General features: G+C 36.4%; 4 protein-coding genes across 5 annotated transcripts; 2 read left to right on the forward strand and 2 right to left on the reverse strand.

Moving 5' to 3' along the window:
* Positions 1-23,517: 23,517 nt before the first annotated feature.
* LOC104222094 (protein AE7-like) lies at positions 23,518-34,665 on the forward strand. 2 transcript variants are annotated; one of them, XM_009773273.2, is made up of 6 exons: positions 23,518-23,697; positions 30,542-30,706; positions 32,729-32,834; positions 32,924-33,023; positions 33,793-33,838; positions 34,252-34,665. In XM_009773273.2, the coding sequence occupies exons 2-6, from the start codon at positions 30,586-30,588 to the stop codon at positions 34,350-34,352; spliced, it is 474 nt and encodes a 157-aa protein (XP_009771575.1). In that variant the 5' UTR covers positions 23,518-23,697; positions 30,542-30,585; the 3' UTR covers positions 34,353-34,665. The 2 variants fall into 2 exon arrangements, with proteins under 2 accessions (XP_009771575.1, XP_009771574.1); XM_009773272.2 differs by having other exon boundaries at positions 30,558-30,706.
* LOC138871856 (uncharacterized) lies at positions 26,367-28,262 on the reverse strand. Its single transcript, XM_070149763.1, has 4 exons — positions 27,899-28,262; positions 27,649-27,812; positions 27,328-27,382; positions 26,367-26,719 (listed from the first exon to the last, which is right to left on the reverse strand). The coding sequence occupies exons 1-4, from the start codon at positions 28,260-28,262 to the stop codon at positions 26,367-26,369; spliced, it is 936 nt and encodes a 311-aa protein (XP_070005864.1).
* Positions 29,545-29,988, reverse strand: LOC138871858 (uncharacterized). The gene has a single exon (XM_070149764.1). The coding sequence runs from the start codon at positions 29,986-29,988 to the stop codon at positions 29,545-29,547; it is 444 nt and encodes a 147-aa protein (XP_070005865.1).
* A 27,760-nt stretch (positions 34,666-62,425) lies between the features above and the next one.
* LOC138871859 (serine/threonine-protein phosphatase 7 long form homolog) lies at positions 62,426-64,144 on the forward strand. Its single transcript, XM_070149765.1, has 3 exons — positions 62,426-62,991; positions 63,781-63,839; positions 64,071-64,144. Exons 1-3 carry the CDS (start codon positions 62,426-62,428, stop codon positions 64,142-64,144), a joined length of 699 nt encoding a protein of 232 aa, XP_070005866.1.
* Positions 64,145-72,089: the final 7,945 nt, after the last annotated feature.

The raw sequence follows: 72,089 nt of genomic DNA on the forward strand, positions 1-72,089 counted from the left end.
GATGGAAATGGGTCTTCTGACTCTGAAAAGACTCAAGAATCTCCTTCTGAGGTAAGTTCTTCTGTGTTTGAAAACTTAGAAACTAGGTTTGTTCTGGTTGGACCCATTAGGGATGTTGAGTTTCCTAAGATGAGTAGGAGTGGAGGTAAAAAGAAGTCTAAAAAAGAAAAGGAGAGAGAGGGTACATATGGTGAAGAGAGGGGAAAAGGGAAGGGAGCAGTTCTTGCTATATACGGGATTGCACAAGATAGGTTAGATGAGAGTGGCATGAAGTTAAGGGGAAGTAGTTCTGGGGAAGCAGCTGAGGGGTTGGTTCATCTAAGCAAAAAAGAGATAAACATGTTTCATCTACTAAAGAAACCTTGACTGACCTACTAAACAAGGTTGGGGCAAGTTATAACCCAAAGAAATGCAAAGCTACTACACCAAAAGCCCCAAATGTTCCCAAGCCATCCAAGAAAAGAAAAGCCTCATCCCCAACACATACTGCCTCTTCAGTGCCTAGGGGTAGAGCCACAAGAAGCAGGGTAAAACAGAGTGAAGTTGATCTACAAAAGGCTTTAGAAGAAAGCAAGAAAAGGAGAAAGGATAAGGGAAAGAGAAAGGTTGTAGAATCCTCAGAGGTTGTTGAGGAAGAAGAGATGGAACTGGTCCATCAAGAGAGGGGTACAATAGTGGAGGTTCCTACACCCAAGCCTAAGAAACCCAAGACTTGCTCCAAGAAGTCCTCCTCTGTGCATGTAGTTGTTGAATCCACACTAGCCAAGAGGACAATATCTGCAGTGAAAGCTAAACAAACCAAAGTTTCTGATGATGATAATCGAAGTGGAGAAGAAGAAAAAGAAGAAGATGAATCTGAAAAGGAACAGGATAAGCTTGCCATTTTTGGCATAAGAAAAATCTAAAAGGTAGATTGTTGAAGGACCTGGTGGAACTAGGGATGATGAGATTGGCAGACTCTTTGGCTGCTCAGGGTTGGACGGACATGGCCCTTCAGATGGAAGGTAGGCTAGCTAGAAGTGAGTTGATTGAATTTATGGCAAATGTTGTTGTTAAGGATGGAGTTGTCAGTAGCCCGGTGAAGGGAGTTCAAGTGCAGTTTGATGCGGTGAAACTGGGAGAGATTCTGGACATACCCTTTGAAGGGTTTGATGACTATACTAGGCAAAGGCGGCCATGCCTGGACTCCCTCCCCACTCCCTTGAAATCACCAAAAGGTTTTGTGATTCAAAGAATGTGAATGAAGTCAGAGCTTTGCAAAAAAGTGAGATGAGGCCTCAGTACAAGGTGGTGTTTGAGTTTGTCAACAAGTGTTTATTGCCTAGACAGGAGAGAAGGAACACTGCCAATTACATGGATCTGGTTCTTATGGAATTCCTGGAGAGAGGAAAGCAAATCAACTGGCCTGATCTCATAGTAAAACTGCTAGACAGGGTCATAAATATTTCCAAGGCTCATGCTACCCCACATGGCTTCATACTAACCACAACTCTGGACAGGCTCAATGTGCCTCTGAAGAAATGGGAAATGGCCTCGAGCAAAGAACACTTTGGCATCAAAACTCTTCTTGCTTGTGACTATCCAGTCAATGCCATCCCAGTTGAACCTGGTTCATCCTTGAGGACACCCATCAACAGCAAGGTTAGGACTTTGGTTCAGGAATGTGCCGCTAAGGATGCTGAAATTGTTAGGCTCAAGGCTAGTGTGGTTGAAGTAGAAGCTGAGAGGGATGGTATCAGAAGTGAGCTTGCAAAAGAAAAGGAAAAGAATGATAGAATTCTTCAGAACATGCTGAATCTTCTCCAAACTCAACCCTCCAGTTCCTCCAAGCCTTAGGACTCCTAGTTTCTGTCTCCTGAACTAGTTCTAGTACCCCCTAGTGACCAGATTCGGGATTTTTCTATTTTTTGCTTAAGGTTTGGATGTTTTTCTTTCTTTTTGTGGATTGTTAGTGACAATATATCTCTCTTAGTGACAACTACTATTTTCTCTTATTCAATGATTATTCTGACCTTGATAATTTAAATATGTTTGATTGATTACTGATGATTGCACTATGATTGCACTTACAGTTGCCTCAGTGTCCATAGTACTTATTAAAATCTGGAATTCACACTGTGTATGCAACTTTTCGATGATGCCAAAAGGGGGAAGAGATATTGTGCTTTACACATTATTCTGAAATAAGTGATATTTATAACCTAATTAACCTAGTCCTTAATGAAAAAAAAATTCTAAGTTTAGTGTTGATGGTTAAGCTGAGCTGAGTTCTTTCAGGTCAGGTTTTTTTTATCAGTAAAAAGCAAAGAGTTTATCATCATCAAAAGGGGGGAATTTGTTGTCCCAAGAACATGTGAAGTTTTGAATAATGACAAATGAACTCAGTCATGAACTAGGTCCATCTTGTGAAGCACTGTCATGATCAATTTACACATGTGAGATGCACGTGAAGGAGATAAGTCCTACTGATCAAGCAGCAATATCTCCTGATCTGATCTAAAAGGTTGCATATCGGATAAGGGGAGAAAGTCTCCTTATATGAAGAGAATACAATCCGGATAAAGAGAGTGTTAGAGTTTGATATCTTCAAGGACTCAACTACGATAGAAGATCAGAAACTAAGTCCCAATCAAACTCTGATTTCTAACCTATTAAATACAGTGATTGTTCTCTTTTATAGGTAATTGCATAAGCGCAGAAGTTAAACTAAATTGAAAGCAAAAGAGCAAGGCGATTTTGCAAGCAATTTATGTGAGATTTGAGTGGTCACTCCTGAAGCTACTTGAACGAGATAGAAGAACCAATTCCATTGTGTCTTTCTTTTATTCTAGTTCAATTGTAGTAGGTGATTTAAAGTTGTACCTTTCAGCTTTTATAGAAGCAGTTGTATTAGGTACTTTGAGTGTTCAAGTTATAAGCTAACTTGAAGTTGTCGCAATAGTTGAGGCTGTGTGATACAAGGGATTAGAGTTAATCCTTAGGTTTACAAAGAGTTTTTGTAAATGTTGTTTTGGCTCAATGATTTTAGTGGAAGTTTGGGAAAATCCTACTGAGCAGTAGGTCGTGGTTTTTTCACCTTTTGAGATGGGTTTTTTCCACGTAAAAATCTCTGTGTTCTTTATTTTATGTACTTTTTATTCCGCAAATAGTAGTAGTTAGAACACTTAGAAGAACCAGGTTCTTCTAGAGCAAAAATTGGGTACCACACAAATCACCCCCTCTTGTGTGGTATTGACGTTTAGAACATCAATCATGTTTTACTGTTGCCTGAGGGGCTTGAGAGATTTCTGACTGTGTGAGGCCGAGGGCCTGTATTGTGAGGATATTATGGGATCGGGCTGCGAGCCGCAGCAAGTTGTACTGATTCATGATTATGAGGTCAAGTGTCTGATTTGTTATGCCATGAGGTGGCCTGTTATGAGGCCAAATGCCAGTTTGATTATTCCACGAGATGGCTTGTTATAGTGTTTGGGCTGTAGGAGCCCTTCCGGAGTCTGAACACCCCCAGTGAGTGTGGGTACCCAGTGTGAGATATGATATTGCCCCAGGGCTGTTGTTGTTTCATGTTATTGCCCGAGGGGCTGATACGAGTGATTATGAGGTGGCTCGAGGGGCTGGTTCTGTTGATATTTTGCCTGAGGGGTGGTTGTGGTATATGTTTTGCTTGAGGGGCTGTTTACATTTCTATCCTTTTCTCACTGTTTTCATCACTCGTTTGAAACTATTGAAAGATGTTTTAAAAAAGTTTTACTGAACTGAGATGTTTTTATGAGTTTTACTGCTTTACTGCATTGTTTTGGACTTATACTATTTTGTTGTAGCATTATGTTGTGGTTTACGTGTTTTCTTACTGCTCAACTGCTTTTACTTTTATTACTTACTGAGTTGGCGTACTCACATTACTCCCTGCACCCTGTGTGCAGATCCAGGAGTCTTTGGTCATGATAGCGAGTGTTGATCAGCTTTCCAGCCGGTCTCCGGAGTTGACTAGGTAGCTGCTTGGCGTTCGCAGCCCAGTGCTTCTCCTTCCTATCCTATTTAGCTTTGTTTCAGACTATGTTGTCTTTTCATATTCCTAGACGAGTTGTAATTGCTCATGACTTGTGACACCTCGATATCGGGTTGTGTTGTGTTTCTGCATTGTCTACTTTAATATATATCATGGGATTTTAGCTAATTAATAGCTTTAAATTACTTATTATAATTGTTTGGTTGATTTTGGGGTTTGTGTCGACTGGCCTAGTTTCATGATAGGTGTCATCACAACCGGGTCTGTTTTAGGGTTGTGACAAATAAGCCTAGTGTTAACCAAGGTCAGTCTCATAATCCTCTTGGTCTTCAAGCTGTAATTAAGAAAGAAATCAAGTGTTGGGATTGCAAACAAGTAGGTCATAAGAAATGTGGTTGTCCTCTGAAAAAGAAACCAGGTAATCTTTTGGCGTTTGTCTACTTTGAAACTAGTCTTGTTCATGTTCCTTTAAAGTCTTGGTGGTTGGACAGTGGTGCAACAGTTCATGTAACCAATGACTTGCAGGATCTAGTAAGCAGACGAAAGCCAAAAGGGGATGAAACCATTGTTTTTGTGGGCAATGGACTCAAAGCAAAAGTAGAGTTTATAAGGACATCTATTACCTTTTAGAAATAATTCTAGTATTCGTTTAGAAAATAATATTTTGTACCGTCTATGAGACGAAAATTAGTTTCAGTTTCACTTTTGGACAAAGTTGGTTATTCATTTCAACAAAATAATGGTATTATTAAAATTTCCTATGATTCGCATGTTGTTGTTGATGCCTTTTTAAGTGATGGTCTATATTGCATGAATGTTATGAATGAAACTTTTTCTGCAATGTATGTTGAAAATATTGCTCACAAAAGGTCTATTATGAGTAAAATGTCTTACCTATAATGGCATAGGCGTCTTGGTCATATTTCTAAAGAAAGAATTGAATGATTGGTAAAGGAAAATATTTTACCTATTCTTGATCCAAAAGATTTTGAAACTTGTATGGATTGTGTTAAGGGTAAAATGACCATGGTTAAGAGAAAGGGTTCCACTAGGAGCTCTGAACTATTAGAAATTATTCATACTAATATTAGCGGACCTTATGTACCTACTTTGACCAATCATAAGTATTTTATTACTTTTATTGATGATTTTTCAAGATACTGTTATATATATCTTTTAAAAAAAAATCTGAAGCACTCGATAAGTTTAAAATTTACAAGAATGAAGTTGAAAAACAGCCTGGGAAGTCCATTAAGATAGTGAGGTATGACCGTGGTGGTGAGTACTATAGAAAATATGATGAGTTTGGTCAATGTATCAGGCCTTTTGCTTTATTTTTGCAAAAATGTGGGATAGTAGCACAATATACCATGCCAGGTACTCCTGAGCAGAATGGTGTGGCTGAAAGACGGAACCGTACACTCATGAAAATGGTGAGAAGTATGATGTCAAGAACTAGGCTACCTGAGTATCTTTGGGGTGAAGCCTTAAAAATAGCTAGCTATATCCTGAATAGAGTTCCTATTAAATCTGTCTTGAAAACTCCCTTTGAACTATGGATAACCTGAAAATCTAGCTTGAATCATTTTCACATTTGGGGATGTCCAGCTGAAGTTCATATTTATTCACCCACAAAAAAGAAAACTGATCCTAAAACTACTAGTTGTTTCTTTATATGCTATCATAATCATCCTAATCGTTGAGTCTAAAAATGCAAAATTTCTTGAGCATGATATTTGTGATTGTGATTGTGATTGTGGTAAGGAAATTGTATTGAAAGAGAAGGAAGTTATTGTCCCTGTACCTGTTTGTCACGACGCAATCCCCGAACCCGATCGTGATGGCGCCTCTCGTGAAGACAAGGCCAGTCAGACCAAAATGGAACACCTCTTTTAAACAAATAATCATCAAAAACACTAGTAACGTATAACATAATATTCATAAATTGTGGAATTTAACGATAATAACAGCAGGAACCATCCCGACACAGCCCAAACCGGGGTGTCACAAGTCACGAGCATCTATGAGAATGAAATTTCCACTTTACAGTCTAGAAATACACTGAACAAGAGTAATGAATAACATAGAAAGATAGTGGTGCTGCGAACGCTGGCAGTCACCTCGCTAAACCTCTACAACTCTGCCTCCACACAGCCAATACCCGCTACCCGGTGAATAAATACCTGCAACTGCACACGAGGTGCAAGGAGTAAAGTGAGTACTCCAACTCAGTGAGTAATAAAAGTAAATAATAACTAAGTAGCATGAAATCACGTAAAGCAACCAACATGCTATATAGAAGCAGTGTAAAACTCCTTGAGAAAAATCAGTAAAACTGTGAATTCTTTAGAAAATACCTTGGCTCGGTTCTAAACCTCTTTTGAAAATGATCTTTTCAACAGTTATGAAATAATTTCAAAATAATTGGTGTCGTTATGCACAGAAATCCGCCACTCGGGAACAAATACCACAGTTAAACAAGTAAAAGACCAGTAAGTATGCAAAATGAACACATAAACCTCGCCCCTCGGGCAATCATATAGAATAGTACCAGCCCCTCGGGCACAAATTAGTTCCTGGTCAGCCATTGTTACCTGACCGCACAGTGTTATTCCTGGTCAGTCATTGTTACCTGACCAAATTGCATCATACAGTGTCATTGTTACCACTGTAACCTCACAATCACTCATATTAGCCCCTCGGGCATAGTATCAATCTCTCAGCATAATGGTCAGCCATTGTTACCTGAACAAATTGCATCATACAGTGTCATTGTTACCACTATTTCAAATCACATGGGTACCCGCGCTCACTGTGGGTGTGTAGACTCCGGAGGGGTCCCTTACAGCCCAAGCGCTATATCAAGCCACCTCGTGGCATCATCACTCAGCATATCCTCATATCACTCAAGCCACCTCGTGGCATATAAAGTATCTCAGGCCCTCGACCTCATATCACTCAGAATATCCTCACATATGACCCTCGGCGTCACTCAGTCCGAAAATCATCACAAGCCCCTCGGGCATTAGTAAAACAGTAGTTCTCAGCCAAAACATCATTTAGAAATATCATTTAAGTTTCAAATCTGAGTAAAAGTGGCTGAGTTTGTAAAACAGTAGATATAAACAGGACTGAGTTCAAGTAATAAGTCAAAATAGTGAGGAAACAATGATAAAAATCCCCGAAGGGTTCAAATAGTTGGCACGAAGCCCAAATATGGCAATCAGCCCAAATTATGATGATAACAAATGAATTTCAATCAAAAAATTCAGTAAAATCATCAATCGGGATGGATCAAGTCACAATCCCCAGTAGTGAAAGACCCCACGCTCATCATCCAACGCGTATCTTACCTCAATATAGCACTACGATGTGCAATCCGGGACTCCAAACCCTCAGGACATCATTTACAACCATTACTCACCTCGAACTGGCTAATTCTCTAACTCGCGACGTCTTTGCCCCTCGAATTGGCCTCCACGCATGTCAAATCTATCCAAAATCAGAACGAATACGTCACAATATGCTAAGGGAACAAAGCCCAAGCGAAAACATTCGAAAAATATCAAAAATTTCGAAATTAGCAAAACCTGAGCCCCGGGCCCACGTCTCAGAATCGGGTAAAATTTACATTTTCAGAATCCTCATACCCTCACGAGTCTAACCATACCAAAATTACCCAATTCCGATACCATTTGGTCCTTCAAATCATCATTTTACATTTTTGAAAGGTTCCACAATTTTCTTCCCAAATTCCATCTCAAATCACGAATTAAATGATGAATTCAGTGATAGATTCATGTACTCTAACCAAATCTGAGTTAGAATCACTTACCCCGACCAATTTCTTGAAAAACCTTCAAAAAATCGCCAAAATCCGAGCTCTCTAGGTCAAAATATCAAATAAAACCCAAAACCTCGTATTTATAGAAAACCCCTCGGATTCCGACACCACTGACCGCACAAAAATGACTGCGTTCCGCGCAAAACCAGCGGGGTCCACGCAAAAACGACCGCGGCCGCGCAGGTCTTGCTCTGCAGGGACAGGCTTTAGTATTTTGGCCATAACTTTCGCTACGGATGTCCAAATTGCGATATCTTTAACTTTCTGGAAACTAGACACGAAGGGCTACAACTTTTGTTTGTGAATCACCTCAAAATTCCTTGTGAATCAAAAGATATGAGCTTCAGAAATAGGACCAGCAACTTGCAGTCTTCACGACCACAACCGCGGCCACTTTGACGCGGCCAGCACTAGGCCAGCACGCCCAGCGCGAAAAGGAGCATGATCCGCGCCAAAACTGCTGCTCCCTCCATTTTTCTAATTTCCGGGGTGTCCGTACTCGCTCAAAACTCACCCGAAACACACCCGAGGCCCCCGGGACCTCAACCAAAAGCACAACGCATCCTAAACATTATTCAACCTCGTTCCAATCATCAAAACACCTCGACTAACACCAAAATCATCAAATCACATCGAATTCAAGTCTATGAATCTCAAGAACTTCCAAATTCCATTTTTGATCAAAAACTCAACCAAACCACGTCCGAATGACCTCAAATTTTGTAGACAAGTCCAAAATGACATAACGAAGCTACAGAAACTCTCGGAATTCCATTCCGAACCTCGGATCAAAATCTCACCTATCAACCGGAATTCGCCAAAATACTAACTTCGCCAATTCAAGCCTAATTCTACACCGTACCTCCAAAACCACTTCCGATCACTCTCCTAAGTCAAAAATCACCTCCCGAAGCTAACCGAACCATCGGAACTCACATCCGAACCCTCGAACACATAAGTCAACATCCGGTTGACTTTTCCAACTTAAGCCTTCTCAAAAGAGACTAAGTGTTTCATTTCTTACCAAATCCTCTCCGAACTCGAACTAATCATCTCGATCCCATAAAATACGGATAATAAAGCGTAAAGAAGCTGAAATTGGGAAAATGGAGCGGTAACTCATGAGACGACTGGCCGGGTCATCACACTGTTATACATGAAAAGGTGGTAAACCAACATATTCATGAGGGGGAGAATCAAGGGAATAACGACGCAGATCCCATAGTTGTTGAACAAAGTGTACACAATGAACCACTCCGCAGGTCACAAAGAGAAAGAAGGCCTGGCATCTCTGATGATTTTATCGTGTATGTGACTGAAAATCTTAGTGATACTGGAGAGTTGATTGATCCTTTATCATATGCTCAAGCTATTTCCTCTCTATATGTTGATAAATAGCGTAAGGCAATGAAAGATAAAATGTGCTCTATGGAACATAATAGAGTGTGAGAGTTATTTGAATTGAATGTAGGCCTATTGGTTGCAAATGGGTGTTTAAAACTAAAAGAGACTCCAAAGGAAACATAGACCGTTATAAAGCAAGGTTGGTTGCTAAGGGTTACACTCAGAAAGAAGGTATTCATTATAAAGAAATATTTTCTCCTGTTTCATCCAAGGATGCATTTAGAGTTGTGATGGCTCTTGTGGCTCATTTTGATTTAGAGTTGCACCATATGGATGTTAAAACTGCTTTCCTGAATGGGAGTCTGCTTGAAGAAGTTTACATGGTTCAACCTGAAGGGTTCAAAGAAGCTGGTAAAGAACATCTAGTGTGCAATCTTAACAAATTCATATATGAGCTTAAACAAGCCTCCAGGCAGTGGTACTTTAAATTTGATCAAATTATTATAAAATTTGAATTTGTGGAAAATAAGTTTAATGAATGTGTTTATCTTAAAATAGCTAATGATAGTTTCATTATTATGGTTCTCTATGTTGATGATATTCTGTTTGCCACAAATGATTTGGGCTTGATGAATGAGACCAAACAATTTTTGTCTAGGCCTTTTGATATGAAAGATCTTGGTGAAGCCTCTTTTGTTCTTGGGATAGAAATTAAAAGAGATAGGTCACATCGTTTATTGGGTTTATCACAATGTTCTTATATTGAGAGTGTTCTTAAAACTTTCAATATGCAAGTCTGTAGACCTGGTGTTGCACCTGTTGTAAAGGGGGATAAACTTAGTAAAAATCAATGCCCGAAAATGAAGTTGAAAAATGAGAACCATGAAAGATGTGTCATATGCAAGTGTTGTTAGTTGTTTGATGTACATACAGGTTTGTACAAGGCCTGATATTGCATTTGTTATTAACATGTTGGGAAGATTTTCTTCTAATCCTGGGTCGGCACATTGGGTGGCTGCAAAGAAAGTGATGAGATACCTACAACGCACCAAAGACTTCATGCTTGTATACAAAAAGGTTGATGATCTGGATCTTCTTGTATATTCAGATTCTGATTTTGTAGGTTGTCAAGACACTATGAAATCAACTTCTGGGTATATTTTTATGTTGGGTGGATGTGCTATTTCTTGGAAAAGTGAGAAAGAGAGCATCACTGCTACATCTACAATGGAAGCTGATTTTATTACTTGTTTTGAGATTACTTCACATGTTGTATGGATGAAGAATTTTCTTACTAAATTATAAATTGTGGATTTTATATCTAAGCCGATAACTATTTTATGTGACAACAGCGCAACTATGTTCTTCTCTAAGAATAACAAGAGAACAAGAGGCTCTAAGCATGTTAGCCTTAAGTTTCTTAAGGTTAGAGACATGGTAAAAGAAAGCGATATACATATTGAGCACATTAGCATAGAATCTATGTTGGCTGATCCTTTAACTAAAGGTCTTAGGCCTGTAGTGTTTAATGAACATGCTAAAAATATGGGTATTTTAGAGTCTTTTAATTTGTTTTAGTCAGTGAGAGTTATTTTATAGTTGCTGACTGAGATATTACTTTTAATAAATTCTAATTTTATGCAAGCTTGTGTTATTTTATATTTGTTATGCTTATTGACTAACATGATAATTTATTTATTTTTTATTTCCAATTGGATATTGCATAAACTCATGATATCTTTGAGTTTTGTTGCTTGTTGCCTTGATTATCCCGGGTAAGGCACAAGGAAAACCTCCTAAGGTGATATGATTTTTGTGTCATTTAATTTGGAGGCTCCTGAGGTGATATGGTTATTATCACTTGAAGAATTACTCCTTTCTAAGAAGCGTGGTTCTATTCACCTTAATTAGAAAGATAATATGGTTAGCATACATGTTTGATCTATGTTGATGGAAATTCTAGCATATGTAGTTGTAGATAGAATTCATACCTTAAAATGATGTGATACCTGCTACGATTCATTGTTAGTCTTCTCTATTGAAACTGGATGGATTGTTATATGAGTCATTATATCCTTGGCTATGTGAGTAATGTGGCCACAATAGAGTCTAAAATCCTTTTTCAAAATGATTTTCTTAAAACTCAAAAGTTTTAAAATTGTTTTCTTGTTCTCAATTAACGTTGGCGTCCAAGTGGGAGAATGTGGGAATTTGGACTTGCGTTAATTGGTTATAGTCTGAAAGGATAGTGATGTGGCTCAAGTGGTGGATAAATAAATGGCCTAATATTAAATATTGTGTGTGTGGATAACTGAGGCCCAATAACTATTGGCATGTGATGAGTAAACACTCTTTATAAACAGAGGTCAACCCCTCTTTCCATAGCTATTAGAAAGAGCTAACATATTCTGCCTCTTGAATACGTGATAACGGAAGACGTGTAGCTAGTGGATTGTGGAAGTTGGTCTCAGGCTTAATCGTTGTTTGTTGTCATCGCTTAATTCATGGAGTTTAACAGAACGCTTCCTTAAACTCTAACTCTAGATTGATTGTGTAATTGTGTCTTGATCTCTACTATGGCTACGAATTAATTATCTTACAAAAATCTCAAAAATAATCTCAAGAAGGGATATTCACGGGACTAAAATATGAGAGATTTGATTTTTATAAATGTAAGTTTAGTTATACGACCTTTTCACACAAGATCATTAAAGATTAACGATCGGCAGATAAAATATTAAAATTTTGTAGAGTCATATTCTTCTATTCAATTGTGAGTAGACATAGAAGATTACTGTTTTGAAATATTTTATTTTATTTTATTATCCATTATAAATGTAATTTCAGTTATATGATTTGTTTGACAAGAGATCATTAGAGAATAAAGAATATGGGGAAAATTATCTTTTATATTCATTTTATAATTAAAATAAAAGAAATCTATCTATATTATATTAAAAGGAGAGTAGTGAAGCATGAGGTTAAGCCAAGTGGCAAGCTAAAAAAAGCCACTTGGCAATTTTAAGACAACATTAAAAATTTGAATTATAAATGAAAACATAATTAATGGAAGTAGTAGTTCAATAAGAATTATTTTTAATTATGATACAAATCTCTATTAGTAGTATAATTTAGTTAACATTTTTTTTTGTATAATTATGGTAGGTACGAAATAAATTATGGTAGGGACGAATTTTAATTAATTGATCAAGATTTATAACTGACCTTATTTTGGTACAATATACATTACTGTACGTATCTTTAATTAAATTTTATATATAATTCAGTTATGGTAGGTATCCTTTTTTGAGAAAGAATCAATTAAATTTTTATTTTGTATCTTACACATTAATTTTAAGTTGAAATAATAATTCTTTATTTAGTACAAACTTTGTATTTGACCTTATTTGGGTGCAATATACATTACTGTAAGTATCTTTTATTAAAATTTTGTGTATAATTCAATTATGGTAGGTATCCTTTTTTGAGAAAGAATTAATTAAATTTTTATTTTGTATCTTACACATTAATTTTAAGTTGGAATAATAATTTTTTATTTAGTACAAGCTTTGTATCTGGCCTTATTTACGAACAATATACATTACTATATAATGAGGTTATATTAATGTTTACAATTCGGACAAATAAATATTTTATACATAAATAAATATTTCTTAAAATAATAGTGAAAATATTGCTGCAACAATTAGAGTTTTTGCGATTAATATTTGAAGTGAGTATTGCTAAGTTAAGTTTGAAAGTATAAGATGATTTTTGAAAATGTGGTCCAATGGAGAAAATAGAAGAATAAGATATATTTGAATTTGAGATGGGACTTTTTTTTAATATGATAAGAAAAATTATATTTAAGAATATGAGCAATAGTGTCAAAGCTACTATTGAAATAATTTTTATTTATTATTTATATTATATTAAAATGAATGTGATAAAAGTGGATATTAAATTCAAGCAAACTAATAAAAAGCACATGACAACGTTAATAATATTAAGTATCGAATATACAATAGCAAAATAAGAAACAAACAGAGAAAAAATTAAAATTTCTATCATAAAGAGCAAAAAAGGATAAAACTTATTTAAATTTTATATAATTTGTTTTTTTAAGTATGATAAAAAAGGTCATGATGTGGATAAGGCCATATAATTGAAGTTTAATAGATTAAAAAAATTAAAAAATATCAAAATATTAATAAATTAGAGATAATGCGAGGTTATTTATACTCAGAATTAGTTTAAAGAATAAAGTAAACATATAATGTTTAAAATATTATTAATGAATTTAAACTATTTAATAATTTTGAGTATTAATTGTAAATAAAATAAATATATTTTTCAATATTAAAAAATCATACATCGATTAATACAATAATATTAAAGGATATAAATAGATTATGATATTAAATAAAGAGGCATGTTAATGAAAGACACATAAGAAAATAAAATACTACATATTAGGTAACTTAATAGCAATAATCAGAAATTTAAGAATATTTAATATTAGAAATAGAAGGGAAAGACGATTTGAACTTGAGATTTAGATTAAAATTATGGTAAAAACGTTCAAACTATGGATAAGACAACAAAATTAAAATTTTACTAGATAAAAAACTAAAAATTAGATAACAAATTAAAACTAAGGAAATACAAAATAAATATCTCATGTGGGGTAATATTATGAACGAAAATTAAAGTCTAATTTGTATCCTAACGTTAAAAGAGAAAGAAAATTTAATTACACGTGATACAAAAAACAATTATAAGAAAATTTAATTGATTTAAAATATAATAAGAAAAAACTTATCTATTAATATTTTAAACTAATTCAAAGTATTAATATCTATATTATATTAAAAGGAGAGTAGTGAAGCATGAGGTTAAGCCAAGTGGCAAGCTAAAAAAAAGCCACTTGGCAATTTTAAGACAACATTAAAAATTTGAATTATAAATAAAAACATAATTAATGGAAGTAGTAGTTCAATAAGAATTATTTTTAATTATGATACAAATCTCTATTAGTAGTATAATTTAGTTAACATTTTTTTTTGTATAATTATGGTAGGGACGAATTTTAATTAATTGATCAAGATTTGTAACTGACCTTATTTTGGTACAATATACATTACTGTACGTATCTTTAATTAAAATTTATGTATAATTCAGTTATTGTAGGTATCCTTCTTTGAGAAAGAATCAATTAAATTTTTATTTTGTATCTTACACATTAATTTTAAGTTGAAATAATAATTCTTTATTTAGTACAAGTTTTGTATTTGACCTTATTTGGGTGCAATATACATTACTGTAAGTATATTTTATTAAAATATATTATATTAAAAGGAGAGTAGTGAAGCATGAGGTTAAGCCAAGTGGCAAGCTAAAAAAAAGTCATTTGGCAATTTTAAGATAACATTAAAAATTTGAATTATAAATGAAAACATAATTAATGGAAGTAGTAGTTCAATAAGAATTATTTTTAATTATGATACAAATCTCTATTAGTAGTATAGTTTAGTTAACATTTTTTTGTATAATTATGGTAGGTACGAAATAAATTATGGTAGGGACGAATTTTAATTAATTGATCAAGATTTGTAACTGACCTTATTTTGGTACAATATACATTACTGTACGTATCTTTAATTAAAATTTATGTATAATTCAGTTATTGTAGGTATCCTTCTTTGAGAAAGAATCAATTAAATTTTTATTTTGTATCTTACACATTAATTTTAAGTTGAAATAATAATTCTTTATTTAGTACAAGTTTTGTATTTGACCTTATTTGGGTGCAATATACATTACTGTAAGTATATTTTATTAAAATATATTATATTAAAAGGAGAGTAGTGAAGCATGAGGTTAAGCCAAGTGGCAAGCTAAAAAAAAGTCATTTGGCAATTTTAAGATAACATTAAAAATTTGAATTATAAATAAAAACATAATTAATGGAAGTAGTAGTTCAATAAGAATTATTTTTAATTATGATACAAATCTCTATTAGTAGTATAGTTTAGTTAACATTTTTTTTTTGTATAATTATGGTAGGTACGAAATAAATTATGGTAGAGACGAATTTTAATTAATTGATCAAGATTTGTAACTGACCTTATTTTGGTACAATATACATTACTGTACGTATCTTTAATTAAATTTTATATATAATTCATTTATGGTAGGTATCCTTTTTTGAGAAAGAATCAATTAAATTTTTTTTTTGTATCTTACACATTACTTTTAAGTTGAAATAATAATTCTTTATTTAGTACAAGCTTTGTATTTGACCTTATTTGGGTGCAATATACATTACTGTAAGTATCTTTTATTAAAATTTTGTGTATAATTCAATTATGGTAGGTATCCTTTTTTGAGAAAGAATTAATTAAATTTTTATTTTGTATCTTACACATTAATTTTAAGTTGGAATAATAATTTTTTATTTAGTACAAGCTTTGTATCTGGCCTTATTTACGAACAATATACATTACTATATAATGAGGTTATATTAATGTTTACAATTCGAACAAATAAATATTTTATACATAAATAAATATTTCTTAAAATAATAGTGAAAATATTGCTGCAACAATTAGAGTTTTTACGATTAATATTTGAAGTGAGTATTGCTAAGTTAAGTTTGAAAGTATAAGAAGATTTTTTGAAAATGTGGTCCAATGGAGAAAATAGAAGAATAAGATATATTTGAATTTGAGATGGGACTTTTTTTAATATGATAAGAAAAATTATATTTTAGAATATGAGCAATAGAGTCAAAGCTACTATTGAAATAATTTTTATTTATTATTTATATTATATTAAAATGAATGTGATAAAAGTGGATATTAAATTCAAGCAAACTAATAAAAAGCACATGACAACGTTAATAATATTAAGTATCGAATATACAATAGCAAAATAAGAAACAAACAGAGAAAAAATTAAAATTTCTATCATAAAGAGCAAAAAAGGATAAAACTTATTTAAATTTTATATAAATTTTTTTTAAGTATGATAAAAAAGGTTATGATGTGGATAAGGCCATATAATTGAAGTTTAATAGATTAAAAAAATTAAAAAATATCAAAATATTAATAAATTAGAGATAATGCGAGGTTATTTATACTAAGAATTAGTTTAAAGAATAAAGTAAACATATAATGCTTAAAATATTATTAATGAATTTAAACTATTTAATAATTTTGAGTATTAATTGTAAATAAAATAAATATATTTTTCAATATTAAAAAATCATACATCGATTAATACAATAATATTAAAGGATATAAATAGATTATGATATTAAATAAAGAGGCATGTTAATGAAAGACACATAAGAAAATAAAATACTACATATTAGGTAACTTAATAGCAATAATAAAAAATTTAAGAATATTTAATATTAGAAATAGAAGGGAAAGACGATTTGAACTTGAGATTTAGATTAAAATTATGGTAAAAACGTTCAAACTATGGATAAGACTACAAAATTAAAATTTTACTAGATAAAAAACTAAAAATTAGATAACAAATTAAAACTAAGGAAATACAAAATAAATATCTCATGTGGGGTAATATTATGAACGAAAATTAAAGTCTAATTTGTATCCTAACGTTAAAAGAGAAAGAAAATTTAATTACACGTGATACAAAAAACAATTATAAGAAAATTTAATTGATTTAAAATATAATAAGAAAAAACTTATCTATTAATATTTTAATCTAATTCAAAGTCTTAAAATAAAACTTGATATTATATATTTTATTTATTGGTAAATTATTAATGTTAAAAAACTAATTAAAAATTCATAGTAGGGAAGAGGATGTATAAATAGGAAAATAGAGATAGTGTGAGAATATTTATACTTTGAATTAATTAAGTATAAGGAAATTAAATAATTAAATAATACTCAAAAATGTCATTGAAAGATTTAAATGAAAAAAGAGTTTCAAGTAAGAGGATAAAAGTATAAAAATAAATTAACTTTTAGGAATAAAAAAATTTATATTTATATATGTTTATCAAAAGGACAATAAGCAAGATATCAAGTCAATTGGTAAGCTAATAAAAGATTACATGAATATAACATTATTAAGTAATAGATAATGCAATAACTAGAAGCAAAGATTAAAGAAAGAGTTGGTTTGGGTGAAAATGTAGAAGGATAAGACTTATTCGAATTTGCGGTGAAACATAAAGTGGTAGTAAGAATTTTGTTAAACAATATGCTTAAACAAGACATATCACAAACGTGATATGTTTAGTATTATTTAATATTGACCACAAAATAAAATACAAGTACTAAATCAAGGAGTTGGATTGTTACAAATATAAAATATAAATATAAATAAAAAGAAACATGTTATCTGGAAGTTTTAAATTTTAAGGTAATTCCAATAACTCAAATTATAATTTGATATTTGTGTCCGCGCATCGCACAGGTACTAATACTAGTATTATATTAAAAGGAGCGTAGTATGCATTGTGGTTAAGCCAAGTGGCAAGCTAAAATGAAGCCACTTGACAATTTTAGGACAACATTAATAATTAGAAATTATATATAGAAACATAATTAATGGAAGTAGTTTAATGAATCTTATACATAATATAAATAGATTTAGACAAATCTAATTCATATATCTATATTTAATCTAATAGATTTAGACATATATATAAACTTATATGTATACTAGTATTAGTACCCGTGGATGCGCGGACACTAATCATATCAAATATTTAAGTTATTTGGATTGTATGTAAATAATTTTAGAATTTACACTTTCTCAGTAAATATAGATAATCATTGGATATTAACTACATGAAAAAATTAACAATTTCTTCTATTTTTCTTTTTTGATACCATTCTTACCGGTGTCATTGGATCCTAAAAATAGTCAGGAAGCAAAATAATAACTCATGTTTATGGCAAAACAATCAAATGTTGAGACAACGAATGACTCTTTGGATAAGACTTAACTCTTTTACTACTACTTTAACTCTTATTTGGTGTATTGATATCTCTTAAAAAATATTTCTTTCTTAAAAATTCAGTTTCTAAAACATTATTTTTTAATAATAATTATTTTTATAATAATGTAATTAAAAATATTATTCTTACTTCAAAACTCATTTTAGTTGGCTATCTAAAAATATATAATAAAAAAAAATCTTTAGCTAGTGAATTTTTTTACTCCATTTTCATATTTGACAATAACCATGTTAAATATCTAAGTTATTTGAATTATGTGCAAATAACCTTAACATTTAAACCTTCTAAATAATTATAGATAATCGTCAGATATCTAATTAAGAAACACTATATGAAAAAAGACTAACATTTTTTCAATTCTCCTAGTGATAATTTTATTTTTGCACTATTATAAAAATAACCACAAAGTGAAATAATAACTCATATTTATGGCAAAACACAAAGGTTGACACGATATAAACGATTCTTTGATTATGACGTGACTCTCATACTATGACTTGAACTCTTATTTGGTATGATTTTATCTAAATATTCTATTTTGAAATTTCCATTTCTAAAACTTTATATATATTATAATAATGATTATCTTTATAATGATGCAAGCGAAGATATTATCCTTAATTTAAAATTTACTTTAATCGGCTATCTAAAAATTTATATGATTCTTTGGCCGGATTTATTTTACTATGATTCCACTTTAAGTTATCGATATCTCTAGCCCGAGAAATTAAATTTTTAATACCCTATATATACAAAAAATTTGTTCTTTGAATCATTAAATGTTAAATTGTTGATTAGTATTATTATAAAATATTGCATATATTGTCTTAAAATTGTCAAGTAGTTTAATTTTCGACATCATACTTGGCTTAACCTCAATGCAAACTACTCAAATTGCATTCCAATTCAAATTCGAATATCATATCAGTTTGTTAGTAGTAGTGATTTCTTAAAAACGACACATAATATAAATTAAAAAAATATTTGAAATCGATGAGATTAACTTTCAAATTTTTTATACTCAACAAAGATGAAACATAAGAAGAAATTTGTTGTCATCTTTTATTTCTCGTTTTTAGATCTTTCTAACATTTTTTTTCAATGTCTATTTTCTTTTATCTTATTTTTTATGCAAAAATTTATTTATTTCACTATAAAAGGATGAGTTTTAATAAAAATTATCTATATATGAACTTTAATTATATTTTTAGTCTTTGGTTGAAGTTATTTCATATTTTTCTTTTGGCTTTATCTAATCAGCCTAAATAGGTGCTCACCTGACAACTTAAATTAAAAAATTGAATGATCTGTAATCTATAAATAATCCATATATAATATGTGCATAATCGTGTGTTGTCAGTATATCATCTATTTATATTAGCTATAAAAAGTAAACAATAAACATGGTCGGATATTATGTAAATATTCCATAAGATTTTGGTTTTTTGAGTTTATCCATGATATAACTTCTAATATAATAATTTTAAAACTCTTTACTAATGTTCAAAAATATCTTATCTTTTTATTATCTTTGAATTAAAAAAAAGTAAAGGGTTTTTTCGAAATAATTTGTTCACATATAAAAAAAATCACGTCATACCAATTTTTTCTTTATATATACTCTTTGTTACACTTAAAAGTCGCTATAGAACCTTTCAATCAGAAGCCAATTTCTCTCTTGTTGAGTTTTAAAAAAAAACAATATTTCACATAATCTAATGGTTCAAAACTAATATTCTTCAATGAAAAAAATATACCCTTGCAATATTGGCTTGATTACATCTAAATGAAGGGGTTTCAGCTTATACCCTTCAATTCCTTGAATGTGCTAAATTGAAATTAATGATAGAAATTATATAGCTAAAGTTTTGTTATTTGTTTGATATCCATTTATGCAAATTGACTCTTCAGACAAATATTCTTCAAGAAGAAAAAAGAAACAACTTTTTTTTAATATTGACTAATTTTGTGATGTTTCTTTCTCCAGCATGCATGTTTACTTTATTATATATGTAAGTAAACTTTTATTTGGTTTTGTAAACTCTTTTTTGTTATTTAGATAAACATAGACGTGTACCCTATATGTTACAATTATTTTAAGAGAATTTTGTTTTATTCAAATCTAGCTACAGTGTTTCGAAGAACTATACTTATAAGATTTTAAATGTGAAAGAGTTATATAGTTATATGGAGTAGCTTTTTTTTTTGCTAGAGGCGAAGTAGTATTTAAATAATTAGAAAAAATAATAAAAGTTCCTAACATGATTGCATATGATCATTAACCGAATTAAGTACGATAACATGATTAAAAAAGATAAAATTTTATTTTTAATTTAAATTCGAATTTTAGAACTTTATCTATAAATTTAAAATTATCTTTTAATTCAAATTCCGTATATAGAATAAAATTACCATATACTATTGACATGTATTAGCTTGCCACTTGGCTTAACTAAAATAGTCAAATATAGAATAAAGTTACCATATAGTATTATTAGCTTGCCACTTGGCTTAACCATAATATCAATTATATATGGTAATTTGTTTGCTTTAATATATATATATATTTGTATCAATATCTATATCTATATCTATATATTGATCCACTCATAGATTTTCTTCTATGTTTGCTAGAAATATGGAGGTGAAAAATTAATTAAAAACTATAATAGAAAAAAATAATATATATATATATATATATTATTTTTTCTCTCTCTCTCTCTCTCTCTCTCTCTCTATATATATATATATATATATATATATATATATATAAAGGCGTAAATTGAGATAACCTATGACTATTTATACTTTGGAGTAAGTTAAAATATAAAATAAAACTAAAAATTACTTACGATATTAAAGATTTATTGAGTTTAAAAACTAAATAAATTCAAGCAGCAAAATAAGATCTTACATAAAGCATACAAATTAATTATAAGGTAAGAGAAAAACTAAATAATCAGCAAAAGATATTTTAATAACAAGAAAAATAAATTCATATTAATATTGATAAATCGTGCAAATGAATATTTTATACGTAAATATTACTACAACATTTAGATATAATGTGTTCAAACAATTAAGAAAATATTTTTCTATGATTAATACTTGAATTGAGTTTAGTTAGTTTAAGTTTGAAAGTGTACCATAATTTTTTGAAAATATGGTTCAATTAAGAAAGTAGAACGATAAAAATTATTTGAATTTGAGATGAGAAAGTATTTTAATTTTTATCTATACTATATTAGAACGAGTATGGTAAAAATAGCTATTAAATTCAAACATGCTAATAAAAAAATAGGAAAATTATGTTAACTTATGAGAAATTTACTATTAGAAATGAAAAGAAAAGACTATTTGAATTTAAGATTAGAAAGTTCTTAAAACTACGATGTGAATGCTCAAATTATGAATAATACCACGAAATTGAAGTCTTATTTATGAAAAATAAAATAATAATAAAAAATAAAATTTTAAATTATAAAATAAATTTTTAATATAGGTAATTTTACAAAAATTAAATTTGTATCTTAAAACTAAAAAAGAAAAAAAATTATGTAAAGAAGTAAAATGACAGTGAAAATATTACTACAACATTTAGATATAATATGTTCAAACAATTAAGATTTTTTTGTTGTGATTAATAATTGAATCGAGTGCAGTTAGTTTGAGTTTGAATGCATAACATAATTATTTGAAAATGCGGTCCAGTTTAGAAAATAAAATGATAAGAATTATTTGAGTTTGAGATGAGATTTTGTTTTTGAAAATATTACATAAAGAATTAAAATGACAGTAAAATATTATTACAATATTTAGTAATGTGATAAAAAAATTAAGATTTTTTTTTCTATGATTAAATAAATTTAAAAAATACAAAATAAATTTCTAATATTGGTAATCTTAATAATGAAAATTAAAAATTAAATTTTATCTTATAGCTAAAAAAGAATTTTTTTTTAACTTTATCTAATACAAAATTAACTATAAGAGAACTCAATATATTTGGAACATGATAATCAAATAACTTATGTATTAATATTTTAGACTTATGATTAATACTTGAATCGAGTGCAATTAGTTTGAGTTTGAATGCATAGCATAATTTTTTGAAAATGTGGTCCAGTTTAGAAAATAAAATGATAAGAATTATTTGAGTTTGAGATGAATTTTTTTTACAAAATATTACGTAAAGAATTAAAATGATAGTAAAAATATTATTACAATATTTAGAAATAATGTGTTCATAAAATTAAGAATTTTTTTCTATGATTAAATAAATTTTTAAAAATACAAAATAAATTTCTAATATTGGTAATCTTAATAATGAAAATTAAAAATTAAATTTTATCTTATAGCTAAAAAAGAACAAAAATTTAACTGCATCTAATACAAAATTAATTATAAGAGAACTCAATACATTTGGAACATGATAATCAAATAACTTATGTGTTAGTATTTTAGACTAATTAAAAGTTACAATTTAAAACAAAATATGACATTACTTTGGTTATAGGTAAAATATTAATATAAAACTAATTAACATTTATAGTAGGAAAGAGAATGTATATTAAAAAGAAAATAGAGGTAGTGTGAGGATACTTATACTTTAAATTAATTTTAATATAGATAAAATAAATTAATTAATTATATTTAAAAATATTACTGACAAATTTAAATGATTAAAATATTATGAATAAGAGGATAAAAGCATAAAAATATATCAAATTTCGAGAATAAAACATTTATTTTTATCACATACTATTAAAAAGATAATAAGCAAGACATTAATTTAATTATAAGCTTACAAAAAACTATATGATGGTATAATAATATGAAATATTAAATAATACAATAACTATAAGAAAATAACAAAAAAAGAATTTACGTAAAAATGATGTGATGAATAAGACATATTTGACTTCCTAATAAAAATAAAGTGATTGTAAGAATTTTGTTAAAATAATATGATCTAATGTGCTCGAACAAGACATATCACAATATGACATGTTTAGTATTCTTTAATATCAATAACGGAACGAAATGCAAGAATTAAAATCAAGGGGTTAGGTTGTTACAAATATATGTTAAAAAGATTGGTTGTCTACTACGAGATTTGATCAATAATTCATATCCTGCTTCATAATTAAATTCTCATATTATATAATTTTTATCTAAGAGATATATAAGAGATATATATTTTAAGGTTATTTGTACATGATTCAAATAACATACGTTGTAATTTGAAATGATTTGATACTAGTAATCTTGAAGAATATTTTATATTTATTTACAGTTCTCCTCAATTATTTCTTGCTGATAAAAAGTTAAACTAGAATAACTAAATCCAAAGAAGAAAATTTTTAGGTCCCAAGATTAGGAGTTGTTCTTCTTCTTCCCCGCCAACATCCGCTTCTTCCACCATCTGTCTTCGTAGCTCGCTTTCCTTCTTTCCCCCTTGTCAAATACACTTCTTCAGATTGGAAATCGAACTCGTAAGTTGAATCTACTAAATACACATTTTTTTTGTTTTTCTCTTATTGAATTTGTGATTTTTAACTTGACTCTTTATGCTTATTATGATTCTTTCTGGGAAAAATTCCGACCACCCTTGAGAAAATTTTATGATTTTTATATGTTTTTCCACATTGGATGTAGATGAGTGTCTTATTCTAGCTAATTTATCGATATATGAGTTTTCTGCACATGATTCTGTTAGTTTGTTCAAAGAAATTCACGAGCTTTTGGATAACTATTACTCTCCAAATTTATGTGATGATGTTTGATTGGATACGGAATTTAAGAAAGAAAAAATGATTTTTGAAACTTATAGTCCAAAACAAGCCATGGATATTTATGTGGCTATTCTGTAAAATGAGAAGTTAAAAGTTAAATTGGTTCTGAATATAGGAATGTATCATTCTTTTTGGGTACCACATAAATTGGGACGAAGGGAATATTTTGTTAGTTGTTAGAATTCAGCCATAGGAGAGAGCTATAAGCGTGAAGAAGAAGACGACTGTTTGGGAATTTTTCCAACTGATTCATTAACAGCTCTAACCGCCAATTATATACAGTGTCGTCAAGGAGGAAAACTAAAATAATAATAATGACCTCTAAGTCCTAGTAATTACACTTTGGTCCTAATAACTAATGTTATCTTTCAATACTCCCCCTCAGGCTGGAGGATGGAGAATGTTCAACACACCCAGCTTTCTCAGTAAAAAAACGATGTTATCCAGATGCTAGTCCTTTTTTGAGAAGATCTGCCTGTTGTTCCTTGGATGAGACATACTAAGTAGTCAATAGGCCTTCTTTAATGCGCTTTCGAATGAAATGGCAATCTATCTCGATGTGTTTGGTGCGCTCGTGAAAGATAGGATTTGCAGCAATTTGCATTGTTGCCTTACTATCACAACACAATCTGATTGGTTGAACAACAGAAACTCCCAATTCTGAGAATAAACCCAATTGCCACACAATTTCAGAGACTGTTGATGCCATGCTACGATACTCTGCTTCTGCACTACTTCTTGAGACAGTATGTTGCTTTTTCGATTACCATGAAACCAAGGAATCACCAAATTTGACTGGATAGCCACTAACAGACCTCATTGTCATTGGGCATGCTGCCTAGTCAGAATCGTAGAAACCAGTTAATATGTCCACATCTCCTCTCTTCATTAACACTCCCATATCTGGTGCAGATTTTAAGTATCTCACTACCCTGAGTGCAGCATCCATATGTGACTTCTTAGGTAGTTGCATAAACTGGCTTAAACTTTGTACTGCATAGCTAATATCAGGCCGTGTGACAGTAAGATAGAGAAGTTTACCTATCAACCTTTGATAGCTAGTGACATCTGTCAAGGGGTCTACATCCTTAAGTCCAACAACTTCATCATATTCAACTGTTGTGAATTTTTGATTAATTTCAAGAGGTGTTAAAGCTGGTTTAGCACCACTCAATCCTAACTCAGAGATAAGTTCCAAAGCATACTTTCTCTGGTTGAGCAAGATCCCATGCTTGGACCTTAGAACTTCAATGCCCAAAAAGTACCTCAATTCTCCTAAGTCTTTTAAGTTTGAACTGCTGGTATAAGGCTGCCTTAGCCTCATCAATCAACTGTTTATTGCTCCCAGTTAACAGTAGGTCATCCACATAGATTAGGATAACTACAGTGTCTGGTCCTGACTTCTTGGTGAACATAGAATAATCAAAGTACTTCTGTATAAAACCTGCACTCACCAAGGCTTCTGTGAGTTTTAAATTCCATTGCTTAGAAGCCTGTTTGAGGCCATATAAGGATTTCAGCAATTTCCACATTTTTTGCTCCCCTTGCCTTTGAAAGTCTTGTGGCAAATCCATATAAACATCTTCAAATAGATCACCTTGAAGGAAAGCATTAAACACATCCATATGGTATAGGATCATATCTTTGGAGGCTGCCAAAGCTATCACAGACCTGAATGTCACCATCTTTACCACTGGTGAAAAAGTCTCATGATAGTCCAATCCCTCCTGTTGATTATACGTTTTGGCCATCAGTCGAGCCTTGAATCTTTCTATCTCCACATCAGCTTTATATTTTATTTTGTAGACCCATTTAGATCCAATAGAAATTTTCCCGGGGGCAGGTCTACCACCTCTCATGTTCTATTTTCCTCTAATGCCTGTACCTCCTGTTGCATAGCAGTGATCCACCTCTCATCTTTGATAGCTTCCTTGAAGGTGCGAGGCTCCTCAAGTACTGAGAAAACTGACACGTCTTTGTACTTGGGAGACATGTTTTCATAAGACAAAGAAGTTGGATATTGGGTAATTACACTTTGATGACTGTTGAAGCTGCACCACATAATCCTTTTGCCATATAGGAGGGTGTTTCACTCTAAGAGATTGTCTAAAAGGCACATTAGAACATTCAACAGGTTGTATCTCAGTTAGAGCAACAATGTCTTCTGGCTGTGCATGAACTGCAAAATCAGAGTCTGCATTGTTAGGTAGCTCTCCTGCAACCCCTTCTGCATTATGATTTCCCATTGCTAGTTCATTAGTCTACTCCATGTGTGGTGTAGATTCATCATCTACATCATGGTTGCCTATAGTTGGCTCAGCAGGAGTATGTCCTATTGGTTCTTCATCTGAGTAAAGACCTTGGGAAGACTATTCTGAACCACTGACTGCTGGAATAACATCTTTAGAAGTTGGAAAATCAGTCTGCAAAAAACTGGCTTCAAGGTTATCTTGTGTGAGTGAATGTTGTTGTACCGCCTTGAATGGAAATTCAGATTCCCCGAAGGATACATCCCTGCTAACAAAGAAGTATTTAGTGTTTAAGTCATACAACCTATATCCCTTTTGGGTGGTTGAGTATCCCATATGTACATCTCTTCTTGCTGTAGCAGCAAACTTGTCCTCTATCACCAAATTAGTAGCATAACACAAATATCCAAAAACTCTTAGATGGGCTATGGATGCTTCTTTACCATGCAGCATAGCAAAAGGGCTTTTTCTATCTAAGATTTTAGAAGGTAGTCTGTTTATGATATATACGGATGTTTTTCACACTCCTCCCAAAACATACTTAGTACATTACTCTGAAACCTTAATGCTCTAGCAGTATTCAGTATGTGTATGTGTTTCCTCTTAACTACCCCATTCCGTTGAGGGGTGTTAAACACAACTACTTTGATGAATGACACCATGTGACAACATAACACAAATATCCAAAAAACTCTTAGATGGGCTATGGAAGGTTCTTTACCATGCAGCATAACACAAATATCCAAAAACTCTTAGATGGGCTATGGAAGCTTCTTTACCATGCAACATAGCAAAAGGGCTCTTTCTATCTAAGATTTTAGAAGGTAGTCTGTTTATGATATATACTGATGTTTGTACACACTCCTCCCAAAACATACTTGGTACATTACTCTGAAACCTTAATGCTCTAGTAGTATTCAGTATGTGTATGTGTTTCCTCTTAACTACCCCATTCCGTTGAGGGGTGTAAACACAACTACTTTGATGAATGACACCATGTGACAACAAAAATTCAGTCCACTATTTATTGAATAACTCTTTCACATTATCAATTCTTAACACTTTAACAGAAGCATCAAACTGGTTTTAACCATGCAGAAAAATTGCTTCAAGAAAATAATATTTTCATTCTTAAACTGCATCAAAAAAATCCAAGTTGTCTTGGAAAAATCATCTACAACCGGAAGAAAATAGTACTTCCTGTCATAAGTAGCCTTCTTATATGGCCCCCAGATATGTATGTGGACAAGCTCAAAAGGTCTAGTACTCCTTTTTATACTACTAGGAAAACTTAGTCTAAACTGTTTTGCTAAAGGACAAACAGAACATTTATTTTGCACTTCACTATCTACTTTATTTTGTAATCTACTTTATTTTGTAAGAAAGAAACATGTTGCATTACAGGAATGGAAGCATGGCCTAGCCTTTTGTGCCACAGATCCCCTGTATCTCCAGTTGAGACCTTTACACTAACATGAGCTGCTAGTTGTTTGATTCCTTTTTCCTTCAGCACATATAGTCCCTCATTTCCTTGCCAATCCCCTTCACCCTGCCATTGTAAAGATCCTGAAACACAGAGATTTCAGGTAAAAAGATGGCAGCACTCAGATCTCTAGTTAGTTTGGTCACTGACATTAGGTTGAATTTAAAACCAGGTACATGAAGCACATTTTTCAATTTATCAACAGCTGACAAATATGAACTCCCAACATGCTCTATTTTTACACAACCTCCATTTGGTAGTGTCACTTTATCTCTTCCCTTATCAGTCACTTTGCTCACATCACTCATCAGGTCTAGTATAGAGGATATGTGATGTGTGGCTCCTGAGTCCACAATCCAACTATCACTCTTCTCATTCGAAACCTGTACATTAGAGGATAGTGCAACAATTTTACCTGCATTGTTTGCCTCAGTTGGAGTGTCACTTGGTGAATCTTTGTTGCTGAGCAGTCCTAGAATTTGTTGGTACTGAGCTTCCAAGGTAACGGGGATATTGACGAAGATGTCGCACATCGCATCGGAGGGGGGTGGATGAAGTGGAGGCTCGCTTCCGGTGTTTTATGTGATAAGAATGTGCCGCCAAGACTTAAGAGTAAGTTTTATAGAGTGGTGGTTCGACCATCTATGCAACTCCCACGTGCAGAAGATAAAAGTAGCAGAGATGAGGATGTTGAGATGGATGTGTGGGTGTACCAGGAGAGATAAGATCAAGAATGAAGTTATCCGAGACAGAGTGGTTGATAAGACATGTTAAGAGATAAGACATGTTAAGAGAAGAAGCATTGATGCTCCTGTTCGGATGTGTAAGAGGTTGGCCATGGCGAGTTTGAGAAGAAGTCGAGGTAGGCTTAAGAAATACTGGGGAGAGGTGATTAGATAGGACATGGAGCTGCTTCAGCTCACTGAGGACATGACCCTTGATAGGAGGGTGTGGAGGTCGAAGATTAAGGTAGAAGATTAATGGGTAGTTTTTAGTTGCTCACTGATAGTCTTAGTAGCACGCATGTCCCTTCATATTCTTAGATTTTTATTACGTTATGTGGTTTTGTTCGCCTCAGGTATTGTATTCTCTGTTGCTATTATTTGGTACTACTTATCCTTTATCTCTCCCTTTTTATTTTCTCTTCCCTCTTTCTCCCTTTCTTGCTTTCCTCTTCTTCTTATTACCCTTCCTGAGCCGAGGGTCTATTGGAAACAGCCTCTCTACCTGTTAGGTAGGGGTAAGATCTGCGTACAGACTGCTCTCCCCAGACCCTACCTGGTGGGAACATACTGAGTTTGTTGTAGTCGTTGTTGTTGAGCTTCTATGAAGAAGTAATCTCCCTTGGACTGTGTTGTTGCTTGTGAAGTCTGAGCTACTAATCCCTCTACATGATTAGCTGCAGTAAGTGTCCCTTTAGGTTGGAAACCTTTCCTTCCTTTGAAGTATTCAGGGTAACCAATGATTTTGAAGCAATTTTCCTTTGTGTGCCCTTTCAGACGACAGTGTTCACATTGTAGAAACTGTTTCTTTTCTCGATAACCTTGTTCTCTCCCAGCTCGCATAACCACTGGATCTCCCTTCTCAGTCATAGAAGCACTTCCCATCGATTGTTAGCTTTCATCTTGAATGATTAGTGCATAGGCTTGATTGAGAGCTGGTTCAGTGGTTTTCATTAGGATCTGTCGTCAAGCTTGATCATAAGTGTCATTTAGGCCATCTAGAAATTGCATCACCCTTTGTTGATGCAGGTGAGTTACATGTTCCTTAGATTTGGCACGGCCACAGTTTGGAAATGACACTAAAATACTCAGCCTATAACTCCTTCAATTTGGTAAAATACACAACTACAGAGTCAGATCCTTGCGACAATCTCGAAATTGATCTGTGCAATGGAAAAATACGCACTCGATTCACTTTATCAAAACGCTCCTTAAGGTCCTCCCAGACTGCATATGCATCCGATGCATAGATGATCCCACTAAACAACTCCTTCGAAATAGAGTTCATAATCCAGGAATGTACTATCACGTTGCAAGTTTCCCACTCCTCCATAAGAGCATCCTTGAACGACTCCTTAGCACACGTTCCTGTTACAAACCCTAGCTTCCTTTTGGCTTTGAGAGCAAGTCGCATCGATCTACTCCACAGTCCATAGTTCTCTGAACCTGTGAGCAAAATTGGAATTAGAATCAAGCCAGGTGTATCAGAAGGTTGAAGAAAAAATGGGTGCGTGTGGTCGATTTTCTCTGTCGCCATTGACGTGCAAGCTTCAGCAATTGATTTTCACGATCAAATCAAAAATTGACCGAAATGAGCACTGAGCAGTCGAATTGAGTAGGAAATTGGTTAGATGATGGTCAAAATCCTCACAAATCAGTCACCATGGCTCTGATACCATGTTAGAATTCAGCCATGGGAGAGAGCTATAAGTGTGAAGAAGACGAGTGTTTGGGAATTTTTCCAACTGATTTGTTGACAGCTGTAACTGCCAATTATATACAGTGTAGTCAAGGGGGGAAACTAAAATAATAATAATGACCTCTAAGTCCTAGTAATTACACTTTGGTCCTAATAACTAATGTCTACTAACTATCTTCCAATATTAGTCTTCTTTTTTTTTGGGTATTTGATGAGGATTTTTCGTAGAGATTTCTATCTTTTGTTTTGATGCAAGGAGAGGTTTAAAATGAAGCAGTTGTTTTAGCTAATGACTTGGGAAAACAGTTTGAAGTTTATTAAATTTATTTATTTACTATTGCATAGAAATTTCTTTAACTCAGAAACTGGTTATGTGTTTTAATCTTTGTAGACATCATTACTGCCAGGTGAATCTTATATAGGCCGGACGTGAAAATGGTTTCTGAATTGATAAATGCCAACCCCATTGTGTATGAAAAGAAGGAGCGTCGAGCTAGGAGTGGTCAAAGTGTGGATGAATATGCAGCTGAAACTATCGACCAGCTCGAAATTTTTGATATCCTTCTGAATGATTGCATTCTATCATCATTCAGCCAATATTGGCTGAAATCCGATAGTGTTCTTAGTCTGTTAAGTTAGACTTGAATTAATCTTTCTATGATAAGGAAATATCTATGAGGCTAAAACTCATCCGCTTCAGAATCTGTGAGAGTTTTATGCTTAATCATTCAGTTTTGAAATGGAGCAGTACTAGCATGCTAAGTCTCTTGAGTAGCATTAACATATTACACTGCAGATTAGCTGGAGGATTTTGAATTTGCAAACTAGAGTTAAATTCTTTGTACGATCAAACTTCTCTATAACAACCTCGTTTGTTATATTTTTGGATGTTATAGCGAATTGTTGTTATAGAAAACATATATTATAACAGAACATGAAATTTGGTTCTAGAAAAGCTTGGTTTTTATAGTGAAGTGTGATTATATAAGGATGTTGTTATAGAGAGTTCTGACGGTAGTTGTTTTTTATATTTATTGGTGTGCCCTGTAGTTCAATGTGAAAGATGAAGTGAAAAAGAACTTCTGCTTCTTTTCTTTATAGTTGTTTTTGATATATATATTTCTGTGCTTTGTAGTTCAATGCGAAAGTGAGAAAAAACTTCTGCACCTTAGTGCACGAAATATTTTTGTAAGCTTTTTCTTTTCTGGAATAGTAAGATCATTTTTTATATTCTGTTACTTATTATTTTGGCTAAAGCCTAAATAATGAAGTTGGAGTGAAGTAGTCATATTAAGTACCATGCTCTCGATTTTGAAGGCCCAACTGTGCACCACGTCCTTTACTGTACCTGAAATCACCCATTGTGTTCCAAACACCAACCACAAATGCGCAGCCACCGGACAGTGCAGCAGTAGATAGTTTATGTCTTCACCCAAGCATCTTCACTTAAGCACAAACTAAGATATGTGATCCTCCTCTTCCTCAGGATCTTTCGCTGTCAGTATCACTCCCCTCGTTGTCAACCACTCAAAGAAACACACCTTTCTGGGATCCCTAGGGACCCCAAATAGAAAGGTGTGGGAAAATTGACACTTAACTGTGAACAAGCAGTCCCTACTCTCTCCCTGTCTCCATAGATACGATGTAGACACTTTCTGTCTGCACAGAAGGTCAACCAGGTTTTGAGATTCTCCCATCTCCCAATCCTAGATGTTCCTCCTAATTTCAAATCCCAATGGACTTCCCCTTCATGTATCATATAAATCTGTTGGATTGTAAGCTTTCTCTGGCACGAGGCTCTATAAATGTTTGGAAAGGAAATCATCACCTCACTCTCTCCACGCTACATGTGCAGCGTAACCCCAAATACTAATCCTGCTTTACAGAAATAAGGGAGATGCAGGAGGATAGGAGTATATGCCGGTCACTATGCTCCATTTTCTGTAGAAACATGGCAATAGCTGTCTTTAGTTTGATTTTTCTGGATGCCTTTCACTAATGAAGTTGACAGATAATTTCATGTCTTTATCTGCTTTTTGATTTTTTTTTTTTTTTTTTTGGGAGGGGGGGGGGTGGCATTCTTTGCACCTTCAACATTTGTTTTACCTTTTTGGGATTTCAGCCAAGGCAAATTGAAGTGCACATTGTTTTGCTATTCCTGGGAAATGGTAGATTATATTAGGATCACATGTCATGAAACTTTTTAGGGTCATTCTGCCCCCGGTTCTGATTTGAGGTGACACTGTTCAATCAGGGAGATTATCTTTGTATACTTCCTATTCGGTTAAAATATGGGTCAGTGTGATTACACATGATTGCAGTCTTCTGTTTCTCTGCTTGATGAAATTTTACATAGTTTCGTACTTTTCCTTTTGCTTCACAAATGCCAGTGTCATTCACCGAGTAACATGAGGACAATACATTTGACTCTGTGTTTTGATAGGATTCCTTCTAAATCAATTTCTGCCTGTTTAGTTCATCATTGTGTCATTTCGAAGGGAACTAAGCACGTATGAAGTTTGATTAGTTGGGGTAACTTCGTAGCTATGAAAAGTTAATCATTCCTTAACATTCTTACACTATCTTAGAGATATAAAAGATCCAGAGCATCCCTACTCTCTGGAAGAGCTGAAAGTTATAACAGAAGATGCCATTGAGGTAGATGATGAGCGAAGCTATGTAAGGTGAGAAATGAATCAGTTTCATATGTATCTGTTTTGATTCCTTGTAAGTAGCATTTTCGTGTTGTCTAAGAAGAAGTTCTTGGATTCAGGGTCACATTCACGCCTACTGTTGAACATTGCAGCATGGCAACCGTTATTGGATTATGCTTGCGTGTGAAACTTATGCGATGTTTGCCTTCACGTTATAAGGTATGCTTTATCACCTTTCTATTTCGGTTCAACGGTCCTATGTGTGTTACACATCTTTCCTTGTAGAAATAATAATGCAGTAGATAGAATATTATGTTATATGCTATTATGATGCTATAGAAGTCAACAATTCCCAAAACCACAGATTACTGGAAAAGACGTGTAGAGCTGGACCAAGCATTAATGTAAGGTCTGGCTGTCTGTTTGTGGTTTCTTAGAACTGTTAATGACTTCAACCTCAAAGTTTCTTCCTTGGACTTCAATATTTTTTTTGTGCTTTAACTACTTATGACGTGTTCGTGCATAATGTGGATAACCTGTATTAGATCTGTAACCAGTCTCTATATGTTATTTCAACTTTTTAGTTGCATTTTCAAAACTACAAGAATGAAACAATGATGCAAAGACTTCTACAGGAATTCTTTTGTTGGAATATTAAACAAATATTTTAACATTGAAGTTTTTAGTTGAAGTGGAGCCTTGGAACAACGGTAAAGTTGTCTTCGTGTAACCTATAGGTCACAAGTTCGAGCAGTGGAATCAGTCACTGATGCTTGCGTCAGGCTAGACTGCCTACGTCGCACCTCCTCGGGGTGGGGTCCTTCCCCGAACCCTATGTGAACGTGGGATGCTTTGTGCACTAGGCTACCCTTTTATTGAAGTTTTTAGTAGATTGCTAGCTGTGACTTTAAATTCTTGGAAATGTTAATCTATTTGCAAGTTTTAAATTTGCTTGTTTTTTAATAACATATTTTTGTTATCTTCCCAGGTAGATATTAGAGTAGCACCTGGTACTCACGCTACAGAAGCTGCAGGTATCTGTCATAACCATTAGTCCATTACCCTTTAATCACTAACTAATCTTTGTAACTCTCTGTCACTCTGCTGGACTTCTCCCGTTTGACCCAACCAGGCCTATATTCGTCACTTCCCATTTGCTTTGACAAAAGAGCGTCTTCCTTTTACGAGCAAAGCTCACAAACTGTATATCAAATATCCTCTTTTTACCACACCACACGAGCATAGAGCTGATTATGGGTTATAGTAAATGTAAGTTTATTACTTATAACATATCGAAAAAGAAAACGGAAGGAAAAAAGGAAACCATACAAGCTTCTTGTTTTTTTTTTAATCATCAAAGTTCAAACATTAGCAAATGAAAGTTTTTTAAGAGCAGGCTGCGATTGTTTTATATCCAGCAACTGATCATTTATTTTTCTGCCTGCAGTAAATAAGCAGTTGAATGATAAAGAACGGGTAGCTGCAGCATTGGAAAACCCTAACCTTGTCGACATGGTAGACGAATGCCTTGCTCCATCTCTTGAATGAGGAAGTTTACTTAAGTCTTTGTTCAGTATATGGAAATACAACCTGAAAAGCTTTCATCAAAAAGTCCTATGTTAGTATTATCTTTTGTGGTTGTTTTTGAACAGTTTTTCGTTGGTTCTATTTAATTCATTATATTAATAAGGTTGTTTTAGGGAAAGTGTGAAATCACAATGTAGTTGGTTGGTCTGAAATAGGTTATATTTTTATGAAGAGGTCTATGCATATGTATATCATCATATTCACTTGGTATTTTCAATATTTTTAGCCTGTAAGAGTACTTGGTGGATATACAGGCCTTGGATTTTCATGAAAACGGAATTTTCATATATGGTGTTTACTCGTCGTCGGACATCCTATCACTTCTTAGTATGGCGTTGAATAGCTTGGTGACTCGTTCTACTTCAACCTCTCCTATAGTATCTATAGGGATACTATTTGAACCACAGGCTTTTCTAGTATTTATATTTTTTATGGCATCCTTTATCTCTGTCGGCCTAATTCTACGAGAGCAGCTAAGGTTTCTATCATGCACGTGTGAAATTCCAAAATGTTCCTCTTGGTCCGAGTTAAACAACTTATCAAAATAGCCTCTCCATTTCTCCTTGACCTCGTTATCTCTCGTCAACAACAATAACAAAAAATCTAGTGTAGTTTCATAAGTGGGGTCTGAGGGGGGTAGAGTGTACGCAAACTTTACCCCTGCCTTTAAAAGGCAAAGAGACTGTTTCTGGTAGATCTTCGGCTTAAGGAACTCTAACACTTGTTGAGAATGTCTTTAGTACACTTCACCTGGTTTAAATCATTACCCTTCTTTTGGATCAAGCCATCTAGAGCTTTCCCTCGGGCTTTACTAGTAGCTTTCTTAGCCCTCTTGTATTCTTCAAATGCTTTTCCTTCTTTTGAAAGATTTGAAAATTTGAGTTTGGAAAATATTCAATAACAAAAAAGTTAATAATTATTTCAAAAAATAACCCAAACAAACAATAAAAACTCAAAAAAAAATGCACGAAATTTTTTACCGGTCCTCCAGAAAAATATAACAATCAAATTCACTTTATTAGTTTTGTTGTAGTTTCCTACTTGGAAGTTGTATAAGGTAACAAATTAGCCTAAAAGCAGGAGGAAAACATTGGTAGTTCAAATCCTGATGACCTATTGGAAACAAATTTGTTACGTTTTCGTTTTATTTTGAATTTGTTTTGTTCTACTTTTTGAGTGTCTGGATTTGGTTCTGGAAAATATTTTAAAGATTATCGTCAGAAAATTTATTTTGTATTTAATTTTGTCGTTTAATCTTAAAAATTAAGCAAAACAAACTTATTTAGACAAGAAAATTAATCAATTGTGCGAGAAAACAAAATATTTTTTATTTTCAAAAAAAAAAAAAACAAGCACTGGCTAACTATATATCGTGGATATAAGTTAGCGGTGGAAATTATTATTGAAAGAAAATTGTACGTTCTCCTGAAAATTAATTTCTGGGATTTCGTAAATTAAAAGGTCCCACCATATTGGAAGAAAACATAAAATAAAGCTGCAGCAACAATTATGAATTTGCGGAATGCAATGTGTTTATTGGTTGGGTTTTATCGCGAACATTTATTAATGGCTCGTTTGATATCAGAGATGATAATTAATTTCGGGATTAAATTTGAGATGAATTTATCTTATAATTGGTTGGAATAAAATCGTGGTATCACTAATAATGGAATTAGTTATCCAAGATTATAGTGCTCTTTTATACTTATGGGAGGGTGAGATAACTAATACCAAAATAATTAATCCCGAGATAATTAATCATGGGATAACTTGTTTCCCAACCAAACGACCCTTTATGATGGTAGAATCCCTCCATTCTTAATTAGAAGCTTGAGCTTTGAAAATAAAAAAAAAAAATTATACGAACATGTCTTCCTTTAGTAAACTTTATGCGGACAAATCCAAAATAATCGGGATCCTAATATGGATATTAAACATCCAAATACAACGACAACAAACCTAGGGTAATCTTATAAGTAGGGTCCGAAAAAAGATACTACGTATGCAGCTTTATCTCTATCTTATAAAGGTAAAGAAGTTGTTTCCAATAAATTCTCGGCACAAGAAATACTACTGAATATCGAAATATAAACAAAATAAAAATAAAAATAAAAATTGTGTCCTGATTATTTTTTACTTATTTTTATTTATGTGATATCCCAATTGGTGGCTTCTACATCATCTTTCTGTCGTGCCATACCTACTCCTCATATCCACTGTCTTATCTGTTGGACCAGTTTGTATTTGACACATAGATTAATGTACAAGCTAAGTCAATCAATGAGATTCATCAACCAAATATACACGTTATTCGCGACTACAAATCTTTTGGAGATATTTTGGATTTTCTCTTCAAGTACGGGGACTTGAAAATACTCATCAAAATAGCAAGGATAACCAGTTTTCAGATTGAAAAATAGTCCGTATTTATAAAATTATTAAAAAAATATCACTATCTAATGCGGAGATCGAAAAGTTCTAGCATATTGTACTAGATTACGAAGTCCAGTATATGTCACTCCAAAATATTACAAAATTCCAGCTTATTATGCTGGAATTTATATGTAAAAATTCAAACTCCAGTATATTGCTTGAATTTTTTCAAAATTTTAATGATATTTTTGTTCAGATTTGATTTTTACATGATAAAATGGCTAAATTTTAATTACTTTTGAAAGTGTGACTAATTTTCAATTACCAGTTGTAAATTTAGTTATTTTTGAATCTCCCAAAATACTCCATAGTTGTTGAGACTGGTAAAAACGAGGACACTCCGTCAAGACCAGTCCCGTTTAGGGGACATGCCATGTAATTTTATTTTGTCAAATTATTATATTTTAAAAAACATATTTCTTCCATAATGAATTATTCAAGATCGAGTACGAAAAGCATATAAACGTGATTTTAATTAGAGAAAGGTGAAAAATTAAATAATACTAAAATTAGACAAAGTGGTTGGTGAAATGATTATTTTAATTTCCTTTTTTGTTTCCCATCATAATGGTCCTACACCGTGAGGGAACCGAAACTTTTCTAATGCCTTTTGGGGCAAAAAAATACATTTCTACTACTAAAAAGTTACATAAATAACTAAAACGTAGTATAATACTGTATTTTACTTTAGCGGAAAGTTAGTCGTTAAAGTAAAACGCAGTATTATACTGTGTATTATTAAAAAATAATTTTTTTAAGGAAAACGCAGACAAAATTGTACTGCACTTCCCTATTAATATTGGGCCCACTTATATTTAATTAAAGGGAAGCGCAGTGCAATATTGTGTTTAAGAAAAATGCAGTATTATACTGCGTTTTTCTTTAATAAAATAAAGCCCTTCTTCTTCCCCAAGACAATGACATAACGTTATCTCCGTTAAAAAACACCCCTGCTCCACTGCTGGTCCCCCCGATAAAATTAAAAAAAAAAAGTTGGCCTCACCCGTCACCCAAAAAGCAAAGAGTGTAGGTCCCGCACACAAGACAAGCTTTGGATTCCTTCATTCGGGTGCAAAAATTCGGTTTGAATCAATTTCAAAAAACTTAAATCGAGGTATTTCGATTTTATTTATGTCGAAACTCGTATAGTACATGCATATTTGTATTGTTGAATATGTTTCCATGTTAATTTGTGTTATGTTTGTGTTTAAATTTGTATCTTATTTATACCCGGATTGATTTATTAGCTTTGGGACAAAAATTTATTAAAATTTGATAAATAATTTTTATTGTTAATATTATGTTTTTATTTGCTTAAAATGTAGAGCCTTTAGCGTAGAGTCTGTGTAGTTTAAGTATGTAGTAACTGCAAACTCTATCCAATTACACTTTACAAAATTAATTATTTAATTTATAAAAATAATCTTACAAAAGTAAAAAATTAATATATGTTGTCAAATTAACTCAAATATCGAGCCTGGAACTCATAGATAATTACTCAGTCCAATTCAATAATTAATTATTTAATTTATTAAATTAACAAAATTGTAAAAATGCTGAAATTGACATGCATAATAATTAAGGATAACTTGGTGCTACCGGGCGTCAAATATCGAGCCTGGAACCCATACATAATTATTCAGTCCAATTCAATAATTTTTAATTTAATTCCTTAAACTAACAAAATTCCATCGGTAACTGAAATTGACACCCATAATAATTAAGGATAACTTGGTGCTACCGGGCCTCAAATATCGAGCCTGGAACCCATTGTGAGCACGTGATTTTTGCCCTATGAGAATTACTCCCAAAAATTCAAAATAAAATGGTTTTGTGTTGTTTGTGATTTATTTGTATTTTTGTCTGTGCATGTTTATTTCTACTTTAATTAAGAAAAATACAAAAATATGTGTTGCATGCGCATTTAGGATTCAATTTTGCAATTTAGGAATTAATTAAACAATCAAGTTTGTTTTACAAAATGGAAAGATCACAAAAAATATGTACTTTGCATTTTTTGGCGTTTAATGTCCGAATTGTGTGATTTTATCTTTATTTGGTGTTTAATTGCATGCGATAGCTGTTATTAAGAGTTAATGTTTTAAGTTAATTGTCAATGTTATAATTCAATTAGGATTTTAGTTGAAAATGAATTAAAAGAAAATGAAAGAAAAAGGAAGAAAAAGAGTGGAAATTGAGCCGATTTCAGTGCAAAAATAAGGCCCAAATCACCCATGAACCAGGTCCATGTTTGGCCTGGTCAGAGACGTCTTAAACCGACGTCGTTTGGTCATTCTTAATCAAAGCCGTTGATACGACTTGATCCAACGGTCACAGATCAATGCCCCTTACCCATTCCCTGGCCCGACCACTTGCCCCCGGATCGACCCCGCCCAGTACTACTCCAAAACGACGTCGTGTCTGTTAAATGAATTGATCTAGGCCGTTGGTCGGGCTTGATCCAACGGCCAGGATTAAACCCCCCCCCGTATATAACCTTGATTCCTTACCCCCAATCCCCCCAAACCAAACCCTCCATTCACCTTCGTCTCTGAGCTTCAGAGACCAAACAGATCCCCCGCCTTCAACCACCGTCCTCCGCCCACCGGAAATTGCCTCACGGCGGTTCCAGTGGTCCAAATGACCCCATCTTTTCACCACGGAATCACCTCGACCTCCCCGTTCCGAACCTCTAACCCTTATCCTTCGAATCACCCCCGAGCTCCTCGAATCTTAGGTCAAAGGAATCGACCCAAACCCTAATCTGTTCATATGCCACCAAACTCACACCCTGCCACCCCCTAACCTCCCTCGTTCCAGTCCCACGCTCAGTTTCCTTCGAATCACCTCGGAAAGTCTCGAATCAAGGGTTTCAGAATGGCGATTTGAATCTAGTTCAGAGACTGAGGTCAAAACGGACCTTAGTCGAATGTGTTCTCGTTCAGGAACACTCTACTAGGGTCCGTCTTGGCCCCAATTCCAAAAGGCATCGGAGGTTCGAACCCAGGCCCCGTTTAATTGGTAGGTTTTCATTTTACCTTCTTTTTCTATTAGTTTTGGTTCAGTAAATTCATCCTCTACTCCTTTCCTATTTTTGTTTAAATTCGAATGTTCTGTGCTTACTCTGTATTTTGTTTCTTCTTTGTTTTCCTAAATGAGTCGAATCAGTCAGTGCTAGTAAGTTTTGTATAAACTGTAGTTATTCCCATAATTGCTCGCTATTACTGTAAGTTCAAAGTATGTCATCTGTGATTGCCCATCACTTTGTATATGAATTCTGTGTTTTCATTTAATGTATTTACAGTGTTGTCCGTATTTAGGATTAACATGGAATTGTGTCTGGTTTATTCCCTGAATCACCATGTCCTTCATTTTGTTGCAATGTTGTTTTGATCTGGTTTGAATTCAAATGTTGTTTGAGTTTGCTGAGTCAAATAACAATGTTTGGGGGCTGATATGAATTGAACTTGAGTTCACCTTTGAGCTTTAGTTTAGTCAATTGTTAGGATTCCTAATTTAGTTGAATTTATAGCTGATGGATTGGGTACAAATTGAAAGGGGCTGAGGTATGATAATACACAGGGGTTAAGGGGGTATTTTGGGGATTGAAAAGTTCAGAAATTGGCTAGCTTAAGTGGGCTGACAGTAGGGTACTAAAATACCATTAAACTAATACAATTATTTAGTGCTAATGGGGAACAAGACATAATGGTGGGGGAAAGGTTTAAAGAAAATGGATTAAGAAATAAGTGCCCATACCTATTTGAATAAAGAAAAGACAAGTGTAGTGGGGAACAAAACATATACTAGTGGAATTAAAGGAGATGATGGGCAGAATTAGTGGGAAAATTCTGCCCAAAGTGCTTTTGAAAGTTGAGGGGCAGGGTCAGTGTTTGGTGATAAATAGAGTCACTTAGGACAGATTTTAAAGGAAAGAGTTTTTTTTACACGGGATTAATTCTGAAAAAATCTGGAGAGAGACATTGAGGGGACCTTTTTTTTGGAATGGGTAGTAAGGGTTGAGGGTCAAAACAAATAGAAAAAGTCCAAAGATAGGCACACACTGCCCGACTTTGAAACAAATTGAGAAAACCTACAGTTGCATTAGTTTCCTGAAGTCAAATTAGAATTCCAGTTGATGAGTTGCATGTTTCTAGCTTGATTTCTGATTGTGAGAGTCTCAGAGGTTCCCTGGTTGGTTTTCTAGTGATTTTGGGTTTGTTCAGGCTGGTTTTGAGTCAGTTCTGGTAATTCTTGTTTGGTTTTAAACACTTCTAGATTTCTGGCTCATCACTTGGGCCTGTTCTTTGTTCTATATTACTGGGCATTGATTACTACTGTTGTTGTTGGGCTGTGCTATCTGCTGCTGCTGACCTGCCTGTTTTCTTCTTCTTCTTCTGCTGTTCTCGATTCCAGGTACACTACTTCGAATCATCTTGGTGTATGCTCATTGAAGCTGAAATGAAATGGCCAGAGGATTTAATGTTCAAACTATAAAATGCTTGTATTCTACTCGATATTAATTGTGTGTTTCCTATTACATGAATAATAGAAGACTGTATAATTAGGGCTATTTATAAGTTGTTTGGGTTGTTTGATTCCGGGACTGTTTGGACTTTGGAATGGGACCATGTAATAGTCGTATGGGTTTAATTTTGTTTTGTAGTATAGTTTTTGAAATTGGAAGTAAGCTGCAAGATGAAACAGTAAAGTATTTTGGAATTCATGAGTTTCACTTGTACTCATAAAATTGAGCTGAAATCAGTAAGTATGGGTTTAAATGTGGTTATTGATTAAGAGCGCATTTGTTATTCACACCTTGTTAAGAATCAAGCTTGTATCTAAGTATTCTTATGAAATTCTCTTTTATATGTTTTATAACATGTATATCTATGTGAGTTTAGACAACGTGGCATTAGTGAGTGTTGTAGTTTAGATAAGTAACATATTTTAGTTGTAATAATAATGTTATGGTACATGTTTGCAACCTTATAATAATAGACCATCGTCAATAGTTAAAACGAGATTGGAAATGAATGGTAATGTGTTATTAAGCTAATAATTGTAATCATTGCTAATTAGTTAACTGACCGGGAAAGCCGGCTATCCCACGGGTAGGCCTTGGAGGCCCGATACGGATTAATCATAAGTTTCTTTCTTAAATGGGGAAATAGCTCTTAAAATTAACCAATTAGGACCTTTTCTTTATCTTTAGAGAAAAAATATAAGAAAATCTTAGTTCACTTTAGGAGGGATCTACAAATGAAATGAGACGAGCCTCGCTAAATAGAACACATAAGTTGCGGGGCCCTCATCCAATGTATATTTGAAATACTTAGATTCCGAGGTGAGCCGTTTAGCGAATTTCACGGTCTTTCCAAAAATAACAACGCGTTAGTCCCTTTAGGCGTGTACTTTAAATAATATTACCTCCTAAAACCCGGGTGCACATTTATGTGACCCAAGCCCAAATCCCAACGAAGTCGAAATATGTCGGTAATCACGGGTACATTGATTGTGACGTGGTTCGAGATGCATTTCCAGGACGTTGCAATTCTTTTTTAATAATGAGTGAGACGAGCCTCGACAAATAAATACATAAGCCGCGGGGCCCTTTATAAGAGTTTGTAAAATTCCTTAGACATTCGGGATGGGCCGTTTAGCAAAGGTTCACGACCTTCCCCAAAATGATGATACGCTAGTCGCTTTAGGTGCGCCTTTAATAATTTACTTTCTTAAACTCGGGTACACATTTATGTGACTCAAATCCAAATCTCAATGGAGTCGAAATGTGTCGATAACCACGGGTACATTGATGTGACGGGGTTCGAGATACGTTTTCACAACGTTGCAATTCTCTGTTAAAATAATAATAATAATAAAAGCGGTTAAAAGTTAAAATTTGAACATAGGATTAAACATGTATTAAAATTAGATAAATTAGCCGAATATGATAGTTGAGCGATCGTGCTAGAACCACGGAACTCGGGAATGCCTAACACCTTCTCCCGGGTTAACAGAATTCCTTACTTAGATTTCTGGTTCACGGACTGTAATACAGAGTAAATCCTTTCCTCGATTCGGGATTCAACCGGTGACTTGGGACACCATAAATCTCCTAAGTGGCGACTCTGAATTAAATAATAAATCCTGTTTCGATTGTCCCTTAATTGGAAAAACTTCCCCCCCCCTCGCGCCCCTTTGCGATGGCGCAGGTGAAAAAGGAGGTGTGACAGCTCTGGCGACTCTGCTGGGGATAACATCAAGCCAGAACCTCTGGTTCAGGGTTCAGAATTCGAGCTTAGATAAATTGTTATATTTGGCTTTATCTGATTTTGTTACATGTTTGGGCCTAATGTGCTAAATGCTGCTTTTACCGCTTTGATATTATCTGAACTGTATATAAACTGTGCCGAAACCCTTCTCTTCTTACCTACGGGAATGAGCTTGCTGGTCGAGACTCCCTATTTTGTTAGTGTCAATACCTGAAATAAGAAAGAGGCCGGACAAGTTACTAAGCCGGATGGCCTTTTGGTTCCCGGTACGTAGCCCCCTCCTCGACTCGAGTTGTCCGCTCGGGTACACAGTCTAGAACAAATACCCCAATTATGAACCTAAAATAACTCAGCTTCATGCTGGATCCCTAGTAAGAACGTTTGTTTGCATCACGTGCATTTGTCTTTGGAGGCTCAACACAGGGGTTGGGTCTGTCTAGGACAGGTGTACCAAAAAAATGACAATGACCATCCTGATGCATCTTACCTGCTTCTACCTGTGCATTTATTTGCTTCGGACTTGCATGCTGACCGACTTTTGAATACTTTGAGGAAAGAGAGATAGAGATGGTTAATTGCCTGTTTTGAAAAATCAATAGCGTCGAAACTCTGTCGAATTTTTGAAAATGAAAAAAAAGAAAAAAAGAAAGGGGGTTTTGTTTATGAAAAATGGTTTTATTTGCCGTTAAAAAGAGTCTTGTTTTCAAAAGAAGTTCGTTTTATCTGCCCGAACTACACTGGTTTGATTCTCACAAGGTGCGGGATACGTAGGCAACCCCCATCGGGTCCAACCTTCCCTTTTACAAAAATAGCCAAAAAATGTAAAATTTTAATTAGCAGCATAGATAAGTTGGGTGATGCCGTTTTTGGCAAGAATAGCCGAATGTTCCCGAAAGGGACGCCGGAAGGCTGACTTTGCATAAACGGCCACTTTTAAGTCATTTTTTGATTTTTTGACCGGTTGACTCACCCAGCTTTAAAATCTTCGTTCCCGAAGTGCTGAAAAGCCGTGTGCAAAACCAGATCTTTCTTTTAAGCTGTGAAAATTAAAAATAGTCAATTTGTTGAGTCAAATAAATTTTATTTCTTAAATCACCTTAATAAATGTGCAGGATGAGCACAATGCAAAATGAATCTTTTTCAATAATGACTAAAATCCCTTTCAAGTTGCGGCTATGGTGGGATGATTTAGGTGGCGAAGGGCAAGATGAGGTCAAGAAATATCTAAAAGGTCTTACGGGTTTATTGGAAATCCGGCCTCGGGGGGATATCATAAGAGCTTTGGTCACCTGCTGGGACCCGGCACACAATATCTTCCACTTCTCCGATTTCGAACTCACTCCGACTTTGGAGGAAATATCCGGGTACATCGAAAATGCTGAAGTGCCGTTGAGGCAAAAGTACCTGGTTGCTCCAAGAGCTGTCACTGTGTATCGGTTTTAGATTCGTTAAAGATACCCAGGACGGTCCATAACCCAGATTTGGCCGCAGGTTTTGTAATCTGCGCTTCATATACAACAGATACAGTCATGTCGGAGGATTCAACCCGGGTAACAAGTTATGCAGCAAAAGTAACCGTCAGAAGTGGGACGAGCATAGACGAGTGGCTTTTATGATAACCTTTTTGGGCCTTTTGGTATTTCCAAGGAAAGATGGAAACATTGATCTGAAAATAGCCGAGGTCGTCAGTACATTGCTCACTCAAGATAAAAACACTCTTGCGCCTATGATAGTATCTGATATCTTCCGAGCTCTCACAGCCTGCAAAGCTGGAGGGAACTTTTTCGAGGGGTGTAACTTGTTGCTACAAATATGGATGAATGAGCATCTCTGCCACCATTCCCAGCTCTTGAGTTATGGTTCCTCGAAGAAAACTTGCATAAAAGAGTTCTACACAAGAATCAAGGGGGTAAGTCTGCCCGAGGGAGTTACGGCGTGGACATCATTCTTTCGGACCCTCACCGCCAGCCAAATGCAGTGGATACTAGGATGGTTTCCTGTGGATGAAATCATATATATGCCAGCCACTGGACCCCATTTCCTTTTGATGGGACTCCGGAGTATTCAGCCCTATGCCCCGTATCGAGTCTTGAGACAGTTGGGGAGATGCCAAATAGTTCCGAAAGATGAAGATCTTAGTGGCCAAGTAGTCGAAATCGGGCCCAACGGACAGTTTCCTGAAGCGTCAGTTCAACAAATTTGGAGCGAGTGTCAATACTTAACAGCCAATACATGTGTACGCGATCGGTCTAAGGGTTAAGTTTTGCCGGGATACCTTGCTTGGTTTATGAAAGAAATCGAGTTTGGGAGCCCGGCCAAAAGGCCCCATCTCTAGGAGTTCGTTCAGGCGTCGCAAGAACAGTGGGATTGGTCTAAAGAAGAGAGTTACAGGGCAGAAATAGGCAAGCTAAGGCAACATATTAGAGACCTGGAATTTAAAAATAGTCTGCAGGTCGATGCCGATCGGGGAGAAAAGAGCAAATTGGCCCAAGAAAACGAGGTGCTGAAAGCCCAAATCTGACAGATGAGAAGAGATGCTGGCGAACAACCAAGAAGTCGGTCGGATGAGCGGTTAATAAAAGGTTTGAAAAAGGAAATTGGTGAGTGCCGGGATGATTTGAAGAAATCTAAGGATACCATAGCACAACTCCGGACACAATGGGCAAAAAGAATGACAGAGCGCGCACAGTACTTACAGCAGGCAAGGAAAGATCATGAAAAGACCTTTGTCAGTCTAAAAAGGAAGGTGACCATCCTAGAGAGTGAGGCGGCTAAACAAGCCAAGGCTTTTGAAATCGAGAGTAAACACTGCCATAATCTGATGGCCTCGATAGAAGAAGAAATACAGCAATTACAGAAACAACGTCTGCATGATCTCGGGTTTTGAAGGCTAGAGGAGATCAGATAGGACGCTTACTCCTAGAGAAAGATCGAACCATGAACAAGATTCTGACTATTGCTCATGCTATTACCAGGAGATGTCGGGAGTGTGAAAACATGAAGCGCACTACCTTCTTCTCGGCGGTGATGATATCTGTGAAGCAAATCATGTGTGAATTGGAACGGCTGAAAAGGAACCTCACACCTAAACCTGCGGCGAGGCCGAATGACGCCCCGCGGGCACCCAAATTTAAGACTTTAATGTGTTCATAGTTTGAATCTGCATTTTTCTTTCTTTCCTAGAGTCTGTTGTCTATTAGAGTCTGTTTTTCTTTCGCATCAGAGTCTGTCAGTAGTTATCGAGTTTGTACTTGGTTTGGTTTCGAGTCTGTCATTTTCCTTTCCAAAAAAGCGTCTGGTTTGTAATAGAATGTTTATTAATGAAAAATCGAAAATTTCCAAAATATCATCTCTTTGCTTTTCGCACTTATAGGGCAGAACTACGCCCGGTTTGATTCATGCGGGGACATGATACGTAGGCAATCTCTATAGGATTCGACCACCACTAAAAAAGAAAAAGAAGGGAAAATGAAAAATAAATAAAGAAGGATAGAATAAAGGAAGCTTAAAAAAGGGGGCACAATTATGAGAGGTCGGAATGACGCACGCAACCGAAGCAAATGCATGATAGAAATGGTTAATTGCCTAGGTGCATTGCATCCCAACGTGTAATTGCATATATGTTGAACTCTAAAAACTAACAAGTTTGTTGATTTCCAGAGAATTCAAGCAGTTAGTTTATTTAGAGGATACTGGCACATTACCATTACCAAACCAGATCGAAGGGACCAATACCGGAAATCATGTCTATTCCAGATGTCGACACTAGTGTTGAGGTAGAAGAGTTGGACGTCTACAAAATGAAAGAGGAGATGCTCAAGCTTAAGCAACAGATGGCTGAAATGTACCAAGCATGGTCCAAAGGGCAATCACCGCCAGCTTACCCTGCTAACCCTGCTTTTACCCCACCGTTAGCTCAGTCTCAGGATTATCCCGCCACCGATCCAGGCTTTCCCATTTATCAACACTACCATGGAACTACTTCTCATACGCCACAAGCTCCACCACCAAAATCAATTCCATACCCTCCTCCGCCAATCACCCCTGTCTTTGTGGCATCTCCACCAGCTGCACTCCATAAATCCCCGAGCGAACCTGTGTGCCAAGCTCAGAACAACCAGTATTATCCCCCGGAGCTCACCTTCAAAGCACCCGAAGCCTATCCATATGATCCACATCCTGACCTACCGGAGAAAGCAGAAAAACCTGCCAGAAATCCTGAACAGGAAGAGATGTTCAGAAAAATGAAAAGCATAGAGCAATCCTTCAGGGATATGAGAGGGCTAGGAGGTCAGGTAAGCGTGGCTTACAAAGATCTATGTTTATTCCCGAATGTACAATTATCGGCAAGGTTCAAAATGCCCAAGTTTGACTTGTACAACGGACACGGTGATCCGGTAGCTCATCTGAGAGGTTTTTGTAGCAAGATGAGGGGAGCGGGTGGAAGAGATGAATTACTGATGGCGTATTTCAGCCAAAGTTTGAGTGGATCGGCGCTAGAATGGTACACCAGGCAAGATCATAACAGGTGGTACACATGGGACGATTTGGCCCAAGCATTCGCTTGTCACTTTCAATATAATCTTGAGATCATTCCGGACCGACTGTCCCTGACCAAACTGGAAAAGAAGCACAATGAAAGCTTTAGAGAGTATGGTTTCCGGTGGAGGGAGCAAGTAGCAAGGGTAGATCCCCCAATGAAAGAGAGCGAGATGGTTGATTACTTTTTGCAGGCTCTGGAGCCAACTTACTTTGGTCATTTGGTGTCCGCAATTGGCAAGTCTTTTAACGAGGTTGTAAAATGGGAGGCATGGTCGAGGAGGGGCTTAAGTCCAACAAAATCATGAGTTATTTAGCGATCAAGACAACCACTCAGGCCATCCAAAGCGGCACTGGAGGTGTACTTGGGAAGAAGAAGAAAGAAGATGTTACGACTGTTGAGTCCGGAGCCTGGTTCGGATCTAGAGGCCCGTCACCCTACTATATCCAACCACGACCCTACCACCAAAGTTACCCCCATATTCCTCCACAACATTACTATCCACCGCCAGATCCCCCTTTTTCCGTCCATCATGCACAAACCTATACCCAAACTCCGGCACACGTGCCATGGCGTACGCCGGCTCCATAGAATCCATACCCAGCTCCACAAAACACATATCCACCCCCAAGGGCCTATAGAAATCCCCCTGGGACAGGTTTCTGACCAAACCCAACCCTCAAGAATGAGAGGTCACAGAAGCAAAAGACTTTCACTCCACTGGGGGAATCATATACCAGTCTTTTCCGCAGATTGAGGCAGTTGGGCTGTTGAATCCAATTGAGCCTAAAATGCCAAATCCTCCCCCTAGAAATCTTGACCATTCGGTGAGTTGTGAGTACTATTCAGGGGCCCCAGGGCACGATACAGAGAAATGTTGGAAGCTGAAAACAGCTGTGCAAGAGCTTATCGATACTCATCGGATCGAGGTTCAAGCACCAGAAGCACCAAATATTAATTAGAATCCACTGCCATCTCACCATGAGACACACATGATTGAGTTGATACACAAAGAGGGGGTGCCCAGGAAGCCCTCACAGACGGTAATGATGATCCGTTCTAGCGAAACCAGCTCAAAGGAAAAAGTAACCAGTGGGAAGTCCGTGGTCCAGTTGAGAAGGGTAGATGATAAGCCAACTGTGGTAGCCGAGGGAGGGTCGTCAAGCATTATTGCAGTGAAACCAGAGAAAGCTAAAGTGGTAGTGCTAGGGGTTGCAAGTAAACATGTTGTGGTTGTGAAGGGTGCTTGCACAGAGCCTGTCATTATAAAACCGGTAACTCAACTTCCAGTGATCAACAACAAAGTTGTTCCTTGGAATTATGAACGAGCGACGGTGATATACAAAGGGAAAGAAGTCAAAGGAGAAGTGTGTGAAGCCCAAGGTCTAACTCGTTCGGGAAGGTGTTTTGCTCCCACAGAGTTAAGAAGGGCCAATCCAGTAGCAACAAAGAATCCAGTTACCGAGGAAGAGGCAGAAGATTTTTTAAAGAAAATGACGGCGCAAGATTACTCCATTGTGGAGCAGTTGAGGAAGACCCCGGCACAGATCTCATTGTTATCCTTGTTGATCCATTCAGATGAGCATCGCCAGGTATTGATGAAAATTCTGAACGAAGCCCACGTTCCGGATAAGATCTTTGTGAACCATCTAGAGAAAATAGCAAACAAGATTTTTGAGGTCAACAGGGTCACTTTTTCAGACGATGAGTTGCCCGTGGATGGTACAGAACATAATAGGGCCCTCTATTTGACTGTGAAGTGTGAAGACTCGGTAGTCACTCGAGTACTGATTGATAATGGTTCCAGTGCCAATATATGTCCGTTGACCACCTTGAACAAACTGAAGGTCGATGGTGACAGAATTCACAAGAACATCATCTATGTTCGAGGGTTTGATGGTGGTGGTACAGACACAGTGGGTGACATCGTGCTTGAATTAACAATTGGTCCGGTCGAGTTCACCATGGAGTTCAAGTGTTAGACGTGGTAGTGTCATATAATCTTCTGTTGGGGCGACCCGGGATCCACGCCACCAAAGCAGTGCCTTCTACATTACATTAGATGGTCAAATTCGAATGGGATAGGCAAGAGATTGTAGTACATGGGGAAGACAATACAAGCGCCGTAAGTGATGCCATCGTACCCTTCATAGAGACTGACGATGACAAGGGGCCGTGGGTCTACCAGGTTTTCGATAAGGTTTTAGTGGACAAAGTTCCTGAGGGTGAAAGCATCCCACTTCCCAAAATAGCAGATGCAACTGTCATGGTAGCCTCGGAGATGTTGAAAAATGGGTTTGTGCCAGGTAAAGGTTTAGGGGCTGATCTTCAGGGTATTGTCCAACCGGTCTCTTTGCCCAAAAATCTTGATACCTTTGGTTTGGGGTTCAAGCCTACAGTGGAGGATGTGAGACGGGCCCGCAAATTGAAAAAAAGACTCTGGGTCCTTCCCAAGCCAATCTCGCGCCTGTCCAGATCTTTTGTCAGGCCAAGCATCAAAAAGCAATTGCTATCCAAAGTTACAGGGCCTTGGATTGGTGCAGATGGAGACTTAAATGAAGGCTTTGAAAGATTATTCACCGAAATCAACATGGTAGAAGCTGGGGAGGGTCCAGCAATGCGGAGGTGCAGTTTGTGGGGCCAAAGGCAAGAATCAACAATTGGATGGCTACTCCTTTTCCCATTCGGAGGGAGTCTTGGTAGTTGACTCTGATTTTCCTTCCTGTTGTCTGGATTATTCCAGGGTTGTAGTCCAGATTTCTTTTATTTTGTTGTGTTCGTCGAAGTGTGAAACCTTGTTATCCCGTAATTCAATAAAATAAAAAAGTTTCTTCTTCATTCCTTATTTTATTTTAATTTTGTTTTCTTCTTTTCGTTTTTTGTACAGTTCTCTTTATATTGGTCTTAATGATATGGCGTGCATAAGGAATTCTCAGCCCAGTCTTAAAAATCAATCTGATTTCGAAATGATAGTTCAAGAATTAGATTGCGATTACGAATCATAATATGAGGATGAGGATGAAGCATTCGAAGAAGTTAGTAAGGAGTTAATTTACTTCAAAGAAAAACCCAAACTCAATCTGAATGACACAGAAGCCGTCAATTTAGGGGACACAGACACATCCGAGAGACTAAAATAAGTGTCCACCTCGAGCGAAAAATCTGGGAGGAGTTAATCAAAACACTCATTGAGTACAAAGATGTTTTTGCGTGGTCATATGACGACATGCCAGGGTTAAGCACTGATTTAGTGGTCCACAAATTGCTCACTAATCCAGCGTTCCCTCCCGTCAAGCAAAAGTTGAGGAAATTCAAAACTGATATGAGTGTGAAGATTAAAGAAGAAGTTACCAAACAGTTGGATGCAAAGGTTATCCGGGTCACCCGATATCCTGTTTAGTTGGATAATGTCGTGCCTGTGCCGAAGAAGGAAGGCAAGATCAGAGTATGCGTCGATTACCGCAATCTCAACAAAGCAAGTCCGAAGGATAACTTTCCACTACCCAATATCCACATTTTGATCGATAATTATGTCAAGCCTGAGATCGGATCTTTTGTGGATTGCTATGCCGGGTATCATCAGATTCTAATGGATGAAGAAGATGTAGAAACGATGACATTCATCACACCTTGGGGAACTTATTGCTACCGGGTAATGCCATTTGGTTTAAAGAATGCTGGGGCAACCTATATGAGGGCAATGACTATTGTATATGATACACAAGGAGATTGAGGTATATGTAGATGTTGTGATCATAAAATCAAAGCATCAGGCCGACCACGTCAGGGATTTGAGGAAATTCTTCCAGAGGCTTCGCAGGTACAACCTCAAGCTCAACCCCGCCAAGTGTGCATTTGGTGTTCTATTCGGAAAACTTTTGGGATTCATAGTAGCGAGGCATCGAGTTGGACCTATCAAAGATCAAAGCCATACAAGATTTGCCCCCTCCGAGGAACAAGACGGAAGTGATGAGTCTGTTAGGAAGGCTGAACTACATCAGCAGGTTTATTGCTCAGCTCACGACAACTTGTGAGCCTATTTTCAAGTTGTTGAGGAAGGACGATGCGATCAAGTGGACTGATGAGTGTCAAGAAGCATTCGACAAGATAAAAGGTTACTTGACAAACCCACCTGTGCTGGTGCCGCCGGAACCAAGGAGACCTTTGATTCTTTACTTGACAGTCTTGGAAAATTCATTTGGATGTGTACTGGGGCAGAATGACGTCACCGGCAGGAAGGAGCAGACCATCTATTATCTTAGCAAGAAGTTCACAGCTTATGAGGTTAAGTACACTCACCTGGAAAGGACATGTTGCGCCTTAACTTGGGTGGCACAGAAGTTGAAACATTATTTGTCATCCTACACTACTTACCTCATTTCACGCTTGGATCCATTGAAGTATATCTTTCAAAAGCCTATGCCGACAGGCAGACTTGCAAAATGGCAGATTTTGCTCACAGAGTTTGACATAATCTATGTGACTCGGACTGCGATGAAAGCCCAGGCATTGGCCGATCATTTGGCCGAGAACCCGGTCGATGAAGAGTATGAGCCACTAAGGACTTATTTTCCTGACGAAGAGGTGATGCACATTGATGAACTAGAACAGGCTGAAAAACCAAGCTGGAAACTTTTCTTTGATGGGGCTGCTAACATGAAATGAGTCGGAATATGAGCTGTGCTTATTTCTGAAACAGGGCATCACTATCCTGTTACGGCTCACCTTCGTTTTTATTGTACCAACAATATGGCTGAGTACGAAGCATACATTTTAGGTCTAAGGTTAGCCGCGGACATGTATGTCTAGGACGTCTTGGTCTTGGGAGACTCGGACCTCCTGGTGCATCAGATTCAGGGCGAATGGGAAACAAGGGATTTGAAGCTCATACCATACCAACAATGCTTGCTTGATCTGAGTAAACGATTTCGATCAGTGGAGTTCAGACACATCCCGAGAGTTCATAATGAGGTTTTCGATGCTTTGGCCACTTTAGCATCGATGTTTCACCACCCAGACAAAATTCATATTGACCCATTGCATATCCAGGTTTGTGATCAGCATGCTTATTGCAACATGATAGAGGAAGAAATGGATGGCGAGCCATGGTTTTATGATGTCAAGGAATACCTCAGGATGGGGATATACCCGGAGCAGGCCACCGGAGATCAAAAGATAGCCATTCGGCGATTGGCAAATGGATTTTTCCTCAGTGGAAGAGTGTTGTACAAAAGAACACCAGATTTAGGATTGCTGAGATGCATAGATGCTAGTCAAGCCACGACAATTATGACAGAGGTACATGCTGGAGTTTGTGGTCCACATATGATTAGATATGTATTGGCGAAGAAGATTCTTTGAGCAATGTACTATTGGCTCACTATGGAGCGTGATTGTATAAGTTTCGTGCGGAAATGCCATCAGTGTCAGATACACGGAGATCTGATTCATTCTCCGCCGACAGAATTGCATACAATGTCAGCACCATGGCCATTTGTTGCATGGGGCATGGATGTCATTGGACCGATTGAGCTGACAGCTTCCAACGGGCATAGGTTCATTCCGGTGGCCATCGATTATTTCACTAAGTGGGTTGAAGCTAAAACTTTCAAGTCGGTAACCAAGAAGGCAGTGGTAGATTTTGTTCACGCCCATATCATCTGTAGCTTTGGAATACCGAAGGTGATCATCACAGATAATGGTGCTAATCTTAACAGCAATTTGATGAAAGAGGTATGTCAGCAGTTTAAGATTACACACCGCAATTCCACCCTATATCGTCCCAAGGCGAATGGAGCAGTTGAGGCAGCCAACAAAAACATAAAGAAGATATTTCGGAAGATGGTAGAAGGTTCGAGGCAATGGTATGAAAAATTACCATTTGCATTGTTGCGTTATCGCACTACTGTCCGTACTTCAGTAGGTGCAACTCCTTATTTGTTGGTATACGAAACTGAAGCAGTGATACCGACAGAAGTTGAAATTCCATCTCTTCGGATTATCGCTGAGGCTGGGATTGATGACGATGAATGGGTCAAAGCCCGATTGGAGCAGTTGAACTTGATTGATGAAAAGAGATTGGCAGCTGTATGCCATGGCCAGTTGTATCAAATAAGAATGGAAAGAGCCTACAACAAGAAGATGCGACCCAAAAAATTTGAAGTAGGGCAGCAGGTGCTAAAACAAATCTTGCCACATCAGGCTGAGGCGAAGGGCAAGTTCGCCCCGAATTGGCAAGGGCCATTCATTATAACCAGAGTGTTGTCCAATGGCGCTTTATGTTTAACAGATATCGAAGGGAAATGCGTCGACGTGGCTATAAATTCTGACGCAGTTAAGAGATATTATGTATGATTTCTTTTGATTGTAATTGTTGTTGTTTTTACTTGGCATTTATTGGAGAATGAAATGATGGAGGCAATTTTTTATTCTATCCAAAAACTTTAACATTTTCTTCCCTTTTTTAGCCTTATTTATTTCTTTCATACCCCTCTTTTGGAATCAGTAATGAAAATGAAAGAAAAAAGAGAAGAGAAAAATAATGATAATAAAGACAAAAGAAAGTCACAAGAAAAACAAAGGAATTGGGAACTACGTTTGACCTGATTCCTCAAAGAAGGATACGTAGGCGCCTCACGGCTCAGTCATAGTGTAACAAAAAATAAAAATCCCCAAGCAAGAAAAACTGGGGCAGAAGTTTGTGTTTGTAATTTTGGGAAGAAAGTTCGATTCCAAGAGTTGTAATGTTTTACCCATCAAAATTATTTTTGAACCTTTTACCCTTTTTTCTTTTAGCCATACACAAAAACTCATATTGATGTCCAAAAAAGACCTCCCGATCAGTATCCGAGAAGTGCCAAGTCATGCAAATGGAAGTCGGGAATAACACTCTGATCCCTAGCAGAGAAGAGGATCATAAGCTGGAAATGAATCGATAGCCGAAAGAATCCCCGGAAGAGAGAGTCATATCGGTAACACTCCAATCCCCAGCTGAAAGAATAAAATAAAATGAGAGAGCCTTATCGGTGAAAACCTCCACAGACACCATAAGGGGACGTAAGTTGAGAGAAATAAAACGAGAGAGTCTTATCGGTGAAAACCTTCACATGCACCATAAGGCGGCGGGAGTTGAGAGAAATGAGAGAGTCTTAGCAGTGAAAACCCCTCGAAGGGCACTATGAGGCGACAAGACAAGATTGGCGGAAAGGATCCGCATTTGGCAAAGAGTTGAGTGCCTGTTTATCCCCAGCAAGATGAGGCCATCCGAAAGATTGATTGATACAAATAGACTGGGTTGATAAATCCGGAATGCACGACATGATCGGTGGGATCGGTTATATCATTCAGATAAGTTCTTTTCTTCTTTTTTTCCCCAGCATTTGTTTAGAAAGACTTCTTCTTTTTCTATCTTTTGAAATCATCACTTTTTCATTCCTTGGTTTAAAGACTTTATCTCCCCAACAGTTTGTTTTTGAAAAGGATTTTCAGAGCTTATTACCAGTTGCCAAGATGGTGCAAAAACACAATGTGGATAAGATGGGCCAAAGATAAGGCGACAAAGCGAAAAGGAGTTTGTCGCAAGACCAAACGATGAATGGGTCTAGATTCCGAGAGGACCGAATTTCTAGGGGAAGTGGGCAAAAAACAGAAAAAACAACAGTTGAAAAGTTATGGATCAAATTCCAAGAGGATCCCCAGTAGATTTGCGAGATACAGGAACAACTCCGACAGATTATCGACCAAGTTCCGCGGTGGTCGGACAACACAGAGCGGGGAAGGAAGAGAAAAGAAAAACCATCCCCAACAGGAATATCATCCCCAACAAATAATATCATCCCCAGCAAGTTTTGTAATAAAACGCAAAGCAGGGAAAGGAAAAAGGGAAAAACCATCCCCAGCAGGACTGGCACGACCACTCACCACGTTTTAAACTAACAAATTTTTCTTTGATTTGAAGCAGGAAAAGGAAATGTTATTGACAGTAGGAAGACATAGCCACAAAGAAGATTATCAAACTGGGGCAGAAAATTTTCTCTCATTGCGAAAATTTTCTTGAAATCAGATACCCACTTGGGGAGGATGGAAGATAGCACAAGTTTGAAGGAAGTGGAATCCCCAGCAGTATACGGGAGAAGGCAATACAGGTTTTAAAGAAAGCAATCTTGGACGAAGCAAGATAACCCGAGTTTTAAGGGTCGTGGTCTTTTGCCATCCCCACCATTGTTAAAAGGAGGGAAGTAACTAGTCTTAAAGAAGGAAGATAATTCCCCAGCAGTGTTATCCCCGGCAGGTTTCAGAGAAGTGAAAACGCCAGCTTGAGGAAAGTAGTTCCAGTGGAAGGAAGGCACCAGCTTTAAAGGAAGTAGACTGTGAAGAAAGAAAATAACATAGTTGTGAATAAAACATCGGTGTTGTCCCCAACAGTTTTCGGAGGAATAAGACACCAGTTTTGAGGGAAGCAGTTGAAAGAAGACGATTCAAGTTGTAGGAGTCAGGAGCCCGCCTGGAGAATGGAGGCGTTATATTTTTAAGAAGTTGTTGAAGTCAGGAGCCCGCCTGGAGAATAGAGGTGTTATCTTTAAGAAGTTATGAAGTCAGGAGCCCGCCTGGAGAATGGAGGTGTTATATTTTTAAGAAGTTGTTGAAGTCAGGAGCCCGCTTGGAGAATAGAGGTGTTATATTTTTAAGAAGTTGTTGAAGTCAGGAGCCCGCCTGGAGAATAGAGGTGTTATTTTTAAGAAGTTGTTGAAGTCAGGAGCCCGCCTGGAGAATGGATGTGTTACATTTCAAGTTGTAGTTGAGGTCAGGAGCCCGCCTGGAGAATGGAGGTGTTACATTTTAAGAAGTTGTTGAAGTCAGGAGCCCGCCTGGAGAATGGAGATGTTACATTTCAAGTTGTAGTTGAAGTCAGGAGCCCGCCTGGAGAATAGTGGTGTTATATTTTTAAGAAGTTGTTGAAGTCAGGAGCCCGCCTGGAGAATAGAGGTGTTTTATTTTTAAGAAGTTGTTGAAGTCAGGAGCCCGCCTGGAGAATAGAGGTGTTATCTTTAAGAAGTTATATCGAAGTCAGGAGCCCCGCCTGGAGAATAGAGGTGTTATCTTTAAGAAGTTATATCAAAGTCAGGAGCCCCGCCTGGAGAATAGAGGTGTTATCTTTAAGAAGTTATATCAAAGTCAGGAGCCCGCCTGGAGAATAGAGGTGTTATATTTTAAGAAGTAATGGGTGTTGAAGTCAGTAAAGCAGAGGAATACAACCGAAATCCCCAGCGGGAAACAACAAAAATCCCCAGCAGAGGAAGGCAGTTCAAGATTCGATGGAAAAATAATGTGAAGCTCATAAGAAGGAAATAAGCAGTTCGAGATCGGCAGTAAAGAAATCAGAAGTATAACTTCAGAAGTAAAGAAATACCAGAGGAAACACGAGGCAACAAAGGCAGCAACAGTCACATGACCAATGTTTGAGGATAAATCTTTGTAATTCATGGATCATAGCTTAGTATAACTTCTTTATCTTTCATCAAGGAGTAATAAGGAGGTCAATAAGTGGTAACATCAGCAACAACAACAGTAACAACAAAAGAACAGCTCCATGGTAGTCCCAGCTACTGAAACTTCCCGAACTACATTAACCTGATTCCCTTTTAGCCAGGGATATGTAGGAAACCATTGAAGCAAAGGTTCGGTTAAATCTTTCAAAAATTGCTTCACACGGAGTATTCCAATGGGCAAAAATCGCTCGTATTCGCTCACGTTATCTTTGCACGAAGAGGGGAAGCTGTGAGCACGTGATTTTTGCCCTATGAGAACTACTCCCAAAAATTCAAAGTAAAATGGTTTTGTGTTGTTTGTGATTTATTTGTATTTTTGTCTGTTCATGTTTATTTCTACTTTAATTAAGAAAAATACAAAAATATGTATTGCATGCGCATTTAGGATTCAATTTTGCAATTTAGGAATTAATTAAACAATCAAGTTTGTTTTACAAAATGGAAAGATCACAAAAAATATGTACTTTGCATTTTTTGGCGTTTAATGTCCGAATTGTGTGATTTTATCTTTATTTGGTGTTTAATTGCATGTGATAGCTATTATTAAGAGTTAATATTTTAAGTTAATTGTCAATGTTATAATTCAATTAGGATTTTAGTTGAAAAGGAATTAAAAGAAAATGAAAGAAAAAGGAAGAAAAAGAGTGGAAATTGGGTCGATTTCAGTGCAAAAATAAGGCCCAAATCACCTATGAACCAGGTCTATGTTTGGCCTGGTCAGAGATGTCTTAAAACGACGTTGTTTGGCCACTCTTAATCAAAGCCGTTGATACGACTTGATCCAACGGTCACAGATCAATGCCCCTTACCCATTCCCTGGCCCGACCCACTTGCCCCCGGATCGACCCCGCCCAGTACTACTACAAAACGACGTCGTGTCTGTTAAATGAATTGATCCAGGCCGTTGGTCGGGCTTGATCCAACGACTAGGATTAAAACACCCCTCCCCCCCGTATATAACCTTGATTCCTTACCCCCACGCCCCCTAAACCAAACCCCCCTTCACCTTTGTCTCTGAGCTTCAGAGACCAAACAGATCCCCCGCCTTCAACCACCATCCTCCGCCTACCGAAAATCGCCTCACGGCGGTTCCGGTGGTCCAAATGACCCCATCTTTTCACCACGGAATCACCTCGACCTCCCCATTCCGAACCCCTAACCCTTATCCTTCGAATCACCCCCGAGCTCCTCGAATCTTAGGTCAAAGGAATCGACCCAAACCCTAATCCGTTCATATGCCACCAAAATCACACCCTGCCACCCCCTGACCTCCCTCGTTCCAGTCCCACGCTCAGTTTCCTGCGAATCACCCCGGAAAGTCTTGAATCAAGGGTTTTAGAATGGCGATTTGAATCTAGTTCAGAGACTGAGGTCAAAACGGACTTTAGTCGAATGTGTTCTCGTTTAGGAACACTCTACTAGGGTCCATCTTGGCCCCAAGTCCAAAAGGCATCGGAGGTTCGAACCCAGGCCCCGTTTAATTGGTAGGTTTTCATTTTACCTTCTTTTTCTATTAGTTTTGGTTCAGTAAATTCATCCTCTACTCCTTTCTTATTTTTGTTTAAATTCGAATGTTCTGTGCTTACTCTGTATTTTGTTTCTTCTTTGTTTTCCTGAATGAGTCGAATCAGTCAGTGCTAGTAAGTTTTGTATAAACTGTAGCTATTCCTATAATTTCTCGCTATTACTGTAAGTTCAAAGTATGTCATCTGTGATTGCCCATCACTTTGTATATGAATTCAGTGTTTTTATTTAATGTATTTACAGTGTTGTCCGTATTTAGGATTAACATGGAATTGTGTCTGGTTTATTCCCTGAATCACCATGTCCTTCATTTTGTTGCAATGTTGTTTTGATCTGGTTTGAATTCAATTGTTGTTTGAGTTTGCTGAATTAAATAACAATGTTTGGGGGCTGATATGAATTGAACTTGAGTTCACCTTTGAGCTTTAGTTTAATAAATTGTTAGGATTCCTAATTTAGTTGAATCGGTTATAGTTGATGGATTGGGTACAAATTGAAAGGGGCTGAGGTATGATAATACACAGGGGTTAAGGGGGTATTTTGGGGATTGAAAATTTCAGAAATTGGCTAGTTTAAGTGGGCTGACAGTAGGGTACTAAAATACCATTAAACTAATACAATTGTTTAGTGCTAATGGGGAACAAGACATAATGGTGGGGGAAATGTTTAAAGAAAATGGATTAAGAAATAGGTGCTCATACCTATTTGAATAAAGAAAAGACAAGTGTAGTGGGGAACAAAACATATACTAGTGGAATTAAAAGGATATGATGGGCAGAATTAGTGGAAAAATTCTGCTTTTGAAAGTGCTTTTGAAAGTTGAGGGGCAGGGTCAGTGTTTGGTGATAAATAGAGTCACTTAGGACAGATTTTAAAGGAAAGAGTTTTTTACACGGGATTAATTCAAAAAAAATCTGGAGAGAGACATTGAGGGGACCTTTTTTTGGAATGGGCAGTAAGGGTTGAGGGTCAAAACAAATAGAAAAAGTTCAAAGATAGGCACACACTGCCTGACTTTGAAACAAATTGAGAAAACCTACTGTTGCATTAGTTTCCTGAAGTCAAATTAGAATTCCAGTTGATAAGTTGCATGTTTCTAGCTTGATTTCTGATTGTGAGAGTCTCAGAGGTTCCCTGGTTGGTTTTCTAGTGATTTTGGGTTTGTTCAGGCTGGTTTTGAGTCAGTTCTGGTAATTCTTGTTTGGTTTTAAACACTTCTGGATTTCTGGCTCATCACTTGGGCCTGTTCTTTGTTCTATATTACTGGGCATTGATTACTACTGTTGTTGTTGGGCTGTGCTATCTGCTGCTGCTGACCTGCCTGTTTTCTTCTTCTTCTGCTGCTGTTCTCGATTCCAGGTACACTACTTCGAATTCTTGGTGTATGCTCATTGAAGATGAAATGAAATGGCCAGAGGATTTAATGTTCAAACTATAAAATGCTTGTATTCTACTCGATATTAATTGTGTGTTTCATGTTACATGAATAATAGAAGACTGTATAATTAGGGCTATTTATAAGTTGTTTGGGCTGTTTGATTTCGGGACTGTTTGGACTTTGGAATGGACCATGTAATAGTCATATGGGTTTAGTTTTGTTTTGTAGTATAGTTTTTGAAATTGGAAGTAAGCTGCAAGCTGAAACAGTAAAGTCTTTTGGAATTCATGAGTTTCACTTGTACTCATAAAATTGAGCTGAAATCAGTAAGTATGGGTTTAAATGTGGTTATTGATTAAGAGCGCATTCGTTATTCACATCTTGTTAAGAATCAAGTTTGTATCTAAGTATTCTTATGAAATTCTCTTTTATATGTTTTATAACATGTATATCTATGTGAGTTTAGACAACGTTGGCATTAGTGAGTGTTGTAGTTTAGATAAGTAACATATTTTAGTTGTAATAATAATGTTATGGTACATGTTTGCAACATTATAATAATAGACCATCGTTAATAGTTAAAACGAGATTGGAAATGAATGGTAATGTGCTATTAAGCTAATAATTGTAATCATTGCTAATTAGTTAACTGACCGGGAAAGCCGGCTGTCCCACGGGTAGGCCTTGGAGGCCCGATGCGGATTAATCATAAGTTTCTTTCTTAAATGGGGAAGTAGCTCTTAAAATTAACCAATTAGGACCTTTTCTTTCTCTTTAGAGAAAAAATATAAGAAAATCTTAGTTCACTTTAGGAGGGATATACAAATGAAATGAGACGAGCCTCGCTAAATAGAACACATAAGTCGCGGGGCCCTCATCCAATGTATATTTGAAATACTTAGATTCCGAGGCGAGCCGTTTAACGAATTTCACGGTCTTTCCAAAAATAACAACGCGTTAGTCCCTTTAGGTGCGTACTTTAAATAATATTACCTCCTTAAACCCGGGTGCACATTTATGTGACCCAAGTCCAAATCCCAACGAACTCGAAATATGTCGATAATCACGGGTACATTGATTGTGATGTGGTTCGAGATGCATTTCCAGGACGTTGCAATTCTTTTTTAATAATGAGCGAGACGAGCCTCGACAAACAAATACATAAGTCGCGGGGCCCTCTATAAGAGTTTGTAAAATTCCTTAGACATTCGGGATGGGCCGTTTAGCAAAGGTTCACGACCTTCCCTAAAATGATGATACGCTAGTCGCTTTAGGTGCGCCTTTAATAATTTACTTTCTTAAACTCGGGTACACATTTATGTGACCCAAATCCAAATCTCAACGGAGTCGAAATGTGTCGATAACCACGGATACATTGATGTGACGGGGTTCGAGATACGTTTTCACAACGTTGCAATTCTCTGTTAAAATAATAATAATAATAATAATAAAAGTGGTTAAAAGTTAAAATTTGCACATAGGATTCAACATGTATTAAAATCAGATAAATTAGCCGAATATGACAGTTGAGCGATCGTGCTAGAACCACGGAACTCGGGAATGCCTAACACCTTCTCCCGGGTTAACAAAATTCCTTACTTAGATTTCTAGTTCGCGGACTGTAATACAGAGTAAATCCTTTCCTCGATTCGGGATTCAACCGGTGACTTGGGACACCATAAATCTCCTAAGTGGCGATTCTGAATTAAATAATAAATCCTGTTTCGATTGTCCCTTAATTGGAAAAACTTCCCCCCCCCTCGCGCCCCTTTGCGCCTTTTGCGATGGCGCAGGTGAAAAAGGAGGTGTGACACCCATACACAATTATTCAGTCCAATATTAAAAATAAATAATTATTTAATTTATTAAGCTAACAAAATTCTAAAAATGTTGAAATTGACACACATAATAATTAAGGATAGCTTGGTGCTACCGGGCCTCAAATATCGAGCCTGGAACCCATAGATAATTACTCAGTCCAATTTTAAAAATAATTATTTAATTTATTAAACTAACAAAATTCTAAAAATGCTAAAATTGACACGCATAATAATTAAGGATAACTTGGTGCTACCGGACCTCAGATATCGAGCCTGGAACCCATACATAATTACTCAGTCCAATTTTAAAAATAATTATTTAATTCCTTAAACTAACAAAATTCTAAAAATGTTGAAATTGACACGCATAATAATTAAGGATAACTTGGTGCTACCGGGCCTCAAATATCGAGCCTGGAACCCATACATAATTACTCAGTCCAATTTTAAAAATAATTATTTTAATTTATTAAACTAACACATACAATTAATTTTCTTTAAATTATAGTAGACGACATGGACTTTTCACCTGTGCATCCTGGACCAGCCGAGGATCAACTATTAGTGTTGCCGGGTGACCATAGGTCCTCCTTCGTATGGGAGGGACATCTATCAGATCAACCTCTCTGTGCTAGGAGACCTGGCGATTTGTGGGACTTCATGGCGCAACATCATTTCCATGCCCGTGTAGTCGCACGCCTACAGGCTACGGGCTTCTATATGATTTTTTGGATTGGGAGAATGCAGCTTGATTCGTCTCTCATCACGGCCTTGGTAGAGCGGTGGCGACCGGAGACGCACACTTTTCACTTGCCCACTAGAGAGGCCACCATCACGCTGGAAGATGTTCAGGTTTTGTACGGGCTGCGCGTAGATGGACGGGCCGTTGCACTGCCCCAGTACATTAGATCCATGACGCGTGGACGGTATTTGGATATGATGGGGCAGTATACTGGTTACAGACCTCAGGGTGATGCTGTACAGAGAGGGGGCAGTCGCGTTGCTTTGTCAGCCATCAGAGATCATATGGCGATTTTGCACCCAGACATTACCGGCAAGACGGAGGATCTCCATATTGAGCGGTACACGAGGTTGGCGTTGCTCCTGCTTTTCGGGGGTGTCTTGTTCCCGAACACTTCGAGAAGTCTAGTGAGTATACACTTTCTCCATCATCTGCAGCAGCTAGATGATTTACCCCTGTACAGCTGGGGTGCTGTTGTTCTCGTATACCTGTATATGAGCATGTTCTGGGCGAGCATGCTTTGCTAGGTGGACATATGTGTTTTTTTGCCCCTTCTACAGGTGACAACATTTTCGAATACTCTGTTCATTACTCCGAATTCTATATGGTCGAAATGTCTCATAAATTTTATGTCAACCTTTTATCTTAGGTTTGGGCCTGGCAGCGGATCATGCCATTGCAGCCACCTCTACTACCACTTGTGCCCGGTGAGGCTTATCCATTTCTTCCTCTAGTTTCTAGGTGGGTTCTCCGGCCTGGGAACTACTGAGGACCGATGCTCATCATAATCTCCCCCTTATCAGGGATGTGTTAGATATGTTGGTGGCCGAACAGGTAAATATGTACCTACACTTACTTGTTATAAATTGAGTTGTGTTGCGCATACTCACTTTTATGTTACTATTTGGTAGTTCATCTGGACGCCATACATCGACGAGTTACTAGCTCAGCTGGCCGATTATTGCTCAGTCGACCGACTGCTTTGGAGCACCTCCGTCCCGATGATCTTCTTCGATATGTTTGAGTATCATGCCACAAAACATGTACGTCACTAGTCTCACCATCCCCAGCCTATACCGGGGGAGCCTGTATGGGTCCCTACACACTATCAGTGAGATGACTGTGTCAGGGTGGACGATATATTTATGGGATGGCTAGAGCAGCAGGTCCATATTTGGGAGCAGCGAGGTAACCGTATTCCGACACCACCTTCATTTACCCAGGAGGCCATTATTCATCTGTTTACATCATGGTACCGTCGTCATACCCGACTGATGATCGGGAACCCCATTCATGTACTTGGCGAGCGCTACAGACCATACGCCGGGAGGCACGAGTCACTGGTATGTTTTTGTGGCTTATTAATATCTTATATTTGTGATATAGCTTTATTTTTTTAATATCTTAAGTGTTTCATAGGCTATTGGGCATCACCTGGTCTACCAGTTAGGATAGGAGATGCAGCAGCATGCCGACAGTGCTGCACTCGTTGAGTATGGCTGGTGGGTGGCAGATTTGGCTCGTCGGACCCTGTTTCAAGCGAGATATGGTGCGAGGTTGTATCACGAGGCTCAGTATACGGCGCCAGAGGACTACCATCGGGGTAGGGCTGTCCCACGAGGTATGGGTAGGGCACGAGGGAGGGGTGCCCCATAAGGCAGGGGTACCCCACGGGGTCGCGAGGGACGGAGAGGAGGGGGTCCCCAGCAAGGGGGTGTTGAGGCACCTGTCGACCCACCTGTTGAGGGACATGATGAGGATTTTGGAGATGAGGATCTTGGAGATGATCAGCCGGGTTATATACCTCAGGTAGATTAGCCTGCCAGCAGCATGCCGTCGTACAGCCTTCAGCTATCTCTATCAGCATCGCAGGTTACCCCGTCAGGAGCATTGTCGATCACGGGTACATTCGATGGGGATGTAGACCAGTACTTTGCATGCCCATCTACCGCAGCTGAGGATCGGCCGACCCGGGACGTGGATGGCAGGCGCAGGTTGAGTTATGCCTCATCCCCGGTGGTTGATGCGGATCTACCACAGGCGCAGGTATGTTTGTATTACTTTAAAATTTCAATTTGTTTTCTTTTCCTTAATGAGATGCCATTAATTAATTTTTAACTCTCTTATGAAGGCTTCGTCCCAGCCCATCTTTGAGGCCACTACATGCTTTGATGAGGAAACCACAGATGCATATACTCAGGAGGCCGACGAGACCATGGTGAGAAAATGTTTTTGGACTTAACACGTACAATACAAATATACTTTTTCACATGCTAAGATTAGTACTTGTTTTGTAGGTTGTTGATGGCCCGATGGCCTATTCTTCCGATCCTGCCAGTTGTGGTGTCGATGCTGCTGCACATCCTCACATAAAGAGGCGGCTTGATGATGATGACCAGATAGTGTACCCGGGCCACAGGGGATGTGACTCAGGCCAGCAACAACACTAAAGCACACAGGCTGCGGGACTCATTGATTTACTTATGTTTTTACTTTGTGTAAATAGTGCATTATGTAAATAATGGTAACAATTATCTTTTAACAACAATTTTATTTTAATTGCATTTGAATAGCAATTTTACTTTAACAGTACAACACAAACACAAACCTTGCAAACCTAACACAAAAACAAACAGTAGAACTAATAAAAACACTGGACAAAGGAAACATAAAGATACACTACAACGCTCAACACGTACATGCCATTGTTTAGTCACTACCGCCTAGTATTCTCTGCTTCATCCACTCGAGCTTGTTTTCCAACTTTTTTTTCTCTTCTTCTGCCACCTTGAGTTTCGCCTTCAACTCTGCAATTTTTTTCTTGGATTGGTGCTCTCTGTCCCACTGCCCCGTACACACATCATGAAGATGATACAACTTGTCTTTGTAATATTCCTGCTCACATGGTTCATCAATTCATACCTTAAAATTGCATAGGTACTCCGGATTGCCTATAAAACATGTTCATACACGCCCAGTAGCGACGTCCAGCTTCTTCCCAACAATCATACATCATGCTTTTGATTCTACAATTGCACTTTGGGCAATAAAGGGGTTGTCGAGACATTTCTTAAAGAGAAACTTTGATTTTATGGAAATATTTGCTATAGGTTGTTGTTAAGCGCAGAAAATAACTAGAATGTGCTCGTTATTTATAGGTAAGATTTCACATATAACGTAGTATTATACCACGCTTTACATACACGTAAAACGTAGTATTATACCACGCTTTGCATATTAAATTTCTCTGAAACGACATTGTTTTATCACATGATTTTTAGCTTTTTCAGAACGACATGACAACTCAACAAAGCGTAGTGTTATACTGCGCTTTACATATTACATTTTTTTGCAAGGAAACAACTTTTTCACATGCGTTTCTAGCTTTTTTCGAATGACAAGACAACTCCATAAAACGTAGTACTATACCACGCTTTAAGTATTAAATTTTTCTGCAAGAAAACAACTTTTTTCACATGGTTTTCATCTTTTTCAGAACGACAAGACAACTCCATAAAACGTAGTACTATACAAACGTAGTCTTATACCATGCTTTGCACATAATTTTTTTTTAAATTTTTAGATTGGTGTTCTTTAGTAACACGAATACGTTGAATATTTGAACAATTCTATGAAGAAAATAATACATTATGTAGATAATGGCAACAATTCTAGTTTAACGACACAGGTTATTGTGACAGAATTTGAACAGCAATTTTATTTAAACATGACAACACAAACACAAATACGGCAAATCTAACGATACACATAACAAAAACAAACAGTAGAACTAATAAAAACACTTGACAAGGGAAACATAAAGATACACTAGTACGCTTAACACGTACAAGCCACTGTCTAGTCACGACCGCGTACTACTATTTGCTCCAACCACTGGAGTTGGTCTTCCAACTTTTTTTTCTCTTCTTCTACCTCATTGAGTTTCGCTTTCAACTCATCAATTTCTTGGTTGGTTCGGCGCTCGCGTATCGCTTACCTCGTACAGGTAATATGAAGATCATAAATTCTTTCTTTGTAGTACTCATGGTTACATGGTTCATCCATCCATACCTCAAATTCACATGTAGGCTTGTCAGGTTGCTCGTCCTCCTTGTTCATACATGCCCAGTAGCGACGTCCACCATCTGGCCACCATTTGTACAAACTGCATTTTTCTCTGCAATAGCACCTTGGGACATAAACGGGTTGTTCAAATATTTCTTAAAGAGAAACTTTGGTTATTGTTAAGCGCAGAACATAAGTAGCATGCGCACGTTATTTATAGTCAATATTTCACACAAAACGTAGTATTATACTACATTTTAGTTATTGAAGTTAAACGACATGAAAACTCAACAAAACGTAGTATTATACCACGTTTTACATATTAAAGTTATTCTGCAACAAAACAGGTTTTTCACATGATTTTCAGCTTTTTCAGAACGACATGACAACTCAACAAAACGTAGTATTATACCATGCTTTACATATTAAAGTTATTCTGCAATTAAACAGCTTTTTCTTCAGTTATTCCAGCACAATACAATAGATAAAACGTATTATTGTACCATGCTTTACATATTAGATTTATTTTTTAATACGTAATTTTTTTATTCCACATTCTTGGTCTTCTTTACTAACACAAATAAGTTTAATATTTGAACAACCATATCAAAACGTCACGTTAAAAAATAAGATGTAACAAGATTGTGGAACATAATGTTATTTGATATATATTGCAACATACACAAGTATAGACACATATTAAAAAAAACAAAACCAAAACAAAAGACTAGGGGTATCCTTGATAGTTGGGTACATTCGACGAACTTGCACTAGGAGCTGGATTACCACCGCCACGCACACCGCCTGAAGGACATTTACGATGGTCGTGTCCTGGCTGCAAGCATATGCCACATTTACACGCATAAATGGTGTCACCAACATCCATTTGGTTCCGTATACGCGTTCTCTTTTTCACTTGCAGCTTGCGTAAATAGTCCTTGTTACATACCATCTTAAAAGGTTCCGGTGGCCAATAATGCTCAGCACCTAATGGCTGCAACTGCCCGCTATACGTGTCTACGTATTCAACAACACTGTATTGCCTATCAATATGGTTGGTTGCCCCATATCCAACTTGTTGAAAGCACTTCAACGCATGTGCGCACGACATGTGGTAGATGGTCCATTTCCCACACGAACAAAACCTTCTAGCTTTATTCACCATCTGTAGATTCCCACGGTGTCCACGGATAGCGGTCTTAACTTCAAAAACACCCTGGTCATCATCGTATTGTAGAAACGAATGCCACTATGCTCGCCTCCTGTACCTTTCAAATCTTCTCATGGTTATTGGCATAAATTGAACACCCCTGTCCATCAATGTCGATGCAGATCCATGCCTTTCAGCTAACCTCTCCGCATTCTGTTTGAATGTCATGCGGACCATGGCAGTGACAAGCAGTCCACGGGAAGACTTCAACAAGCCGTTGAATGACTCCGACACGTTTGTAGTGAGGGCTCCCCATCGTCTGCCGCCATCAGCATACAATGTCTACATGTGAAGCTTATGTCCCATCAACCAAGTATAGGCTCGTGGATCTATCTGCCGGATCGCTTCCATGCGCCTGGTGAATTTGCACTGCTGGTGCTCAGTTGCAGCCATCCACATTAAGTCATGCAAGGCCTTGTCAGGATATTTCTTCTGGAAATTGGCCTTCAGGTGCCTCACACAGTAACGGTGGTATCCATATGGTTCCTTCCATTTAGGCAAGTGCCGTACATAACTTAAAATACCACCATGTCGATCGGATATTAGACAAATCTTGAACGTTGTTTGACAACGTGCTGCTTCAAGTGGTTAAAAAAACGTCCACGTCGCTTCACTTTAGTTGGCACAAATGACAAAAGCTAGTGGAAATATTTGGCTGTTGCCATCAACTACAACTGCAATCAAAAGCTTAATATCATACTTTCCATGGACATGAGTACCGTCTATTGAAATTACAGGACGACAATGCACAAAACCATCAATTGCTGCTTTAAATGACCAGAACACATAGTTGAAAATATATTCGGGTCTGTCCGAACTACGCTCACGCCTCCTTTCAACAATAGTACCGGGGTTAAAGTGTTGCAGTGCGGCCATGTACCTGGGCAGATTTGAAAAAGACTTATCCCAATCGCCATAAATAAGTTCAAAGGCACGTTTGCGACCGAGATATGCCTTTCTTTTGGTTATAGTACAACCATACTCTTGGTGGACGGCTGTAATACACTCTTTAATCTTGAACCTAATGGACACTTCCAAATATGGAATCAAGACAAGAGAAATCAAGTCCACATCCATGTTGAAGTGATTCTCATTGAATGTGTCAATTTCACATCTGTGGGTGCTAATAAATTTACCCACTTTCCACAAACTTGATTTCTTCTTGCTGGCACGTAACATCCAGTGAAAACCTATAAACTCTCTACGGCATACATCCTTGTATACCTCCTTAGTTGACTCTCTTACTATCATCTCACGGCACTCTCTTATACTGTAGATTTTTACATCCCTAATTAGGCGAGCTTTGTCGGGAAAATACATGCCCTTTGTCATAACAACTGGTCTAGACTCATCCCACATCGCTGACCGAATTTCATCATCATCCCTTGTGAGGGCATCCACGTTCGGCATACTTGGCAAATTATCAAGGTAGGGAATATTACGCTCATGAAATGGCACGTGGGACTCGTACACTCTTAGTCTAGCGGGAGGTGGAGAAACATGCTCCCTCGTCAGCTCAGGTTCAACATTCACTTCCTCTCATCATCACCCTCATCATGGAAGGGTGTGTCATCTCCAAACTCATCCGCATTGTTGTTATAATCACTATCATCTTCCTGACTCTGCACATCTGCCAACTCACGAGTGAATACGTCGTCTATGGGCAACTGTGTGAGGTCAGGAACATCAAGAAGCTCGTTTTCACTTCACAAAAAGAACAAAATGATAAGTTACCCAACTAGATAAATACTTTAGAAATAGATATATCACTTTCCTTACTAGTCGTACTGTCTTGACGTTTCATGATGGATATTTTCTTGTTGGTGATGACCCTCGGATGGACCACCGTGGTCCAATACTCCAGAACTACGCATATTCCAACTAGGGGCGGGGTCATAACTTGTAAAATTCATATCCGGACGGTACCCCCTATGAAAAATATGAGTGTTAATACAAATCCAATTCAAACATAAAATAAACATCGCTAAAGCGTAGAAAAATTGAAATTTACCAGTCGTCTTGTGGATAATATAAAGTCGAAAAAATATTTTGTGGCTGCTCATTCACCGGTGGTGACAAGTTTAAATCAAGGCAAGCTCTTTCATCGGCAATCTGTCCGGCAAAAACTGCTCCAGAATAACCACCCGATGACTGGGGGGTATCCCTACTATGCACACCCTCATTATTGGGAACATCTTCCACCTTGACGTATATTTCCAACAATTTTATTACAATAAATTCTCTGTATTCATCCGGAATTCGCAAAAAATCTCTAAGAGTTTCATCATCCTTGATGTTAAACTCAGAGTAATAAGCAAACCCCTGCAGAGTCACTGAATACGAAAATCTACCGGTTACTTTAAGGTTAATCGAACGCTTCCTCTGACTCATTTTTTTACGTAACAACGATAACAATTTATCGTACTCCATCGTAAGCGGCAATTTAATATGACACTTTGGAGGTGAGCTATACCTCACAGAGTTATTCTCCAGCACAACCTCACCCCCCCAATATAATCAAACCCTTATTTTTGGCTCTTCAGACATTGTAAAAAAATGATTGATAAGAAGAAGAGAGAAGTATGAACGGAAGTTTGAAGGAAAGTATTGAATAGATTTTCATAAAATTCAAACGCCTTTAAATAAGCTTGGGGTGCAGAATTTTTTTTATGTAAAACGCAGTACAATACCACGTTTTATGTATTTGAATTATTGGTATGTCAGTTATCCGCAGAACACTTATTGGTGGGCCCAAATTTTAAAGCAAAATGCAATATAATACTGTATTTTCCTTAAATATAGTATTGTACTGCGTTTTGCATTAAAAAAAATATTCCCAGCAGGTTCTGCAGAAGTGGGCCCAATATTAATAGGGAAACGCAGTACAATACCGTATTTAAGGAAAACGCAGTATTACACTGCATTTTTCTTTAAAAAAATTAATTTTTTAATAATACGCAGTATAGTAATGCGTTTTACTTTAACGGCTAACTTTCCGTTAAAGTAAAATGCAGTATTATACTGCATTTTAGTTATTTATGTAACTTTTTTTTAGTAGTAGAAATGTATTTTTTACCCAAAAAGGCATTAGAAAAGTTTCGGACTCACAGCGTGAGATGGTACAGATTTTTGTCCAAATTGAACTTCAAAACGGGAGACAAAAGTAGAAAGATAAGATTTGTTATTGTGAACTTTGTGATTAATACTAAAATGCAAATGGTTAATTCTAAATTGGGGTGTTCATGGTCCACTTTTGGTCGGGTTTTCCCTAAAAAGAAATTAACCTAAGTAAGTCATTTTTTCAAATATTGGAATCAAATCAAACCAATTAAGTCAATTTTTTACCGATTTGATTTTTGTCGATTTTTCCATTTTCTCGGTTATTTATCGACTTTTTTCTTAAATATGAGACATACACTACCAAACGGATATTCCGGCGACTACACTTTCAACATAACACTATCAAACCTATTGCGCTTTGAAAAATTTATCATTTACCAAGATATATTGATGATAATTGAATCAAATAGTGATGAATAATTTAAGTACTCAATTAAAAATTGATTATTTTTAACATGAAATAAATTCTTGTACTTAGCAAAAGAAAACTATCAATCAAACTGGAATGTAAAGGCAAAGAATTAGATTATTATAATAGCAAAGAACTAGACTAAAAATACAAACGACTAATATGTGCCATAAAATTTGAGAAACTTTATATAAAAATATACATATATATAAGTGTAATAATAAATTTAAATAGCTACTTTAATAGTCGATTTGGTTCGCTTTTTCGGTTATTTTTTTATTAGAACCAAAATCAAACCAAATTTGATCGATTTTTAAAATTCAAAACCAAAACCAAGCCAAACCCAAAAAGTATCAGTTTTTTTGGTCGGTTTGGTTCAGTTTTTCGGGTCTTTATGAACATCCCTAATGTTCAGGAATTCCCAATTCAGTTTTTTAGGTCTTTTGGTTCCGGATTCATTTTTTTTTTCAAAAACAAAAGGAATCCGGAACCAAAATGTGATTCTTTTGGGCTCAAAGAACAAAAATATGTGAAAAAAAATATAATGACCAAAATATATATAGCACATTTTTAAAGACGCTATACCTTAACGGTCGTTTGGACAATTAAGTGTAGCGTTTTTTAAAAAGATGCT

Source organism: Nicotiana sylvestris, chromosome 6 (genome assembly GCF_000393655.2).
Source record: "Nicotiana sylvestris chromosome 6, ASM39365v2, whole genome shotgun sequence".
Classification (NCBI taxonomy): domain Eukaryota; kingdom Viridiplantae; phylum Streptophyta; class Magnoliopsida; order Solanales; family Solanaceae; genus Nicotiana; species Nicotiana sylvestris.

Coding starts and splice junctions, on each gene's coding strand:
- LOC138871856 (XM_070149763.1), bottom strand. CDS start 28,262: ATGTGCGACATCTTCGTCAATATCCCCGTTACCTTGGAAGCTCAGTAC. Junction 27,813..27,898: donor AAATGTGCTTCATGTACCTG/GTTTTAAATTCA, acceptor TCTGTGTTTCAG/GATCTTTACAATGGCAGGGT. Junction 27,383..27,648: donor TAGGCCATGCTTCCATTCCT/GTAATGCAACAT, acceptor TTTTTGATGCAG/TTTAAGAATGAAAATATTAT.
- LOC138871859 (XM_070149765.1), top strand. CDS start 62,426: ATGGACTTTTCACCTGTGCATCCTGGACCAGCCGAGGATCAACTATTA. Junction 62,992..63,780: donor GAGGATCTCCATATTGAGCG/GTACACGAGGTT, acceptor TGACTGTGTCAG/GGTGGACGATATATTTATGG. Junction 63,840..64,070: donor CCATATTTGGGAGCAGCGAG/GTAACCGTATTC, acceptor AGTGTTTCATAG/GCTATTGGGCATCACCTGGT.
- LOC104222094 (XM_009773273.2), top strand. CDS start 30,586: ATGGTTTCTGAATTGATAAATGCCAACCCCATTGTGTATGAAAAGAAG. Junction 30,707..32,728: donor CGACCAGCTCGAAATTTTTG/ATATCCTTCTGA, acceptor TAACATTCTTAC/ACTATCTTAGAGATATAAAA. Junction 33,839..34,251: donor TCACGCTACAGAAGCTGCAG/GTATCTGTCATA, acceptor TTCTGCCTGCAG/TAAATAAGCAGTTGAATGAT.
- LOC138871858 (XM_070149764.1), bottom strand. CDS start 29,988: ATGGCGACAGAGAAAATCGACCACACGCACCCATTTTTTCTTCAACCT.